Here is a 72,089-nt window from a genome sequence, read left to right on the forward strand (position 1 = left end):
TGCAGTGAATGCAAGTGCTGCCAAAAGTTTGGAGGCACTTCAATGCCCCTTAGAAGAGACGTGGAGGAGGGCCTCATAAAAAAATGTTCCCATTAGAAAGGAGCGGGCCTCCTATACTTTTAATGCCCATGCACTAAGTTTTTTTTACGGGCATCATAAACACCCTTTAAAAAAATGATGTGGTGTTGCATCACGTACCACGGTCACACTGGTGATATGGTGGTGGAGGATGAGGAGAAGGAGGAGGACAAGAGCAAATAGACAAAATCAGGAAGCGTATACCCATGTCTGGGTGTGAAGACAGAGGTGCATGGGAATACACCTCTCAAGAAAAGACACTGGATTTGAGCTTATGTTACGCTGCTATCATTCGGTGGTGTTGAGAAGTCTGGCCCAATCCAGCCCTTGTTCATTTTTATAAGAGTCAGCCTGTCAGCATTTTCAGTTGACAGGCGGATGCGCTTATCAGTTATAATTCCACCAGCGGCACTAAAAACCCGCTCTGATAAAACGCTGGCGGCAGGGCAGGCCAGAACCTCCAAGGCATAGAGAGCCAGTTCATTCCACATATCCAGCTTGGATACCCAATAATTATAAGGCACAGCGGAATCAAGGAGGACGTTGGTAAGGTTGGCAAGGTTCTCCCTCAGCAACTTCCCAAACTTTGCACGCCTTGTGAGAGTGCCCCGCACTTCAGGGCTTGTGCGATGGTAGGGTCTGAAAAAACTGTCCCAGAACTTTGACAGTGTTCCCCTGCCTCTGCTGGATTGAAGTTGAGTCTCTCTCGCCTGTACTCCTTGGTTGTCCCACGAACTGTGCCCTCTGCCGCCAGCATTTTCAGATGGGATTTTTTTTAATAGTTCCGCAACAAGGCCCTTCTGGTACTGCCCCATTTTTGTAGACCTGTCCACCTCTGGAAAAAGAGATATAAAGTTCTCCTAGGAGCGTGGGTCTAGAAGTGTCACCAACCAGTAATGACTGTCACCCAAAATTTTGAGAACGTGAGGGTCATGGGAAAGGCAGCGTAACATAAACTCAGCCATGCGTGCCAGACTACTAACAGGCCAGACTTCCATGTCCTCACCAAGAGGATAACTGACCATGCTCTCCTCCTCCTCCTCTCTGTCCTCTGGCCATCCACGCTGAAAAGACGGTATGACAGCTGTACAGATAGTACCGTCTATAGTACATGAAACTAGCTCCTGTCCTTCCACCTCCTCTTCCTCATTGTCACCCAATCCACGTTGGGATGAGATGAGGCTTGGCTGTGTGTAATCACCCTGTATGGTTCCTTGCTCCATCTCATCGTGCTCCGCCTGCAATGGATCCTCTTTGATTGTGAGCAGAGAGCGTTTCAGAAGTCAGAGAAGCGGATTGGTGACGCTAATTATGGTGTCATCGCCGCTCACCATCTTGGTGGAGTTCTCAAAGTTTTGGAGGATGGTACATATGTCTGACATCCATGTCCACTACTGAGGTCTTATACAGTTATATGAAAAAGTTTGGGCACCCCTATTAATCTTAAGCTTAATGTTTTATAAAAATTGGTGTTTTTGCAACAGCTATTTCAGTTTGATATATGTAATAACTGTTGGACACAGTAATGTTTCTGCCTTGAAATGAGGTTTATTGTACTAACAGAAAATGTGCAATCTGCATTCAAACAAAATTTGTCAGGTGCATAAGTATGGGCACCCTTATCATTTTCTTGTTTTAAATACTCCTACCTACTTTTTACTGACTTACTAAAGCACTTTTTTTGGTTTTGTAACCTCATTGAACTTTGAACTTCAGAGCCAGGTGTATGCAATCATGAGAAAAGCTACTTAAAGTGGCCACTTGCAAGTTGTTCTCCTGTTTGAATCTCCTCTGAAGAGTGGCATCATGGGCTCCTCAAAACAACTGTCAAATGATCTGAAAGCAAAGATTATTCAACATAGTTGTTCAGGGGAAGGATACAAAAAGCTGTCTCAGAGATTTAACCTGTCAGTTTCCACTGTGAGGAACATAGTAAGGAAATGGAAGAACACAGGGACAGTTCTTGTTAAGGCCAGAAGTGGCAGGCCAAGAAAAACATCAGAAAGGCAGAGAAGAAGAATGGTGAGATCAGTCAAGGACAATCCTCAGACCACCTCCTGAAAGCTGCTGCATCAACTTGCTGCAGATGGTGTCACTGTGCATCGGTCAACTATACAATGCACTTTGCACAAGGAGAAGCTGTATGGGAGAGTGATGCGAAGGAAGCCGTTTCTGCAAGCACGCCACAAACAGAGTCGGCTGAGGTATTCAAAAGCACATTTGGAGAAGCCAATTTCTTTTTGGAAGAAGGTCCTGTGGACTGATGAAACCAAGATTGAGTTGTTTGGTCATACTGACGCGCCCCCTGGGCCTGTGCTGTGCAGGGGAACCCGGAACCGGGCCTGTTGTAGGATGCTGGGGGTTGTAGTCTCCGTGTGGCGGTGACCCGGTCCGTGCAAAGGGTGGTCAAACCAGTGGCAGTCTTAATGTTGTAACAAATGTCCGACTACGCCACCCGTGGATTGCGGTCAGTGGGGACCGCCGCTGCGCTGCAGACCGCTGAGGCTGATGTTGTTTGCGCAGCTGAGTATGGGATGACTCCCCACGGGAGAAGTATTGCCTCAGGGCAGCTAATGTGGATGATGGTAGTGATGGTGTGAGCGTCCCAGTACTGATGGTGCTGGTGCGGCGATGAAACACAGAGACGTGTGGTTGCAGTTTCTAATGCTTTACTCACAGTTCTTTACTGGTCCTAGTCACCTCGGTACCGGCGGTGACTGCCCAAGCCGTGCTGCGTCCACCAGGCAAGGGGCTCGACCAACTCCCAGGCAATTCCAGAGCGTGGCACAGGACTCCCTTCCTTTCCTTTCTCTGGCCGTCCCCACCAGTGACCCACCTTTGTCCAGCTTCCTCGGGCCTTCTGTTGGCGAAACCTCTCTCCGGTTTCCCTGACCCTATGTGGTATGCTTTCCTGGTGGATGCAGTGAGGGGTCGCACCAAGATGTGGTCACAACCTCCGGTTTTGGCTGAGGATTAGTCGCCTCCACCAATTTGGGATCCGGTACCCTGTTCTGCCAACCCGTCACCCGCAATCTCCTGGGTCCTTAAGGTTCCTTCTGCCTTCGTGTCTCTGGGCCTCTCTTGGTGTTCTGTTCCTTTCTTCCTTTCTTACTGTCCTTTCTGTTCATTCTCCTTTCTCTCTCAGGCTCCAGCCTCCTGACAAGGCCTGCCTGCGGAGCAGAGCCCATGCAGGGGCTCTGCTTCCTGTCTTCTCCTCTCACTCTTAGCTTCTTCTCTGCACTGCACTGACTACTGTTCTAAGATGGTGCCCACCTTTTATACCTCCTTCTAACACCCGAGCCCAGGTGACTAGCAACCAATGGGCTCCTACCTATGCCCAGAGACCCACCCCTATCTGCTCCTACACCACTGGGTATTCCTTTCCCCGCCCCACTCCAGCCAGGGACAGAAGCTGTCGTGCCTGCACTTCTGTGGGAGCACCATTGAGCTGTCCTTCGGAAATGGGGTGTGTGTGGTGCATGCAGCTAAACGAGTCCTGGTCCACACTCCATCCTTACCCGGGAGTGGAATATCACACCTCTGGTTCGAGGTGCAATACCCCTGTAGCAGCCGAGCCCTCGGGGTGCTACATTCCCCCCTGGTAAATCACAGCACGCCCTCGGGCTGGAAGAGAATAAAACAATTTAAAAACATACAAACTTTTAAAGTGCACTCGCATATAAGACATTAACCAAAACTCATCCCTTTATGGGCGGTACTCTTTTCTTTTTAAGGTTACTGGTACTCTTTTTCTTTTCTTTAACATTCTTCTGTCACTAGCTATGGTCAAAACTACCGGAACTCTTTTAGCATATAAAACATCACATGAAACATTTTCATTATTATTCTAGCAGCATATAAAACTTTTCAATATAAAACTTTTTCAAGTAAAACATTCTTGAATCCTGGCCGCGGTGCACCTTGCGACCAGGTAAAGGTGCAACAGTCCAGTTAATCTTGAGGTAGACGTTGCAGTTTTTGTATAAAACCAGTAGCGGTCGCTTTAAGAAGCGCAACTATTTACAGGATGGCCGCTCTCAGTCCTAAGCCTGGTTAGGGATTAGGGGCACACAGGTAACGTTCACACAGTCAACAGTTTCACAACAGTTCTTGTACCCTGACAGGTAACTATGTACAGTTCCATTTTACCGTTTACTGGTAACGGTGTCCTCCTGATGCTTCCTTCTTGTACTCTTCAGATCCGTCCGGACCCTCAGGGTAGTCCATGTCTGGGCGGTACCGCAGTTCCTCCTCTGTTAGATGGTAGACATGGAGGGCATACAGTCCCTTTGCGCCCTTGTGTAGCAGGCCTTGCGACCGGGCCTGGAGAAGGTTGCTGTTGATGATGCCCGGGGTCAGAGGGTGCGACTTTGGGCCTGGGCGCGGGCTGGTGGCGGCAGTGACCAGGGCTGGAGGGCTCAGCAGCAGGGCTTGTTGCGGAGTCTGGAGCAGGTCGGTGTTTGCAGCGCCCGGGATCGGCGGCTCCACCAGGGGGCCCGGGAGCAGGCTGACGCTGGCAGCGTCCGGGACAGGGAGACGCCTCTTACCTGCTCCCGCGACCGCTCCTGCATCACGCGTCTTCTCCTGGTGCTGGTCGGGGCCCGTGACGGCTGGGGCACTGCCGATGCTGGGCAGCTTAGTCTGCTGCCGGTCCGCCATCTTGCTCTCCGTTCCTGGTGTCCTCCTCCCCCCTGGTGGACCGTGGCCTACCTTGCGTTGATCTTCCTCCGTAGGCCGCGGCTCCGCAGTCGATCGTAGGGGTTGAGGACCTTGAGTCGCGCTCCTGTGACGTCAGCGTCGCTCCCTCTCCCTTCCAGGACCTTACGCAGCGTCAGTGCGTGGGGCGGAGCTTCGGATCTCGCGCGCTTTCGGCGTCCACACCCCTCTTCTTCCCGCGCGGCGTCCCGAAGATGGCGCCCGATGGCGGGAAAACGACTGCGGATGGCGGGAAGATGGCGGGAAACGACCCAAGATGGCGTCCGATGGCGGGAAACGGTCCAAGATAGCGTCTGATGGCGGGAATCGGCTCCGGATAGCGGGAAACTACTCCGGACGGCGGGAAACTTCGGGAAATGGCGGGAGACTTCTTTTCCAGGTACATGTACAATTTTCTTCAGGCACGCAATACCCGTTTGTGGCGGGTTGGTCTCGATCCTGCCTACTACGCCAAAGTTGACGCGCCCCCTGGGCCTGTGCTGTGCAGGGGAACCCGGAACCGGGCCTGTTGTAGGATGCTAGGGGTTCTAGTCTCCATGTGGCGGTGACCCGGTCCGTGCCCAGGGTGGTCAAACCAGTGGCAGTCTTAATGTTGTAACAAATGTCCGACTACGCCACCCGTGGATTGCGGTCAGTGGGGACCGCCGCTGCACTGCAGACCGCTGAGGCTGATGTTGTTTGCGCAGCTGAGTATGGGATGACTCCCCACGGGAGAAGTATTGTCTCAGGGCAGCTAATGTGGATGATGGTAGTGATGGTGTGAGCGTCCCAGTACTGATGGTGCTGGTGCGGCGATGAAACACAGAGACGTGTGGTTGCAGTTTCCAATGCTTTACTCACAGTTCTTTACTGGTCCTAGTCACCTCGGTACCGGCGGTGACTGCCCAAGCCGTGCTGCGTCCACCAGGCAAGGGGCTCGACCAACTCCCAGGCAATTCCAGAGCGTGGCACAGGACTCCCTTCCTTTCCTTTCTCTGGCCGTCCCCACCAGTGACCCACCTTTGTCCAGCTTCCTCGTGCCTTCTGTTGGCGAAACCTCTCTCCGGTTTCCCTGACCCTATGTGGTATGCTTTCCTGGTGGATGTAGTGAGGGGTCGCACCAAGATGTGGTCACAACCTCCGGTTTTGGCTGAGGATTAGTCGCCTCCACCAATTTGGGATCCGGTACCCTGTTCTGCCAACCCATCACCCGCAATCTCCTGGGTCCTTAAGGTTCCTTCTGCCTTCGTGTCTCTGGGCCTCTCTTGGTGTTCTGTTCCTTTCTTCCTTTCTTACTGTCCTTTCTGTTCATTCTCCTTTCTCTCTCAGGCTCCAGCCTCTTGACAAGGCCTGCCTGCGGAGCAGAGCCCATGCAGGGGCTCTGCTTCCTGTCTTCTCCTCTCACTCTTAGCTTCTTCTCTGCACTGCACTGACTACTGTTCTAAGATGGTGCCCACCTTTTATACCTCCTTCTAACACCCGAGCCCAGGTGACTAGCAACCAATGGGCTCCTACCTATGCCCAGAGACCCACCCCTATCTGCTCCTACACCACTGGGTATTCCTTTCCCCGCCCCACTCCAGCCATGGACAGAAGCTGTCGTGCCTGCACTTCTGTGGGAGCACCGTTGAGCTGTCCCTCGGAAATGGGGTGTGTGTGGTGCATGCAGCTAAACGAGTCCTGGTCCACACTCCATCCTTACCCGGGAGTGGAATATCACACCTCTGGTTCGAGGTGCAATACCCCTGTAGCAGCCGAGCCCTCGGGGTGCTACAATACAAAAAGGCGTTATGCATGGCGGCAAAAAAACACAGCATTCCAAGAAAAACACTTGCTACCCACAGTAAAATTTGGTGGAGGTTCCATCATGCTTTGGGGCTGTGTGGCCAATGCCGGCACCGGGAATCTTGTTAAAGTTGAGGGACGGATGGATTCCACTCAGTATCAGCAGATTCTTGACAATAATGTTCAAGAATCAGTGATAAAGTTGAAGTTACGCAGGGAATGGATCTTTCAGCAAGACAATGATCCAAAACACCGCTCCAAATCTACTCAGGCATTTATGCAGAGGAACAATTACAATGTTCTGGATTGGCCATCCCAGTCCCCAGACCTGAATATCATTGAACATCTGTGGGATCATTTGAAGAGCGCTGTCCATGCACGGCGACCATCAAATTTAACTGAACTGGAATTGTTTTGTAAAGAGGAATGGTCAAAAATACCTTCATCCAGGATCCAGGAACTCATTAAAAGCTACAGGAAGCGACTAGAGGCTGTTATTTTTGCAAAAGGAGGATCTGCTAAATATTAATGTCACTTTTCTGGTGAGGTGCCCATACTTATGCACCTGTCAAATTTTGTTTGAATGCAGATTGCACATTTTCTGTTAGTATAATAAACCTCATTTCAAGGCAGAAACATTACTGTGTCCAACAGTTATTACATATATCAAACTGAAATAGCTGTTGCAAAAACACCAATTTTTATAAAACAATAAGCTTAAGATTAATAGGGGTGCCCAAACTTTTTCATATAACTGTATGTGGAGTCTGAACTGAATACCGACGGCCTTGTTGATGCTGGTAGTCAACAACTGCCCTCTTCTGCTCACAAATCCTTCCCAACATCTGCAGTGTAGAGTTCCAATGCGTGGGGACATCACACACCAGTTTGTGACCCGGAAGCTGCAAACGCTGCTGAAGCACTGCAAGGGCGGCGGAAGCTGTAGCTGACTTGCTAAAATGGGTACACTGGCGGCATACTTTAACAAGCAGATCTGGCAGCTCCGGGTAGGATTTGAGAAGCCGCTGAACCACGAGGTTAAGCACATGGGCCAGGCATGGTACGTGTGTGAGCTCACCTCGCCTCAGAACCGCCACCAGGTTCTGGCCATTGTCACACACAACCATGCCTGGCTGTAGGTTCAGCAGTGTGAGCCACAGATCTGCCTGCTCTTTCAGAGCTGTCCACAACTCTTCAGCATTGTTCGGTTTGTCACCTAAGCATATTAGCTTCAGCACAGCCTGTTGCCGCTTGGCCGAGGCAGTGCTGCAGTGTTTCCAGCTTGTGACTAATGTGATTATTTCGGAGATGGAGGCTGAAGAGGAGGAGGAGGCTGAGGAGGATGAGGTGCAGGAGCTGTAGACCATGGGGTCAACCCTGATTGACCTAGGGCCCGCAATCCCTGGAGTCGGGAGGACGTGTTCCGTCCCAAGGTCCGACTGGGTCACGGCTTCCACTATATTAGCCCAGTGTGCCGTCAGCGAGATGTACTGTCCCTGCCCACAAGCACTTGTCCACATGTCTGTGGTTAGGTGTACTTTCCCGGTAACTGCATTGTTGAGGGTACGGCTAATGTTTTGGGACACGTGCTTGTGTAATGTGGGGACGGCACAGCGGGAGAAATAATGGTGGCTGGGGACCGAGTACCGAGGGACAGCCGCTGCAATCAGATTGCGGAATGCTTCCTTCTCCTTGAGCCTAAAAGGCAACATTTTGAGCGCAAGCAGTCGTGAAATGTGAGAATTTAGTAGTGTGACCTGTGGGGCGTTGGCTGCATATTTGAGCTTGCGTTCCAAGGACTGGGGTATGGACAACTGAACACTGCGCTGGGACAAGGACATGGACATGTTTCCTGATGCTACTACTTGAGAGTGCACAATGACAGGTGCAGGGCAGGAGGCATCTTCTTGCATGCACAACAGCGGAAGAAGCCATGGTGCCACCTGCAGACACTGTTACTGGACCCTGGTATTCGGCCCACAACGTCGGGTGCTTTGCTGCTATGTGCCTGATCATGCTGGTGGTGGTCAGGCTGGTCTTTTGCCACCCCTGCTGATGCTGGCCTGGCAGGTGGCGCAAATGGTCTTTTTGGGGTTATCGGCAGAGTCTTTAAAAGACAACCAGACTCGGGAAGACCTAACAGTTGTACTGGCAACTTCCTTCATGTTGGTGTTACGGGGAATGGTCGCCTACCTTCTGTCTGCGGCCACCACACTGCTCTTCCTGCCTGTTGGGGTGCTCTGCCTCCCTCCCGCTGTGTGCTGCTGTCCTCGCTCTGCATGTCCTCCTGCCAGGTTGGGTCAGTTACTATATCATTCACCACCTCGTCTTCCACTTCTGCACCCTGGTCCTCCTCCTGACTTTCTGGCAATTGTGTCTCATCATCGTACACCTCTTGTGACACTTTCCTACCATCACCTTTGTGTGACCGTGGCTGCTCAAATATTTGGGCATTGCTACACGCGATCTCCACTTGCCCCACTACAAGTGGACCGCTCTTCAGAGTGTCCAAGTGTGGGATCATTTGTCTCCGGGCACTCGGCATGGTGGGAGGAAGGAGGATCAGGGTGAGGAATATGCGGTCCAGACTCACGGTTACTGAGACTTGACCGTGTGGAAGGTGGTGGTGGTGGCTAAGTGACTGGAAGCATTATACGCTATCCAACCAGCAACCTTTTGACACTGCTGTGGGTTCAATAGTGGTGTGCTGCGGTCCTTTAGGAATTGGGACTGGAAGTTAAGGCGAGAAGATATGGGTGTTTGTTGTGGCACAATTGCAGCTTGCCCATGGCCTTGTCCTCGGCCTCTGCATGCACCATCACCATCACGTCCAGTTCCCCGTCCCTTGCCACGTGCCTTGCCCATTTTAAATGGAGGACAAAATCTTCCACGGTCACTACAAATGACTGAGTGTGGAGCGAACTTATATGTGATCCGTGTAAAGGAGAAAACAGAGTTTTAAATACCTGGCCTGTAGGTAAGTAGTTTGAAAAGCAAACTGCTGGGAATTGCTTCACTGACACACTGAAAGAAATTTTTAATGGAGGCCAGAAATGGCAGTATTTTCTGACAACTTATATATGATCCGTGTGACGGAGAAAACAGAGTTTTAAATACCTGGCCTGTAGATAAGTAGTTTGAACAGCAAACTGCTGTGAATTGCTTCACTGACACACTGAAAGAAATTTTTAATGGAGGCCAGAAATAGCAGTATTTTCTGACAACGTATATGTGATCCGTGTGACGGAGAAAACATGGTTTCAAATAGCTTGATTTCTAGCGCTGTAAAATATGGAAAGTACCTGGCTGTATTCTGCAGTGCCAACAAGCAAATGGCGCAAAAAAACGGTGTTCTCTGGATTGCTTTTTAAGCAAATAATGAGGATTAAGATCCAAAAAAAAGTATTCCTGGCACCTGAGTCCTGGGCCTTTGTATAGGAATATCTCACAGCAGCAGAAGGCAGAATTGGAATGGAGCCTCTTGTGCTATATGCACTGCAGTCTGCTATATACCCTGCCTGCCTGCCCATATACACTGCCTGCCTGATATCTCTGCAGATGGATTAGTCTTCAGAAGGACTGTTTGTTGAGATGGATATGTGTAATGTACGGTTTTTCTCCCTACACTACCTAATACTCAAGCAAATATCTCCCTGACGCAGCAGCACCTCTCCCTACACTGTCTGATTCCGGAGTGACTGTGATAAACATGACGGAGCCAGGTCTGATATAGACCTGATGACGCTGTGCGGACAGCCAATCACTGTAATGCCACAACCAACATGGCTACGGCATTACAGTGAGTGGCAGGCAATCCCTGCATGTTGATTACTGCTCTAAAGAGCGCCAAACATGCAGGAAGGGGACCCGAGCTCCTGCCGAGCAACCTCGGAAATACTCGGCGAGCGCCGAGCATCTCAAGCAGTGAGATGCTCAGGCAAGCACCAAGCAGTAGCGAGCATGCTCGCTCCTCACTACTTGTGAGGCCTTAGCAAGAGCAGTACTTCGTCCTCTCTGGAGCTTGAGGCTGTATGCACATTTATTTCACGTCGCCTAAAGTTAAGCAATACCCCCCTGTTTGTCTACCCTTGTTGTCTATAGAGTTTAGTGGAGATTGACTAGTGCTCATCTCCTTTCTTCTCTAGCCTTAGCCATTTACCAGGGAAAGTCAGGGCGAGGCACACGTGTGGCGATTGGTGAAGAGCCAATATAGGGACAGTAGTTGACACAGGGTGACACTAGACCAGACTAGGAGGTCTCCACTCTCCCCTTTCCCTAGTGTCTGGGCTCCCTTTCCCTCTTCCCTCTGTGTTGCACTAGGTCTTTCCCACACCTTGCTTGACATTATGGCTGGCCTAGCACGTTTTGAAAAGGAAAAAAAAAATACACTGACATGTTGTTTTATTTTTTGTCTGTGTCTTTTTGGGCGTGGACCTTTTTTTTTCTTTCACCTTTGGTATGGGTTCAGTTGCAGAGCTTGCAGAGTGGCTGCACAGGCTGTCTCTGGAGGTGAATGATGTTTTTTTGTATTCAAGGAGGCCTGCAAATTGTATTTTAAACTTCGTCCCTATTCCTCCGGAAATGAGGAGCAACGAGTTGTAATTGTGATCTCTCTACTGCAGGGCGATCCTCAATCCTGGGCATTTTCTTTACTGCAGGACTTGGTTTGTCTCCAGTCTGTGGAGGGGTTTTTTGGGGCTCTTGCCCTTATCTATGATGACCCTGACCGAGTCACCTTGGCTGAGTCTAGGCTGCGTCTCCTTCAGCAGGGGAATCGGTCAGTGGAGACATACAGTTCGGAATTCCGTAGATGGGCAACGGATTCTCAGTGGAATGACTCAGCCCTTAGAAGTCAATTTTGTGAGGGGCTTACTGAAAGGTTAAAAGATGCCTTGGCAGTATATGAAACACCTCAGTCGTTGGAGGCTGCCATGTCTTTGGCCATATGTCTTGATAGACACCTTCGGGATAGACGGGTGAGACCACCTTCTCCGGGGCCTTTTTGTTGGGGTTCTGTATCTCTGCCAGGGGAGCAGTCTGGGAGTGGACCAGTACTGGGGGAGGTGGAGGAACCCACGCAGTTGGGGGTGTTTCTGCATCATACATCTCCCCAAAGATTCGCAAGAAAAAAGGCGCACGTTTTTTTGTGGGAAAAGGGACATTTTGTTGGGACTTGTCTTTCAATTCCTAAACAAAAGGAGACTCGATTAACTCTTGGTAGTCTGGAGTTGGATAAACAAGGGGTGCATTTGTGGCCAAACTGCAGTTCCCGCTTTGTCCTGACAGCAGAGGTGGTGCTAGAGAGCAAAAGCGAGAACATTTCTGTGTTTGTTAACAGTGGAGCCGGAGTCAGCATGGTGGATGCTGAGATTGTGAAAACTCATGGTCTTGCTTGCTGTACTTTAGATAAACCTATTTCCATTTTCTCCATCGACTCGGCGCCACTTGCACAGAGAGCATTTATTCACATTGTACATAATGTAAAACTGAGGGTGGGGTCAGCTCATTGTGAAATAATCCTTTGCTATGTTCTGGACGATCTTCCCACACCGATTGTCTTGCGTATCCCTTGACTTGTTAAACATAATCTGTTGGTGGATTGGCAAACCAGGGAGATTATTGAATGGGGAGAATACTGCCATGAGAACTGTTTAGATATTTCCCTTGCTACTGTCTCTGTAAAAATGACGCGCCCCCTGGGCCAGTGCTGTTTGGGGGATACCCGGAGCCGGATCAGATGGGGGTTGTAGTCTCCGAGTGGCGGCGACCCGGTCCGTGCCCAGGGTGTCAAACTCAGTGTGTGGCAGTCTTGATAGATGTTATTGGTGTTCTTAGTGTCGACTACGCCACCCGTTGATTTGCGGTCAAAAGGCCGCCGCTGCAGAAGGGTCCGCTGAGGCTGGTGGTATGTGTGCAGCTGTGGTAGTATAACCCCCAACGGGAGGGGTATAGCCTCAGGGGGTCAGATGTAGAGGATGGTGGTTGTGAAGGTGCAGGATGATCAAGCAAGAAGACTCAGAGTTGGACTGTGCAGTTCAGGGGTTTTTACTTACGGGTGTTCTTATGGTCACTCTGGCCTGAAGTGACCACCCGAGCCGTGCTGCGTCCACCAGGTCCTGGACTCGGCCAACCCCCAAGCAATTCTGGAGCGTGGTCCTGAGCTCCTTTCTGACTGTCCTTTCTACTGGCCGTTCCCACCAGGGATCCACTTATGTCCGGCTCCCTCGGGTCTCTTATTGGTCAAGCCTCCTCTGGGCTCCCTGACCCTATACTTGGTATGCCTTTCTAATGGATTTGGTGAGGGTCGTGGCAGATCCTGCCCACGACCTCCGGTTCCTGGCTAAGGTGTGCTTTTCTCTCTGCCAGCTTGGGATCCGGTACCCTGGGTGCCAACCCTTCACCCTGCTGTTTGTATTCTGAGGTCTTGGGGTTCCTTCTTCTTCTCTCTGGGTCCTTCTGACTCCTCTCTCTCTCTCAGACTTGGCCTTGGAGCTGGGCCCAGCCGGAACCACAACTCCCTGTCAGCCCTTCTGGCTGAGCTTCTCTGCTCTGCTCCTCCGGCTAAACTCTGACAGACTGACCCTGATCTAAGATGGTGCCCACCTTATATACTCCCTCTATGTGTGAGCTCAGGTGACCAGCACCCAATGAGCTCCTAGCCTTACCCAGACTGCTCCCCCTATCTGCCCCTACACTACTGGGATGTTCCACCCCCCTCCCACTCCAGCCAGGGACAGACGCAGTCGTACCTGCACATATACTGGTGGGAGTACCGTCGGTCTGTCCCCCGGAAATGGGATGTATGTAGTGTATGCAGCTATCTGAGCTCAGTCCCACACTCCATCCTTACCCGGGAGTGGAATACCACACCTCTGGCTTGAGGTGTAATACCCCTGTAGCAGCCGAGTCCTCAGGGTGCTACATTCCCCCCTGGTAAATCACAGCACGTCCTCGGGCTGTAAAAGAATAAAAACATCCACAAACATACAATTTTTTTTCATAATAACATAAACATAGAAAACATATAAAACATTATATATATCATCAGCATAACTTTTCATATAAAACTTTTCATAGTAAACATTATTGTTTCTCCGGCCACGGTGCAACTTGTGACCGGGTAAAGTGCGACAGTCTCTTGTAGAATAACAACAGTTTTCCTATAAAACCGGTAGGGGGCGCCTTAAGAAGCGCAACTATGTACAAAGGGGAATATGGCCGCTCTCAGTCCTCGGCCAGGTATTAGGAAAGGAATGACCGCTCTCAGTCCTCGGTCAGTGGGAATAGGGACACACGGGTTCCAGTTCAATTTGCTGGTCCCAACGGGGACTATATTTTAACTAGCAGCAGTAACAGTTCTTATACCCTGACGGGTAACTATGTACAGTCTCTTTACCGTACTTTAATGACGGCGTACTCCTGCTCCTCCTTCAGACCCGTCCGGATCCTCTTGCTCCTCTTCACACCGTAGCTCCTCCTCCGTCAGCCGGTGTACATGGAGGGCGTAGGGTCCTTTGGCAAACTTGTGCCGGGTGAACATGACCTCGTCCCCTACATATAGGTCACGACCTCTGTGTCCCTCCGGCAGATGGGACTCCACGTCTCTTCTGGTCACAAAGACGTCGCCGGGGGTGTGGTGATCCCTGATGAAGCCCCACCCGTGCTGCAATTGAAACTTAATCACAGTCCCGGTGGTACGGGGACCATGAGCTGCACGGGGGTCTCTCCTGGTCCTGCTCTTCTGCCCTGCGCTCTGTTCCTGCAGCCGCTGCTCACGGACCCGCCTCTCTCTCCGTTCTTGCTCGAAGACTGCCAACTGCTGGCGGCAGCACTCCACACGCTCCGCTGCGGCCGCCCGAGTTTCCTGAGTGAACCCCATGAGGTCTCCTCCGGTGGGGTCCCACTCGAACTGCGCTTCTTCCAGCGGGAGCAGGGTCCTCTTAACGGGCTTCGGAGCCGGAATCAGGGGCTCGCACAGGGGCCTTGCTTTTTGGAGTTCCAGTTGGTAGTACTCCGGTGGCCATATAAAGGGCTGCCCATCCGGGCACGTATGCTGGGCAAATAGGTTTTCACCCAGGTGTGGCGCTCTAGATGTTGAGGGCGCGGTGGTGGAAGCGGCGCCCGGGTTCGCCAGGCCTTGCGACCAGGCCTGGGGTACCCTGAACGTAAAGGGCACCGTGAAGACGACGGCGCCCGGGGTTACTTGGCCCAGCGACCAGGCCGGTGGCTCAGTGGAGGTAGAGGGCGCTGTTGGTACTGCGGCGCCCGGGGGTACTGGACCTTGCGACCAGGCCGGTGGTGTTTCCTGCTTTGCAGCGCTCAGGGTTGAGGCGCGTGACGTCACAGGGGTCGCGGCCGCGGCTTCTGCTTGAGGCCTTGTCTGGAGCGGTGACGATGCAGCGACGGGCACGGCAGGGGGATTTTCGGGCTCTGCGATGGGGAGCTGGGGCAGGCACGCGGTTTCTCGGCTCGGGGTAGTGACGTCCCCTTTACCTGCCTCCATCTGTTCAGCTCCCTCTTCGGCGCCGTCTCCGGTCTTCACTCCTCCTGCACCATCCTCAGAGGCGGTCTGTCTCCTCGTCTCGGGTGGCGTGCTTCGCTGGCGGGTTCCAGCCTGCTGGGCCATCTCTCTGCTCCATGCGGCCAGTACGTCCCGCTGCACTCGGGCCATCCTCTGAGCCAAGCCCTCCAGTGCGGTCTGTGCACGCTCCCGGTCTCGGGGGAGCTGTGCCAGGATCTCCACCAGGCCTTCTGGGGTTGTCGCTTGCAACAGGCTCCTGACCACTGGGTCGGTGCTGCCTGCCTCTCCCTCCATCTCCGGGTACGGCTTCTCCGGAGTCCTCTCCAGACTTCTTGTCTCCGGGTGTGCTCTCTCCAGACTCCTCCAGGCTGCACCCATCTTCTCTCTTTTGTTCTGTCTCCGCCCACATTGAAGGTGGTCCCGGGGCAACTTTGTGATTGTCAGTTCCAGGGGCAGTTCTCTCACGCTGATGGACATCTCTAGCATCACAGTCTCCGTTGGTGGGGGCGGTTTCCGCTTTTGGCGCCATTCCTTTACCTGGCCCACGATGGGAGGTGACCTCTTGCCACCCTCTGGCATGCCCATAATGGCGTCCGCTCTTCCAAGGCGGGAAATTTTCTGGAAATGGCGGGAATCGTCTCCCAGTGGCGGGAAACTCCGTGGATGGCGGGAAAAAGCTGCAGATGGCGGGCAACCGGCGGGAAACGATCCGTGATGGCGTCCCATGGCGGGGACCCTCTGGAACCGGCGGGAGACTTCTTCTTGAGGTAAATTTGGAACTTTTCTTCAGGCACGCAGTACCCGGTGGTTGCGGGCATGAAATCCTGCCGACTACGCCAAAGTTGACGCGCCCCCTGGGCCAGTGCTGTTTGGGGGATACCCGGAGCCGGATCAGATGGGGGTTGTAGTCTCCGAGTGGCGGCGACCCGGTCCGTGCCCAGGGTGTCAAACTCAGTGTGTGGCAGTCTTGATAGATGTTATTGGTGTTCTTAGTGTCGACTACGCCACCCGTTGATTTGCGGTCAACAGGCCGCCGCTGCAGAAGGGTCCGCTGAGGCTGGTGGTATGTGTGCAGCTGTGGTAGTATAACCCCCAACGGGAGGGGTATAGCCTCAGGGGGTCAGATGTAGAGGATGGTGGTTGTGAAGGTGCAGGATGATCAAGCAAGAAGACTCAGAGTCGGGCTGTGCAGTTCAGGGGTTTTTACTTACGGGTGTTCTTATGGTCACTCTGGCCTGAAGTGACCACCCGAGCCGTGCTGCGTCCACCAGGTCCTGGACTCGGCCAACCCCCAAGCAATTCTGGAGCGTGGTCCTGAGCTCCTTTCTGACTGTCCTTTCTACTGGCCGTTCCCACCAGGGATCCACTTATGTCCGGCTCCCTCGGGTCTCTTGTTGGTCAAGCCTCCTCTGGGCTCCCTGACCCTATACTTGGTATGCCTTTCTAATGGATTTGGTGAGGGTCGTGGCAGATCCTGCCCACGACCTCCGGTTCCTGGCTAAGGTGTGCTTTTCTCTCTGCCAGCTTGGGATCCGGTACCCTGGGTGCCAACCCTTCACCCTGCTGTTTGTATTCTGAGGTCTTGGGGTTCCTTCTTCTTCTCTCTGGGTCCTTCTGACTCCTCTCTCTCTCTCAGACTTGGCCTTGGAGCTGGGCCCAGCCGGAACCACAACTCCCTGTCAGCCCTTCTGGCTGAGCTTCTCTGCTCTGCTCCTCCGGCTAAACTCTGACAGACTGACCCTGATCTAAGATGGTGCCCACCTTATATACTCCCTCTATGTGTGAGCTCAGGTGACCAGCACCCAATGAGCTCCTAGCCTTACCCAGACTGCTCCCCCTATCTGCCCCTACACTGCTGGGATGTTCCACCCCTCTCCCACTCCAGCCAGGGACAGACGCAGTCGTACCTGCACATATACTGGTGGGAGTACCGTCGGTCTGTCCCCCGGAAATGGGATGTATGTAGTGTATGCAGCTATCTGAGCTATCTGAGCTCAGTCCCACACTCCATCCTTACCCGGGAGTGGAATACCACACCTCTGGCTTGAGGTGTAATACCCCTGTAGCAGCCGAGTCCTCAGGGTGCTACAAAAACATTACCTGCTTTTCTGTCTGTTTTTGAGGATGTTTTTTCTGAGAGGGGGTGTCAGGATTTGCCTCCTCATCGTGCTTATGACTCTCCTATTAACCTGACCAAAGTCCAGACTGTTTAATCTTTCTGGCCCTGAGAGACAAGCCATGAAGGTTTTCATTGTGGAAAGTCTTTAGAAGGGACATATCAGACCCTCATCTTCGCCCGTGGTGGCAGGGTGCTTCTTTGTGAAGAAAAAAGATGGCGGTCTACGTCCCTGTTTAGATTTCCGGGAATTAAATCAAATTACCATCCGTGATTCATACCCTCTTCCTCTGATTCCTGATTTGTTCAGCAAGGTTGTGGGAGCTAAGGTATTCTCCAAGTTGGATTTAAGGGGAGCCTATAACCTGGTTAGAATCAGAGAAGGGGACGAATGGAAAACAGCTTTCAATATCCCTGAAGGAAATTTCGAGAGTCTGGTTATGCTTTTTGGTTTAAACAAAGCATGTGCGGTATTCCAGCATTTCATAAATTACATTTTCCATCATTTGGTGGACAGGTTTGTGGTGGTCTATCTGAACAATATTTTGGATAACTCACCCGATTTTGAGACTCATCGGGGGCATGTTAAGCAGGTGCACCAGATATTAAGAGATAAACTTTATGCCAAACTAGAAAAATGTGTTTTCACTGTCCAGGAAGTGCAGTTTTTGGGGCACTTGTTGTCATCTTCGGGTTTTCGGATGGATCCGTGCAGTCCTTGACTGGGAATGTCCTGAGAACCTGAAGCCTCTACAATGTTTTTTGGGCTTTACTAATCCAAAATTAATCTGGAATAGTGAAACCCCTCACTGACATTGCTAAGAAGGGGTCTGATTTTTCCAGATGGTTGGATGATTCCCTCCAGGCTTTTTCTTCATTAAAGAATCATTTTGCCACTGCACCTATACTCAATCAACCCAATGTTTCTCAACCCTTTATTGTGTAGGTTGATGCATCTGATTTGAGGGTTGGGGTGGTGTTGTCCCAGCGTTCATCCCCTGGGGCGGTTTCTGAAAAATTGTCTTCGGCTGAGAGAAATTATGACGTGGGTTATAGGGAACTTTTGGCGATCAAATTTCAGTTGGTTGCAGAAGATCTCTACATTTGGCATTACAAACATCTTCCTAGAGGCTGGTTGTCTCTAGGACCCAGCAGCTACCTCCCTCTGGCTAATTAGCTCCCTGGCCTGGGTGTATAAATACCTGGTGCGTCTGAGAGGGAGGTGCCGGTGATATTCATTACTAGTTGTGAGGCTTAGCAAGAGCAGTACTTCATCCTCTCTGGAGCTTGAGGCCGTGTGCGTATTTATTTGGAGTCGTCTAAAGTTAAGCAATTCCCCCCTGTTTGTCTAACCTTGTTGTCTATAGAGTTTAGTGGAGATTGACTAGTGCTCATCTCCTTCCTTCCTTAGTCTTAGCCATACACCAGGGAAAGTCAGGCCGAGGCACACGTGCGGCGATTGGTGAAGAGCCAATATAGGGATGGTAGTTGAGACAGGGTGACACTAGACCAGACTAGGAGGTCTCCACTCCCTCCTTTCCCTAGTGCCTTGGCTCCCTTTCCCTCTTCCCTCTGTGTTGCACTAAGTCTTTCCCACACCTTTCGTGACACTATCTCACTCTCCCACTATCCAGTAGTAGCAGCATGAGAAGCCTCTCTGCTCTGTTACAATGACAAAATGGTACTAAAATAACATATCCACTCTTTATATGGAAAGGGACATGCAACTTCAGCAGTCATTGACTCAAGACTTGTGTCTGGACATTGTAGATGGTTCCTGCGCCCTGATTGGCTTACTGGAATCTCCACACAATAGGTTAAGAAAAAAAATTAAGATTAACAGTCCACCGCTACGCTGACCTCTCCCCACCTCCTCCTCTCATCAAACACATCCGCATTCATCATACAGCACCACTATTCTAGTCAAAGTCCTAAAACATACCCTAATGGAAACGTGATCATTTACTGCATTTTGGCTGAATTTTGCTGATTTTGAATAAAAACGCTCGTTGGTCTGATCACGAATCCGAATGTGCAATGTTCATGCTGAATTTGAAAAAAACTAAAGTTTTCCGAACATGTTTGCTAATCTCTACTAAACACCTATTATGACTAGTGTTGAGCCACCCCCGTAGTGTTCGGGTTCGGTTCGGTTCGTCGAACACCGGGATGTTCGAGGAACTGTTCGTCGAACTGTTCGTCGAACACCTTAGAACACCGTCGAACACCGTTAAAACCAATGGCAGGCAAACAAAAACACATAGAAACACATAGAAAACACCTGCAAAGGTGTCCAAAAGCTGACAAACTGCTCAGAAGACACTCTCTTTAAAAAAGCCGGCCGGCAAATTCAGCAGCGGCATACACCGGTACCCGACAATTTAGACAAGAAGGAATAGAGCATCACACATAGATTAGATAGATAGAAACATGTCAGTCACACATATAAGAAGCACAGTGACAGTGTTGGTTACTGCACTTGTCATTTAGTGTAAAGGATTTATTAAAAAAAATATTAGTGTTTTCATGCACTGTCTCTTTAAAAAAGCCGGCCGGCAATTCAGCATCTGTACCCGACAATTTAGAACAGAAAGAATAGAGCTTCACACATAGATTAGATAGATAGAAACATGTCAGTCACATATATAATAAGTACAGTGATAGTGTTGCTTACTGTACTTGTCATTTAGTGTAAAGGATTTATTTAAAAAAATATTAGTGTTTTCATGCACTGTCTCTTTAAAAAAGCCGGCCGGCAATTCAGCAGCGGTACCCGACAATTTAGAACAGAAAGATAGAGCATCACACATAGATTAGATAGATAGAAACATGTCAGTCACATATATATGAAGTACAGTGATAGTGTTGGTTACTGTACTTGTCATTTAGTATTAAAATAAAGGATTTATTATTAAAAAAATTGGCGTGGGGTTCCCCTTAATTTTAGGCTCTAGCGGAGGTTAAGCAGACGGCTGGGGCAGATGTTTGAAGCCTGGGAAGGGGGTAATACCCACGGAGCTTCCCAGGCTACTAATATCAGCCCCCAGCTGAATACATAGCCTTTACTAGCTATTAAAATGGGGACCCCCCAAAAAAAATGACGTAGGGTCCCCCCTAATTTAATAGCTAGCAAAGGCTAGGCAGACAGCTGGGGGCTGATATTAATAGCCCAGGAAGGGAGCCTTGAATATTGGCCCCCTCCCAGGCTAGAAACACCAGCCGTCAGCCGCCCCAGAAATGGCGCATTCATAGGATGCGCCAATTCTGGCACTTAGCCTCGCTCTTCCACGCTGCCCTGGTGCGGTGGCAGGGGGTAATAGGGTTGGGGTTGATGTCAGCTTATAATGCCAGGTGACATCAAGCCCAGGTTAGTAATGGAGAGGCGTCTATAAGACACCCCCATTACTAACCCCATAGTCAAAGTTAAAAAAAACACAAACACCCAGAATAAAGTCCTTTAATTGAAATAAAGACACAATCCTTTATTGTTCTAAATTAAACCATACTTACCATCACGCCCATTCCAGCTGAAGCCAACGATCTCCTGCAATAAAAGAAAAATAATAAAGCAACCTCATCCTTACCTTTCCATGGTTCCCACGACAGCTTCAGCTCTGCTACATCGAGATGACAGGCTGGACCGCAGCAGAACGCTGCCATCCAGCCTGTCATCCCGCAGACACTGAGAAGCGCAGGCTTGCTTGCGCTGCTCAGCGTCTCTCTGTGACGACATCCAGATGAGCCGAGTTCATGTCCAATGAACTCGGCTCACCTCATGCACGTCACTGACAGCGTGGGAAAATTCTCACGCTGAAGCGCTGATTGCAGGAGAATTTTCCCACGCTGTCAGTGACGTGCATGAGGTGAGCCGAGTTCATTGGACATGACCTCGGCTCATCTGGATGCCGTCACAGCGAGACAGTGAGGAGCGCAAGCATGCCTGCGCTTCTCAGTGTCTGCGGGATGACAGACTGGATGGCAGCGTTCTGCTGCGGTCCAGCCAGTCATCTCGATGTAGCAGAGCTGAAGCTGTCGTGGGAACCATGGAAAGGTAAGGATGAGGTTGGTTTATTATTTTTCTTTTATTGCAGGAGATCGTTGGCTTCAGCTGGAATGGGTGTGATGGTAAGTATGGTTTAATTTAGAACAATAAAGAATTGTGTCTTTATTTCAATTAAAGGACTTTTTTCAGGGTGTTGTGTTTTTTTTAAATACTTTACTAGAAATTCATGGCGGTCATGTCTAATACTGGCGTGACCCCATGAATTTTGGGCTTGGGGCCAGCTGATAATACCAAGCTGGCCCTAACCCCTTTATTACCCAGTGAGCCACCGCACCAGGGCCCTGGATGAGTTGGGTACAGCGCCAGAAGATGGCGCTTCTATGAACGCGCCATTTTCCGGGGTGGCTGCGGACTGCAATTTGTAGCGGGGGGGGGGGGGCCCAGAAAGCTTGGGCCTCCCTGCGCTGCAGATTCCAGCCCCCAGCTGCCTAGTTGTACCTGGCTGGACACAAAAATAGGGCGAAGCCCCACGTACTTTTTTTTTAATTATTTCATGAAATTCATGAAATAATTAAGAAAAAAAGGGCTTCCCTATATTGTTGTGTCCGGCCAGGTACAAATAGGCAGCTGGTGGTTGGGAGCAGCCCGTTCCTGCCTGCTGTACCTGGCTGGACACAAATATAGTGCGAAGCCCCACTTAAATTTTTTTAAATTATTTCAGGAAATTCATGAAATAATTTAAAAAAAATTGACGTGGGGCTTCGCACTATATTTGTGTCCAGCCAGGTACAGCAGGCAGGAACGGGCTGCCCCCAACCACCAGCTGCCTATTTGTACCTGGCCGGACACAACAATATAGGGAAGCCCTTTTTTTCTTAATTATTTCATGAAATAATTTAAAGAAAATTGACGTGGGGCTTCGCCCTGTTTTTGTGTCCAGCCAGGTACAACTAGGCAGCTGGGGGCTGGAATCCGCAGCGCAGGGAGGCCCAAGCTTTCTGGGCCCCCCCCCGCTGCAAATTGCAGTCCGCAGCCACCCCGGAAAATGGCGCGTTCATAGAAGCGCCATCTTCTGGCGCTGTACCCAACTCATCCAGGGCCCTGATGCGGTGGCTCACTGGGTAATAAAGGGGTTAGGGCCAGCTTGGCATTATCAGCTGGCCCTAAGCCCGAAATTCATGGGGTCACGCCAATATTAGACATGACCACCATGAATTTCTAGTAAAGTATTTAAAAAAAACACAACACCCAGAAAAAAGTCCTTTAATTGAAATAAACACACAATTCTTTATTGTTCTAAATTAAACCATACTTACCATCACGCCCATTCCAGCTGAAGCCAACGATCTCCTGAAATAAAAGAAAAATAATAAAGCAACATCATCCTTACCTTTCCATGGTTCCCATGACAGCTTCAGCTCTGCTACATCGAGATGACAGGCTGGACCGCAGCAGAACGCTGCCATCCAGCCTGTCATCCCGCAGACACTGAGAAGCGCAGGCTTGCTTGCGCTCCACAGTGTCTCTCTGTGAGGGCATCCAGATGAGCCGAGTTAATGTCCAATGAACTCGGCTCACCTCATGCACGTCACTGACAGCGTGGGAAAATTCTCCTGCACTCAGCGCTTCAGCGTGGGAGAATTCTCACACTGAAGCGCTGAGTGCAGGAGAATTCTCCCACGCTGTCAGTGACGTGCAGGAGGTGAGCTGAGTTCATTGGACATGAGCTCACCTTATGCACGTCACTGACAGCGTGGGAAAATTCTCCTGCACTCAGCGCTTCAGCGGGAGAATTCTCACGCTGAAGCGCTGAGTGCAGGAGAATTCTCCCACGCTGTCAGTGACGTGCAGGAGGTGAGCTGAGTTCATTGGACATGAGCTCACCTTATGCACGTCACTGACAGCGTGGGAGAATTCTCCTGCACTCACCGCTTCAGCGTGAGAATTTTCCCACGCTGTCAGTGACGTACATGAGGTCAGCTGAGTTCATTGGACATGAACTCGGCTCATCTGGATGTCGTCACAGAGAGACGCTGAGCAGCGCAAGCAAGCCTGCGCTTCTCAGTGTCTGCGGGATGAGAGGCTGGATGGCAGCGTTCTGCTGCGGTCCAGCCTGTCATCTCGATGTAGCAGAGCTGAAGCTGTCGTGGGAACCATGGAAAGGTAAGGATGAGGTTGCTTTATTATTTTCTTTTATTGCAGGAGATCGTTGGCTTCAGCTGGAATGGGCGTGACGGTAAGTATGGTTTAATTTAGAACAATAAAGGATTGTGTCTTTATTTCAATTAAAGGACTTTATTCTGGGTGTTTGTGTTTTTTTTAACTTTGACTATGGGGTTAGTAATGGGGGTGTCTTATAGACGCCTCTCCATTACTAACCTGGGCTTGATGTCAGCTGGCATTATAAGCTGACATCAACCCCAACCCTATTACCCCCTGCCACCGCACCAGGGCAGTGTGGAAGAGCGAGGCTAAGTGCCAGAATTGGCGCATCCTATGAATGCGCCATTTCTGGGGCGGCTGACGGCTGGTGTTTCTAGCCTGGGAGGGGGCCAATATTCATGGCTCCCTTCCTGGGCTATTAATATCAGCCCCCAGCTGTCTGCCTAGCCTTTGCTAGCTATTAAATTAGGGGGACCCCACGTCATTTTTTTGGGGGGGTCCCCCATTTTAATAGCTAGTAAAGGCTATGTATTCAGCTGGGGGCTGATATTAGTAGCCTGGGAAGCTCCGTGGGTATTACCCCCTTCCCAGGCTTCAAACATCTGCCCCAGCTGTCTGCTTAACCTCCGCTAGAGCCTAAAATTAAGGGGAACCCCACGCCAATTTTTTTAATAATAAATCCTTTATTTTAATACTAAATGACAAGTACAGTAAGCAACACTTTCACTGTACTTCGTATATATGTGGCTGACATGTTTATATCTATCTAATCTATGTGTGAAGCTCTATTCTTTCGGTTCTAAATTGTCGGGTACAGATGCTGAATTGCCGGCCGGCTTTTTTAAAGAGACGGTGCATGAAAACACTATTATTTTTTTTGATAAATCCTTTACACTAAATGACAAGTACAGTAACCAACACTGTCACTGTACTTCATATATATGTGACTGACATGTTTCTATCTATCTAATCTATGTGTGAAGCTCTATTCTGTCTATTCTAAATTGTCGGGTACAGATGCTGAATTGCCGGCCGGCTTTTTTAAAGAGACGGTGCATGAAAACACTATTATTTTTTTTGATAAATCCTTTACACTAAATGACAAGTACAGTAAGCAACACTTTCACTGTACTTCGTATATATGTGGCTGACATGTTTATATCTATCTAATCTATGTGTGAAGCTCTATTCTTTCGGTTCTAAATTGTCGGGTACAGATGCTGAATTGCCGGCCGGCTTTTTTAAAGAGACGGTGCATGAAAACACTATTATTTTTTTTGATAAATCCTTTACGCTAAATGACAAGTACAGTAAGCAACACTTTCACTGTACTTCGTATATATGTGGCTGACATGTTTATATCTATCTAATCTATGTGTGAAGCTCTATTCTTTCGGTTCTAAATTGTCGGGTATCGGTGTATGCCGCTGCTGAATTGCCGGCTTTTCATGTTTCACTGTGAGCACTGTTCCCATCGATTTGGGCAATCACTGTAATGCCACAACCACCATGGCTGTGGCATTACAGTGAGTGGCAGACAATCCCTGCATGATTGGTGCTCTAAATAGCGCCAGACATGCAGGACACGCTTTTGGTGCACGAACAGTTATCGAACATAACCTCGAACAGCCGAATTTTTCGCAAATCGTTCGGGTTCGTCGAACAACTCGAACACCGCCCAAAACAGCTCGAATTTGAGATTGGCGAACAGTTCTAGTCGAACACCGCTCATCTCTAGTCAAGATACAAATGAATGTAAAAGACTGTGGCTCAGTGGTTAGAACTGTAGCTTTGCAGCACTGGGCTCCTCGGTTCAAATCCCTAAAAGAATTACACTTGCCGTGGGTTTGTAAGTTCTCCCTGTGTTTGTGTGGGTTTCCTTCCACATTCCAAAGACAGTAATAGGAAGTTTAGATTGTGAGCCTCAGAGGGGACAATGATGATAATGTCTGTATAGCGCTGTAGAATATGTTGATGCTATATAAGCAAGCATGATAAATAAATAAATGTAGAGTTAGACTTTATTGTGGGACTCAAAGCAAATCTCTATCATGTGGTCTACATTTATGTTAATTAAAAACAAATATTGTTGAATCCATAACTAGTCAACCGTGTTACTATATCACATATACATTATTACTGCAACAACCAAATGATTTTTTAAAATACATACCGTAATTAAAAGTTGCTTGTGCCAAGTAAGAGTATGGACACATGGTGTATCTTCAAATGAATTCCGCATGGAATCTGCCTGAAAAAGTGCTCAATAAACATTAAAAATAATGAGCAGATGAACTGCAATGTCAAAACAACTTGCTGCTCATTTGTTACATCTTTTTTAAAAATTTCTTTTAATCGCTTCACACTTCAAAAGCTGTGAAGCAGTTGAAAGACCCTGACCCAAATAGAAAAACAGCAAAATAGAAGATGCTTCATATAAACAACTGACAGAATTTTCCAGAAATGTATTTTGTTTCAAAAGCTATATAGTTGCGCTTGGTGTCTAAAAGATGTCATGTGCACATAACCTTAAGGGTATGTATACATGTTAAGTATTTGGTGCAGAAATTTTTGCTCCATTTCTGCATCTCTTGGCAGGAAAAAAGCTGCGTAAAAACTTGACAAATCTGCAACGTGGCACAGGCCCTAAAGATGTTTCTGTCAGTGGCGGTGCTGTCTGCTGTAGGTATGAAATCTCCTGTGTTGTACATCCATCAGAGACAGCATCAAGGGTGTACTGGTGGTAGCCAGAACAAAAATTTAAGACAAGCAGTCTGGCCGGCATTCATCAAATGAAAACGATTGGATCAAATAATCAAACAGTTTTCACCAGAAATTTGGTGTAAAACTGTTTTAAATGTTGCAAAGATTTTGCAGATTTTGTATTGTTTTATGCTAGTCAAGCCAGATCTTACCCATGAGTGAACATAGACAACCTCAGCTGACTAATTCATCACAATTTACATCACAAAAGTGAAATAAATGGTCTATTACTGAAGTACATTTCTTGAGGTGGCACAAAGCTGCTAAAAGAAGAGCCAAATTCAATAACATTGACTCTTGATAAATCTGGCACATATTACTCCAGCACGAACACAAAATTTAAATCTATACATAATTGGTTTAGATGCATCCATAATAATGACCCAAAATATATAAAATTATCATGTTTTTTAACCTGTACAGTGAACACCAGAAAAAAAGCCTAGTGTCAAAATTAGAAGTGATCAAGAGGTCTTATACACTCCAAAATGGAAAACATAAAGCAGTCAAGTTAACCTGCGAAAAGGAAAGCCTTCACATAGCTGGTATTTATGTATGCATCCATATTTGTTGACTGAAAAGGGTGGATTTATGATGTTTAATGGTGTTATATTAATTAAAAAAACTATTAATAACTTTGATAATAAAAAATGAAACGAATTTGGCAAATATCTACCAAAATTAGACAATCAAGAGACATTTGTCAGGGAAGTCACGAAAATGCATATAATTATGTTGAAGGAATTTACATGCTTCTGTGGCTTAAATGGTGGAGATTATGTACGGCATGTATTATGTAACTGCATTAAATAATAATAATGATAGTTATTATTATTTAATGTCCTTCAGTTCGATCTCGAGCCATGGCGACTAGTGATGAGCGAGAACTAAAATGCTCAGGTACTCGTTGCTCGGGTCGAGCAAATTGGAATACTCGAGTGCTCGGTCCGAGTAACAAGCCCAATGTAAGTCTATGGGAAACTCGAGCATTTTTCTGGTGGTCTGCAGAGGGCCTAAAAATTGCCCAAATCTATGGGAACAGTGTTCAAATGACATGGGAACAGCATGGGGAAGATCCCTGGAAGCATTTCTGACTCCCAGGTCACTGTGGTCAACAACGTTGTCAGAGGTATTAGGCCACTTTTATGGACTCACAATAAAATATGCAAAAATTAAACCAAAATGGATTTCCCTGGGAAATATGTTAAAGAGCATCCTTTCCAAGGTAATGACTTGTATATAAGGCAAAATAAATAACTAAAAACAATATGCTCCTCCACACCTTGGGCTATGTTCACACGCAGCATTTTTGATGCATTTTTGCACTTCTGCATTGCTTTCAAAGGTGAAAAATACATTCACCGGTAAATGTCATTTTAACATTTTACTACCTTATTCCATTATTAGGAAGTGGGTCTCCCATAGTGTTTGCCTATGTAGTGAAGCAACGGCTGCCAAAGATTTGGAGGAATTCCAATGCCCCTTGCAAGAGACGTAGAGGTCAGAGAGCCTCCTAAAAACAATGTTCCCATTATTAGGAAGTGGGTCTCCCATAGTGTTTGCCTATGCAGTGAAGCAACGGCTGCCAAAAATTTGGAGGAACTCCAATGCCCCTTGCAAGAGACGTAGATATGTTGATATGGTACATATGCTGGTGATGTGGTGGAGGATGAGGATGTGGAGAAGGAGGAGGACAAGAGCAAATAGACAAAATCAGGAAGCGTATACCCATGTCTGGGTGTGAAGACAGAGGTGCATGGGAATAGAGTTAGACCTCCCCCAAAAAATACACTGTATTTGAGTTTATGTTACGTTGCTATCATTCGGTGGTGTTGAGAAGTCTGTCCCAATCCAGCCCTTGTTCATTTTTATAAGAGTCAGCCTGTCAGCATTTTCAGTTGACAGGCGAATGCACCTATTGGTTATAATTCCACCGGTGGCACTAAAAACCCGCTTTGACAAAACGCCAGTGGCAGGGCAGGCTAGGACCTCCAAGGCATAGAGAACCAGTTTATGCCATGTGTTCAGCTTGGATACCCAATAATTATAAGGCACAGACGAATCACGGAGGACATTGGTACGGTCGACAAGGTACTCCCTCACCATCTTCCGAAACATTGCATTCCTTGTAAAAGTACCCCCCGCCTCAGGGCCTGTGCAATGGGAGGGTCTGAGAAAACAGTCCCAGAACTTTGACAGTGTTCCCCTGCCTCTGCTAGATTGCATTTGTGGTTCTCTTGCCTGTACTCTTTGGTTGTCCAACGAACTGTGACCTCTGCCGCCAGCGTTTGCAGATGGGAATTTTTTCAATAATTCCACAGCAAGGGCCTTCTCGTTCTGCCCCATTTTATTAGGCGTGTCCTGCAAAGGAATAAGAGACATAAAGTTCTCCCTATAGCGTGGGTCTAGAAGCGTCAACAACCAGTAATGACTGTCACCCAAAATTTGGACAACGCGAGGATCACGGGAAAGGCAACGTAACATAAACTCAGCCATGTGTGCCAGACTGCAAAGAGGCAAGACTTCTGTGTCCTCACCAAGAGGACGACTGACCATGCTCTCCTCCTCCTCTTCTTCCTCCTCCCTGTCCTCAGGCCATCCACGCTGAACATACGGTTTTGCAGTTGTGCAGGTAGTACCATCTATAGCTCAAGAATCTAGCTCCTGTTCTTCCTCCTCTTCCTCATTGTCACCCAATCCACGTTGAGATGAGATGAGGCTGGGCTCTGTGTAATCACCCTGTATGGTTCCTTGCAATGCATTCTCTTTAATTGTGAGCAGAGAGCGTTTCAGAAGACAGAGAAATGGGATGGTGACGCTAATTATGGCGTCTACACCACTCACCATCTTGGTGGAGTCCTCAAAGTTTTGGAGGATGGTACAGATGTCTGACATCCATGTCTACTCCTGAGGTTTTATGCGTGGAGTCTAACTTGAATATTGACGGCCTTGTAAATGCAGGTAGCCAACAACTGCTCACAAATCCTTCCCAACATCTGCAATGTACAGTTCCAACGCGTGGGAACATCGCACACCAGTCTGTGAGCCGGAAGCTGCAAACGCTGCTGAAGCACCTCAAGGGTGGCAGAAGCTGTGGCTGGCTTTCTAAAATGGGCACACAGGTGGCGTACTTTGACAAGAGGATCCGAAAGATCTCGCTTTGAGAAACCGCTGAACCAAGAGGTTAAGCACATGGGCCAGGCATGGTACGTGTGCGAGCTCGCCTCACCTCAGGGCCGCCACCAGGTTCCAGTCATTGTCACACACGACCATGTCTTGCTATAGGTTTAGCGGTGTCAGCCACAGATCTGCTTGCTCTTTCAGAGCTGTCCACAAGTCTTCAGCATTGTGTGGTTTGTCACCTAAGCATATTAGCTTCAGCACAGCCTGTTGCCGCTTGGCCGAGGCAGTGCTGCAGTGCTTCCAGCTTGCCACTGATGTGGTAATTTCAGAGATGGATGCTGAAGAGGAGGAGGAGTAGGTGCAGGAACTGTAGACTATGGGGGCAACCCTGATTGACCCAGGGCCCACAATCCTCGGTGTCGGGAGGACGTGTTCCGTCCCAAGGTTCGACTGGATCCCGGCTTCCACTATGTTAACCCAGTGTGCCATCAGTGAGATGTACAATCCCTGCCCATAAGCACTTGTCCACGTGTCCGTGGTTAGGTGGACTCTTAGTAACTAGTGTTGAGCCACCCCCGTAGTGTTCGAGTTCGGTTCGGTTCGCCGAACACCCATGTGTTCGCCGAACTGTTCGTCGAACTGTTCGTCGAACACCTTCGAACACCGTTAAAACCAATGGCAGGCAAACAAAAACACATAGAAACACATAGAAAACACCTTCAAAGGTGTCCAAAAGCTGACAAACTGCTCAGAAGACACAACTAACACATGGAAAAGTGACAAGTACATATAGTCATGCGAAAAGAAAAGAGGTGGAGGAGTAAAAGGAGGGGGAGACACAGATATAGGCATGTCATGCCCTTCTAAAATCCAAAAAGTGAGAAGCCGAGACGGCCAGTCCGCTCCTGCCCGTGCCACCTCCGTGTCGCCGGGTTTGTGCCAGAGCCGCGGTGAACCCTGACGGCCAGCCCCCCTCTCCCAATACTGGTGCCTGTCCGCTGGTGGGTCGAGAGAGCCCCCCTGTGGTGGAGGCAGCTCTAAGCTTTTTAATTTAAATTGTCCCTCTAATTTTAATGAATACACTTTAAATCCATTTTACAAGGATCTATTGGAGGGCAAGTCTCATGCCAGCAGCCGCGTAATTCCAGCTCCAGTAGCGTCCACTAAAGCTGCTGCAGTTAAAAAGCTTTTATAAGGATAGAGCTCGGCTGTCCACCGCAAGGCATCCTAGTGCCAGTCCCAGCCCCTATGCCTTGGGGTGCCTCCTGATGCTCTTCACTAAGTATCCCGTGGTCCCGAAGCATTTCCTTTGAAAAAATTAAGTGTCCAAACTACAGGTGGTGTAGCTTGCTTAACAGCCGGGATAATCCGCTGACTAGCAGACACTGCTACTAGGCACAAAGTATTTCCTGGGCTAGATGCAGTTAAAAATTTGTAAGTAGATACTCTCGTTGGATGCTGAGAAAGCATTCCATAGAGTCTCCTGGCACGCCATATATGATTCTCTTAAAAAGCTTGGGGTAGGGGTCTAGGGGACCCTTTTATAGCCAAAATCACGGCCCTGTATCACAATACGTCACCTAGGCTGAAGATAAATGGAACTGTAGCACCGAGGGCTCGGTTGCTACAGACGTATTGCACCTCACCCAGAGGTGTGATATCTCACTCTCAGATAAGGATGGAGTGTGGATCAGGACCCGACACCTGCATGCATTACACCACATTGCCGTGGGGCAGGGCGACCAATATGCCCCTGAGATGGGCACGACAGTCCCTGTCCCTGGCTGGAGTGGGGGGAGGGAACACTGAGGAAGGGGAACCCTGCAGTGCAGGAGCAGGGAGGAAGCAGTTCCTGGGTGCATTGAGAAGGGAGTATAAAAGGTGGGCACCATCTTAGTTCAGTGCAGAGAAGTCTGAGCAGAAGTGGCAGGGAGCAGGGGCTCTGCATGAGCTCTGCTCCGGAGGCGGGCCTAGTAACAGAGGCCCAGGCCTGCAAGAGGGAGAAGGAAGGAAGAGGAGCGGAGAAGGCTCCAGGAACGAGGAATGAAGGGATCCCAGGGGTGCGGACGGGCGAGTCGCCACCGCACGCCCGAATCCACCTGCGTGGAGGGGTCAGGCCAAAGGGGGAGACCGGTCCCCAAACTAGTGGAGGCAGGAAACGACCCTCAGCTAGAAACCGGAGGCTCTGACATTTTATGTGGCGCAGCCCCTTGCTCCACCCGCTAGGAAGGCACCACATAGGGTCAGGGAAACTGGCGCCAAGTTTACCAAGAGGAGGCCCGAGGCAGCCGGACAGAAGTGTTGGTAAGAAAGGCCAGACAAAGGACACACAAAGGGGGTCCTGTGAAGCGCTCCAAAGTTATCTGGGAGTTGTCTGAGCCCCTCACCTGGTGAGCACAGTACGACGTGGGCAGCCGTTACCTGCAGACGTGGTCTGGATAATAAGAACTGTGAGTAAAGGCCCTGAACTGCATCACTGACTCCGTGTCGTTACTGCTGCTGCCCTGCACCATCACCCCCATCCTCCGCATACACTGCCCTGAGGCTATACTCCTCCCGTGGGGAGTTATGCTACGCTCTGCTGCACCCACAAGACCAGCCTTAGCAGTCTGCCCTGTAGCGGCGGTTCACTCTGACCGCAATCCACGGGTGGCGTAGTCGGACATTTAAACATCAAAACCACATAAATAGTTCCGCCACTGGTTTGACCGCCCAGAGCCACGGAACCGGATCGCCGCCACGAAGACTACAACCACCAGCATCCACCAAAAAGGGTCCGGCTCCGGGTGTCCCAAGGCCCAGGGGGTGCGTCAGAACATTTTCATCACCTTTCACAATAACCAATGGGACAAGGCAGGGATGTCCTCTGTCCCCTCTCTTATACATCCTAGTGACGGAGCACCTGCTCTCATCAATTCGCCATAACCCCAATATTAGGTGGATTGAGGTGGGAGGCACCGAGTACAAGTGCTCTCTATTTGCTGATGATGTCCTAGTATATATCACTCAATCACATATATCCATCCCTGCTGTTATGGCTGAAATAGATCACTTTGTTACATGGTAAAATTTTAAAATCAATGCAGCGAAGTCTGAGGCCCTCGATGTCTCCCTCCCTAAATCCATATAGGATTCCATCCAGTCCAACTTTCCCTTTGCCTGGCCCTCACAGGGTATCAAATACTTAGGAATTCCTATTCATAGAGACCTCTCCCATCTATGTTATCTTAATTTTGGGCCCTTTATTGAACAATTCCATACAGACCACGGTTGGCAAGTTAGAACTGTAAGATTCACTACGTGAACCACTGGTGTTTTGTGGAAAAGCACATGTACACCGCGTTCCAAATTATTATGCAAAAAGTGTTTAGGAGTGATAAGGGAAGAATTTGTTTGTTTGTCAGTTAAACTCATTGATGGTGATGTGTGTCAGGGCTCTTTATATCACTGTAAGCAATTGCAGACACCTGTGCTAATTAGTTTGGCAGGTGTGTCCAATGAAAGGCAAGACTACTTAAGAAGGCTCTCTCACATTATTAAGCAGTATACATTTTCTGCCAAAATGGGAAAGAAAAAGGATGTGTCGGCTGCTGAGAAGCAACAAATTGTGGAGTGTTTAGGTCAAGGCATGACTACAATCAACATTGTGCGATGATCAGGATGAAGTGTCTTGGCAATCAAGAAGTATGTAGCTGATTCACAGTACACACGTGTGCGTGCTGATAACGGCAAATTGAGGACTCTTTCCTACAGGCAATTACGTCAGGTTGAAAGAGCAGCGGCAAAAAAGCCTTGTCATAGCAGCAGACAAGTTTTTGAAGCTGCTTGTGCCTCCAACGTCCCCCGAACAACAAGATGCAGGGTCCTTCAGAGGTTTGCAGCTGTGCATACGCCATCCTGTCGACCTCCTCTATCCACTTCACACAAGCAGAAACGGCTCCAGTGGGCCAAACATTACATGAAGACTGATTTCAAAACTGTTTTGTTCACGGATGAGTGCCGTGCAGCGCTCGATGGTCCAGATGAATGGAGTGGAGGATGGCTGGTTGATGGACACCCCACGCAAACACGGCTACAGCGCCAACAAGGAGGAGGTGGAGTAATGTTTTGGGCTGGAATCATGGGGAGAGAGATTGTCGGCCCCTTTAGGATCCCTGAAGGCGCTAAAGATGAACTCCATAATGTATGTGGATTTTCTCAAACAGCACTTCCTGCCATGGTTCAAGAAGAAGAACCGTGTATTTCACAGCAAGATCATTTTTCTGCATGATAATGCACCATCTCATGCTGCACATAAAACATCTGCATCTCTGGCTGATATGGGCATAAAAGGGGACAAACTTATGGTGTGACCCCCATGCTCCCCTGACCTCTACCCCATTCAGAACCTTTGGAGCATCATTAAAAGGAGTGTCTATGATGGCGGGAGGCAGTTCACATCTAAGCAACAGCTCTGGGAGGGTATTCTGTCCTCATGCAAAACAATTGAAGCAGAAACCATCCAAAACCTGACAAATTCAATGGACGAGAGAGTTCAGAAGCTCCTTTCGAACAAGGGGTCCTATGTGAAAATGTAACATCACCTAGAATAAAGTTTTGAGTTGAAAACTGTTTGATTTCAGTTTCTAACAACCTGCTAATGCTTATAATTTCAAAAATGACCATTTTTTTGGTCTTTATTAAAATGAAAAGGTTGATCGAAAAGTTTGGGGGATCTAAGAGTGTGGCAACCCAGTAGTCATGATTACTTCGAATTCTGACAATATGAGGGTCATGCTGCAGGTAGTGCAGCAAGAAGGCACTTATGTGTCTTGCGCATCTCGGAGCCCCAAAATTATTTTCCGGGCTAGATGCAGCTAAAAATTATTTTTAATTTTAAATCTGGTGAAGCTTATTATAGATGGCCTAATAGGATCAGTGCTGCACACTGCTACAAAGCCCAAATTATTTTCCAGTCAAGATACAGATAAACATGATTAGTAATTTGAAAGCTTAAAACGGTTGGTAGGGTGATTTTAACCAATCATCAAGCTTTTACTCTCCCCAGGATGACACAGGGGTAGAAAAGTCGTTTCGGATCCATGATTTGTTCATCTTTATGAACGTGAGTCTGTCTACATTATCAGTGGAGAGCCGCGTGCGCTTATCTGTCAGCACACCACCAGCAGCGCTGAACACACGTTCAGACAGAACGCTGGCTGCGGGGCATGACAAGATCTCCAAGGCGTAAGTGGCTAGCTCCGGCCATTTATCCAGATTGGAAGCCCAAAAAGAGCAAGGGTCCAGTGACACAGTCGTGGCTTCAATGTTTACTTGGAGATACTCCTGTACCATCGTCTCTAGGCGTTGACTATGTGTCAGACTTCTTGTCTCCTGTGGCCTTGCAAAGGATGGGCTAAAAAAGTGGTGAAATGATTCCGCAAAATTGATGTTACCAGCAGATACTGTGGTTCTGTTACGGTTTGAGTGCTGAACACTTGACGGTCCCACGGTTGGCAAGTTGGAACTGTGAGATTCACTACGTGCACCACTGGTATTTTGTGGAAAAGCACATGTAAGATTCTGCAACAGTCTCTGCTGATACTCCTACATGCGTGCATCCCTTTCTATGGCAGGAATAATTTCTGCAAATTTACTTTTGTACCGGGGATCTAACAGTGTGGCAACCCAGTAGTCAGGATTATTTCTAATTCTCACAATTCGAGGGTCATGTTGCAGGTAGTGCAGCAAGAAGGCACTCATGTGTGTTGCGCATCCAGGAGCACCAAGTCCCTGTTGTGTTGGTGGCGAGGTAACAATCATGCTTCCTTCCTCTGTCCTCTCCCCCCAACCTCGCACAACAGAAATGTGATCAAGGTCTCCCTCATCTGATGAGTCTTCCATCAGTTCGTCCTCCACTTCTTCCTGGGCTCCTGCACCTTCCTCACTAGTTTGGCTGCTACCATGCGCCCTGGTAAAATCATCTCCCCCACCCTCACATGCCTGCCGCCCTGGTGCTGCCGACCGTCTGGACCTTGCAGATGTTAGCCCTTCCGCATACAACTCCTCCTCCTCTACTTCCTCCACCTCCTCTTGTGCCACCACCTGACTCCGAATTCTGTTTAACATGTGCTCCAGCATGTAAATCACCGGAATAGTCATGCTGATAATGGCATCGTCAGCACTAAACATCTTCGTCGCCATTTCAAAACTGTGCAGAAGGGTGCATAGGTCCCTGATCTGAGACCACTCCTCCAGCGTGATTTGCCCCACCTCTGAATCTCGTTGGCCCAGGCTATACGTCAGAACGTATTGCACCAGGGCTTGTCGGTGCTGCCACAGTCGCTGCAACATGTGCAGAGTTGAATTCCACCGGGTAGGCACATCGCATTTTAGCCGGTGAAGTGGCAGGCCCAACGACTTCTGTAGAGATGTAAGTCGCTGAGCTGCGGGATGCGAACGGCGGAAGTGAGCACACAGCGACCGTGCCCTCTGCAGAAGGCCATCTAGTCTGGGATAGTGGGCTAAAAATTGCTGGACAACCAGGTTCAACACGTGAGCCATACAAGGCACGTGTGTGACATTGCCCCGGCGAAGGGCCGCACCCAGGTTTGCAGCATTGTCGCACACGGCCATCCCTGGTTTCAGGTCCAGTGGAGACAACCATTCATGAAATTGGTTCTCCAGAGCTGACCACAACTCCTCAGCTGTGTGACTCACATTTCCCAGACATTTCAATGTAAAAACCGCCTGATGACGTTGAGCCCTACTGCCAGCATAGTAAGGAGGTGTGCAGGATCCCTTCTGCGCAGTTAGAAAGCTTGTGGCATGACCAGACAGGCTTTGGGTGCAGGTGGAAGACCGAGAGGAGGTTGAGGAGGCAGAAGCAGTGGAGGAAAAATGACATAAAGAGGATTGACGCACAACTCGTGGGGACGGCAAGACTTGGACAGCAGCCCCTTGTCCTGCTGTCACCCTAGTTACCCAGTGCCCAGTCAGCGACACGTAACACCCTTGTCCATGCCTACTCGTCCAAGTGTCTGTGGTGAAATGCACCCTGTCACACACAGAGTTTCTCAAAGAAGCGGTGATGTTGTGTGCGACATGCTGGTGGAGCGCAGGCACACCTTTCTTTGAGAAGTAGTGCTGACTGGGCATCTGGTACTGGGGCACTGCGACGGACATAAGGTCTCGAAAATCCTCTGTGTCCACCAAGCGGAAAGGCAGCATTTCTGTAGCCAAGAGCTTGCAGATGGTGAAATTCAACCTCTTAGCTTTCTCATGGCTAGGAGGAAATGGTCTTTTACTTGTCCACATCTGAGGGACCGAGGGCTGGCTATTGTGCTTAGACGGGGTTGATAAGGGTGTCCCCGGCAAACTGCCGGTCTGTGAGGAAGATGCAGGCGGACATGTTAGGTTGCCTTGATCCAAAGGTGGTGCTATCGATGTCGGACAGCGCTCAAGACCAGCTGGTGTTACCAGCTCCAAAGAAAATGATGACCTGCCAATCACGCTGGCTGTTGCGGGTAAAGAGGTGGCAGGTCTGCGCCCCAAAACAGGTGTGACTGCTGTCCCCCCAGTCACAGAGGATGAAGAGGCCGCGGATGCACAAGATATGGCAGACGGTGGTTGGCCCGGCCGGCTAGACCGCATTGTAGCACACTGAGCTTCCCACTGCAACTTATGCTTCATGTCCATGTGCCGGTTCATGCATGAAGTACTCAAACTATGTATTTTTTGGCCTCTACTTAGCTTTTGCTGACAAATGTTACAGATAACACGAGTTGGGTCATCTTTATCGATCTGAAAAAATGCCCAGGCTATGCAAGGCTTAGCACCCATGCGACCTGAAGAGCCACCACGACTTGTGGTGAGAGGCAGAGTTGTGTTTGAGGATGCAGTTGTTGACGTGCTTCCAGTACTACGTCTTTGTCCAGGAAGGCGCAACCTGACCTCGTCGTCACTAGCATCTTCCTCCACCTCCTCTGCTGACCTCATCTCTTGGCTGACTGTGGGTTGACAGTAAGTGGGATCTCCGACCTCATCATCATCACCCTGTGCGTTATCACACCCGTCGTCCTCAGAGCCAACCTGTTCCTGCCCTGACAAAAAACTAAAGTTGTCGCTCCAATCAGGTATTTGAGTCTTATCATCGTCTTCCTCATTGTCTCCACCAACAGGAGTTACAGTTTGGGAATGAGGGTCTACATTATGGTCAGAACCTTCTGCGTCTGGTCCTGGATCCGACTCATAAAGATTCTGGGCATCAGTGCAGATCATTTCCTCGTCTGGATTCACAGAAGCGCTGGAGTCGACCTCTGATTCCCAGGCTATAGTATGAATAAACAGCTCTGCAGACTCAACCATCTGTTCTACCTCATACTCAGACGGGCAGCTGGAGATTTGGGAGCTGTGAGGAAGCAAGTGCGATTTGGGTGACACCTTTGAGGACTGGAGTATTTGTGATGTTGAAGTTGATGTGGAGGAGAGCCCACTTAAAGGAGCACTTGATATCCGTTGAAGCACCTGCTGTTTTTGTGCCTCATCTGGAATTTGTAGCGATTGGCGTGGCCGTAAGAAAGGGATCTTATCACATTGTCCGCTAAAAGAAGTAGACATTTTAGTTTGGCTGGAAGATGGTCTTTCTTCTGCACCTACCCCACGGACACAACCTTTTTTCCCCTTCCCAACACGCCTATTCCCCTTTCCACCAGCAGCAGGCCTTTTTCCACTCATTTTGGTGGTTAACTAATTCACAACTCTGGAGTTGTTTGCACAAAAAAACAATGGATGGTAACCGAGCAGAGCTGAGTGGCCAAACTGTGGTATTAGGCCAAAACTATTGGCTGGGTTAGATGCAGAAAAAAATTATTTTTAATTTGCAACCTGATGGAGGTCAGTATAGATGGACTAATAGACCAAGTCCCACACACCGCTAGAAGCCCAAATATTTTTTCAGAGCTAGATGCAGAAAAAAATTATATTCAATTTGCAACCTGCTGGACGTCAGTATAGAAGGACTAATAGAACAAGTCCCACACACTGCTAGAAGCCCAAATATTTTTTCAGAGCTAAATGAAGAAAAAAATTATTTTTAATTTGCAACCTGATGGAGGTCAGTATAGATGGACTAATAGACCAAGTCCCACACACTGCTAGAAGCCCAAATATTTTTTCAGAGCTAGATGCAGAAAAAAATTATTTTTAATTTGCAACCTGATGGAGGTCAGTATAGATGGACTAATAGACCAAGTCCCACACACTGCTAGAAGCCCAAATATTTTTTCAGAGCTAGATGCAGAAAAAAATTATTTTTAATTTGCAACCTGATGGAGGTCAGTATAGATGGACTAATAGAACAAGTCCCACACGCTGCTAGAAGCCCAAATATTTTTTCAGAGCTAGATGCAGAAAAAAATTATTTTTAATTTGCAACCTGATGGAGGTCAGTATAGATGGACTAATAGACCAAGTCCCACACACCGCTAGAAGCCCAACTATTTTTTCAGAGCTAGATGCAGAAAAAAATTATATTCAATTTGCAACCTGCTGGAGGTCAGTATAGAAGGACTAATAGAACAAGTCCCACACACTGCTAGAAGCCCAAATATTTTTTCAGAGCTAAATGAAGAAAAAAATTATTTTTAATTTGCAACCTGATGGAGGTCAGTATAGATGGACTAATAGACCAAGTCCCACACACTGCTAGAAGCCCAAATATTTTTTCAGAGCTAGATGCAGAAAAAAATTATTTTTAATTTGCAACCTGATGGAGGTCAGTATAGATGGACTAATAGACCAAGTCCCACACACCGCTAGAAGCCCAAATATTTTTTCAGAGCTAGATGCAGAAATTTTTTTTATTCAATTTGCAACCTGATGGAGGTCAGTATAGATGGACTAATAGACCAAGTCCCACACACTGCTAGAAGCCCAAATATTTTTTCAGAGCTAGATGCAGAAAAAAATTATTTTTAATTTGCAACCTGATGGAGGTCAGTATAGATGGACTAATAGACCAAGTCCCACACACTGCTAGAAGCCCAAATATTTTTTCAGAGCTAGATGCAGAAAAAAATTATTTTTAATTTGCAACCTGATGGAGGTCAGTATAGATGGACTAATAGAACAAGTCCCACACGCTGCTAGAAGCCCAAATATTTTTTCAGAGATAAATGAAGAAAAAAATTATTTTTAATTTGCAACCTGATGGAGGTCAGTATAGATGGACTAATAGACCAAGTCCCACACACTGCTAGAAGCCCAAATAATTTTTCAGAGCTAGATGCAGAAAAAAATTATTTTTAATTTGCAACCTGATGGAGGTCAGTTTAGATGGACTAATAGACCAAGTCCCACACACCGCTAGAAGCCCAAATATTTTTTCAGAGCTAGATGCAGAAAAAAATTATATTCAATTTGCAACCTGCTGGAGGTCAGTATAGAAGGACTAATAGAACAAGTCCCACACACTGCTAGAAGCCCAAATATTTTTTCAGAGCTAAATGAAGAAAAAAATTATTTTTAATTTGCAACCTGATGGAGGTCAGTATAGATGGACTAATAGACCAAGTCCCACACACTGCTAGAAGCCCAAATATTTTTTCAGAGCTAGATGCAGAAAAAAATTATATTCAGTTTGCAACCTGATGGAGGTCAGTATAGATGGACTAATAGAATGATGCTATGCCCAAAAGATTTTACTTCACTAGGTGCAGTAAAAAAATTGGTATTCTATACACAGGTGGTATATCTTGCAACACAGATAGGCTACTCCACTGACTAACACACTCTGCAATAGGCCAAAAAGGATTAGCTTTGCTAGATTCAGCCAAATGCTGTGAAAAAAACTTGCACAGCACTGGCACAGACCTGCCTGGCAAAAACTGATAGGAACTGATGTAACCTAGTCCTGAAAAGGACTCCAATTACAATTAGTCTTTACTCCCACAATCTATCTATTTAAGAGCACAGACCTGCCTGATAAAAGTCGTAGGAAATGCTGTAACCTAGTCCTTAAAAGGACTGCAATCACAACTATTCCCTACTCCCAAGCTATCTGTATATTTGTGCGAAAATTGGCTTGAAATTAACAAGGTATAGCGCACACAGCAACAGCGGTGCCGTCTAACACGCAGCTGCAGCAGTGAGAAAATGGTGGCGACGGGGAAAATGGCTTGGTCTTATAGGGCAAGGACATGTGACATACACTGCCAATCACACATGCCCTTGCTTGTGTGAAAAAAAGCACTTCGCTCCGTGTGTGCGCTGCTGATAGGCTGACAGATTGCACCTCCCCACTGCAAATGCGGGAAAGAGAAAAAAAAATGGAGATCTTCATTGTTCCTGCAGAGATCCATCCCCTGCCCCTCCCCCCGCCCCGCTGTACACTCAAACTGCGTATTAACATTAATTTTCATCATTACTGAGAAAAAATCCAGTTATGATTTTGGTGCACGAACAGTTATCGAACATAACCTCGAACAGCCGAATTTTTCTCAAATTGTTCGTGTTCGCCGACCGGCTCGAACACCGCCCAAAACAGCTCGAATTTGAGATTGGCGAACAGTTCGAGTAGAACAACGCTCATCTCTATTAGTAACTGCATTGTTCAGGGCACAGCAAATGCTGTGGGACACGTGCTCGTGTAATGCGGGGACGGCACACCGGGAGAAATAATGGCAACTTGTGACCGAGTACCGAGGGACGGCCACCGCCATGAAGTTGTGGAAAGCTTCCATCTTCATGAGCAAAAAAGGCAAAATTTTGAGCGCAAGCATTCGCGAAATGTGTGAATTTAGTAGTGTCGCCTGTGGGGCGTTAGCTGCGTATTTGCTCTCGCGTTCCAAGGACTGGGTTAGGGACAACTGAACGCTGCGCTGGGACAAGGATGTGGACGTGCTTGCTGATGGTGCTAGTTGAGAGTGTTCAACGACAGATGCAGGGAGGGAGGCATCTTGGCATGCGCCATGAACAGGGGATTGTGCACGCACAACAGCGGAACAAGCAGTGGTGTCACCCGCAGACACTGTTGCTGGACCCTGGGGTTCGGCCCACTTAGTCAGGTACTTTGCTGCCATGTGCCTGATCATGCTGGTGGTGGTCAGGCTGGTAGTTTTGCTACCCCTGCTGATGCTGGTCTGGCAGATGGTGCAAATGGCCTTTTTGGGGTTATCGGCAGAGTCTTTAAAAACCAACCAGACTCGGGAAGACCTAACAGTTGAACTGGCAACTTCCGTCGTGTTGATGTTACGGGGAATGGTTGCCTGCCTTCTGTCTGCGGCCACCACACTGCTTGTTCTTGCCTGTTGTGGTGCTACTCCTCCCTCCCCCTGTGTGCTGCTGACCTCTCGGCATGTCACCTTGCCAGGTTGGGTCAGTGACTTCATCGTCCACCACCTCATCTTGCACTTCCGCACTCTGATCCTCCTCCTGACTTTCTGACAATTGTGTCTCATCATCATCCACCTCTTGTGACAGTTTCCCACCGTCGCCTTCGTGTGATCATGGCTTCTCAAACATTTGGGTATCGCTACATGCGATCTCCTCTTGCCCCACTTCAAGTGGACCAGGTGAGATGCCCGCATCTATAAATGGAAAAGTGAACAGCTCTTCGGAGTGTCCAAGTGTGGGATCAGTTGTCTCCGGGCACTCGGCATGGTGGGAGGAAGGAGGATTAGGGTGAAGAATATGCGGTCCAGACTCACGGCTACTGAGACTTGACCATGTGGAAGACAGGGTAGTGGTGGTGGTGGCTAAGTGACTGGAAGCATTAGCTGCTATCCAACCAATAACCTTTTCACACTACTCTGTGTTTAATAGTGGTGTTCTGCGGTCCCCTATTAATTGGGACAGGAAGGTCGAGCGAGAAGATGTGGGTGTTTGTTGTGGCACAATTTCAGCTTGCCCACGGCCTTGACCTGAGGCGAAGCGAGCTCGCACACGTACCATGTAGTGTTGAGCCACCCCCGTAGTGTTCGGGTTCGGTTCGTCGAACACCGGGATGTTCGAGGAACTGTTCGTCGAACTGTTCGTCGAACACCTTAGAACACCGTCGAACACCATTAAAACCAATGGCAGGCAAACAAAAACACATAGAAACACATAGAAAACACCTTCAAATATGTACAAAAGCTGACAAACTGCTCAGAAGACGCTCTCTTTAAAAAAGCCGTCTGGCAATTCAGCAGCGGCATACACCGGTACCCGACAATTTAGACAAGAAGGAATAGAGCATCACACATAGATTAGATAGATAGAAACATGTCAGTCACATATATAAGAAGTACAGTGACAGTGTTGGTTACTGTACTTGTCATTTAGTGTAAAGGATTTATTAAAAAAAATAATAGTGTTTTCGTGCACCGTCTCTTTAAAAAAGCCGGCCAGCAATTCAGCAGCGGTACCCGACAATTTAGAACAGAAAGAATAGAGCTTCACACATAGATAGATAGATAGATATAAACAAGTCAGTCACATATATAAGTACAGTGACAGTGTTGGTTACTGTACTTGTTATTTAGTGTAAAGGATTTATTAAAAAAAATAATAATGTTTTCATGCACTGTCTCTTTAAAAAAGCCGGCCGGCAATTCAGCATCTGTACCCGACAATTTAGAACAGAAAGATAGAGCATCACACATAGATTAGATAGATAGAAACATGTCAGTCACATATATATGAAGTACAGTGACAGTGTTGGTTACTGTACTTGTCATTTAGTGATAAAATAAAGGATTTATAAAAAAAAAAATTGGCGTGGGGTTCCCCATAATTTTAGTCTCTAGCGGAGGTTAAGCAGACGGCTGGGGCAGATGTTTGAAGCCTGGGAAGAGGGTAATTCCCACGGAGCTTCCCAGGCTACTAATATCAGCCCCCAGCTGAATACCTAGCCTTTACTAGCTATTAAAATGGGGGACCCCCCAAAAAAAATGACGTGGGGTCCCCCCTATTTTATTAGCTAGCAAAGGCTAGGCAGACAGCTGGGGGCTAATATTAATAGCCCAGGAAGGGTGCCATGAATATTGGCCCCCTCCCAGGCTAGAAACACCAGCCCTCAGCCGCCCCAGAAATTGCGCGTCCATAGGATGCGCCAATTCTGGCACTTAGCCTCGCTCTTCCCACTGCCCTGTAGCGGTGGCAGTGGGGTAATAGGGCTGGGGTTGATGTCAGCTTATAATGCCAGCTGACATCAAGCCCAGGTTAGTAATGGAGAGGCGTCTATAAGACACCCCCATTACTAACCCCATAGTCAAAGTTAAAAGAAAACACAAACACCCAGAATAAAGTCCTTTAATTGAAATAAAGACACAATTCTTTATTGTTCTAAATTAAACCATACTTACCGTCACGCCCATTCCAGCTGAAGCCAATGATCTCCTGCAATAAAAGAAAAATAATAAAGCAACCTCATCCTTACCTTTACATGGTTACCACGACAGCTTCAGCTCTGCTACATCGAGATGACAGGCTGGATCGCAGCGGAACACTGCCATCCAGCCTGTCATCCTGCGGACACTGAGAAGCGCAGGCATGCTTGTGCTCCTCAGTGTCTGGCTGTGACAGCATAAAGATGAGCCGAGGTCATGTCCAATGAACTCGGCTCACCTCATGCACGTCACTGACAGCGTGGGAAAATTCTCCTGCACTCAGCGCTTCAGCGTGAGAATTCTCCCACTCTGTCAGTGACGTACATGAGGTGAGCTGAGTTCATTGGACATGAGCTCACCTCATGCACGTCACTGACAGCGTGGGAAAATTCTCACGCTGAAGCGCTGAGTGCAGGAGAATTTTCCCACGCTGTCAGTGACGTGCATGAGGTGAGCTGAGTTCATTGGACATGAAGAGCTCACCTCTTGCACGTCACTGACAGCGTGGGAAAATTCTCACGCTGAAGCGCTGAGTGCAGGAGAATTTTCCCACGCTGTCAGTGACGTGCATGAGGTGAGGCGAGTTCATTGGACATGACCTCGGCTCATCTTTATGCCGTCACAGCCAGACACTGAGGAGCACAAGCATGCCTGCGCTTCTCAGTGTCCGCGGGATGACAGGCTGGATGGCAGCATTCTGCTGCGGTCCAGCCTGTCATCTCGATGTAGCAGAGCTGAAGCTGTCCTGGGAACCATGGAAAGGTAAGGATGATGCTGCTTTATTATTTTTCTTTTATTGCAGGAGATTGTTGGCTTCAGCTGGAATGGGCGTGATGGTAAGTATGGTTTAATTTAGAACAATAAAGAATTGTGTCTTTATTTCAATTAAAGGACTTTATTCTGGGTGTTTGTGTTTTCTTTTAACTTTGACTATGGGGTTAGTAATGGGGGTGTCTTATAGACGCCACTCCATTACTAACCTGGGCTTGATGTCAGCTGGCATTATAAGCTGACATCAACCCCAGCCCTATTACCCCACTGCCACCGCTACAGGGCAGTGGGAAGAGCGAGGCTAAGTGCCAGAATTGGCGCATCCTATGGATGCGCCATTTCTGGGGCGGCTGACGGCTGGTGTTTCTAGCCTGGGAGGGGGCCAATATTCATGGTACCCTTCCTGGGCTATTAATATCAGTCCCCAGCTGTCTGCCTAGCCTTTGCTAGCTATTAAAAAAGGGGGGACCCCACGTCATTGTTTTGGGGGGGTCCCCCATTTTAATAGCTAGTAAAGGCTAGGTATTCAGCTGGGGGCTGATATTAGTAGCCTGGGAAGCTCCGTGGGTATTACCCCCTTCCCAGGCTTCAAACATCTGCCCCAGCCGTCTGCTTAACCTCCGCTAGAGACTAAAATTAAGGGGAACCCCACGCCAATGTTTTTTTAAATAAATCCTTTATTTTAACACTAAATGACAAGTACAGTAATCTACACTGTCACTGTACTTCATATATATGTGACTGACATGTTTCTATCTATCTAATCTATGTGTGGTGCCCTATTCCTTCTATTCTAAATTGTCGGGTACAGATGCTGAATTGCCGGCCGGCTTTTTTAAAGAGACAGTGCATGAAAACACTATTATTTTTTTTAATAAATCCTTTACACTAAATGACAAGTACAGTAACCAACACTGTCACTGTACTTCATATATATGTGACTGACATGTTTCTATCTATCTAATCTATGTGTGATTCTCTATTTCTTCTATTCTAAATTGTCGGGTACCGCTGCTGAATTGCCGGCCGGCTTTTTTAAAGAGACAGTGCATGAAAACACTATTATTTTTTTTAATAAATCCTTTACACTAAATGACAAGTACAGTAACCAACACTGTCACTGTACTTCTTATATATGTGACTGACATGTTTCTATCTATCTAATCTATGTGTGATTCTCTATTCTTTCTGTTCTAAATTGTCGGGTACCGTTGTATGCCGCTGCTGAATTGCCGGCTTTTCAAGTTTCACTGTGGGCACTGTTCCCATCGATTTGGGCAATCACTGTAATGCCACAACCACCATGGCTGTGGCATTACAGTGAGTGGCAGGCAATCCCTGCATGATTGGTGCTCTAAATAGCGCCAGACATGCAGGACACGCTTTTGGTGCACGAACAGTTATCGAACATAACCTCGAACAGCCGAATTTTTTGCAAATCGTTCGGGTTCGTCGAACAACTCGAACACCGCCCAAAACAGCTAGAATTTGAGATTGGCGAACAGTTCTTGTCGAACAACACTCATCTCTAGTACCATGCCTCGCCTCTGCAAGCACCATCATCACCATCATGTCCACTTTCCCGTCCCTTGCCACACGCCATTCCTATTTTAAATGGAAGACAATATGTTTCACGTTCACTACAAATGGCTGAATTTGGAGCGAACTTATATGTAATACGTGTGACGGAAAACCACAGTTTTAAATAGCTGGCCTGATGGTTATTATTTTTCACAGCGAACTGGTGTCAATAACTTCACTAACACACTGCAACAAAATTTAAATGGAGGCCAGAAATGGCTGAATTTTGAGCTCACTTATATGTGATCCGTGTGACGGACAAACCACAGTTGAAAATAGCTGGCCTGTAGGTAACTATTTCTAGCAGCAAACTGGTGTCAATAACTTCGCTAACACACTGCAACAAAATTTAAATGGAGGCCAGAAATGGCAGAATTTTGAGCGCACTTACAGTACACACCAAAAGTTTGGACACACCTTCTAATTTAAAGATTTTTCTGTATTTTCTTGACTATGAAAATTGTACATTCACACTGAAGGCATCACAACTATGAATTAACACATGTGGAATTATATACTTAACAAAAAAGTATGAAACAACTGAAAATATGTCTTATATTCTAGGTTCTTCAAAGTAGCCACATTTTGCTTTGATGATTGCTTTGCACACTCTTGGCATTCTCTTGATGAGCTTCAAGAAGTAGTCACCGGAAATGGTCTTCCAACAATCTTGAAGGAGTTCCCAGAGATGCTTAGCACTTGTTGGCCCTTTTGCCTTCACTCTGCGGTCCAGCTCACCCCAAACCATCTCGATTGGGTTAAGGTCTGGTGACTGTGGAGGCCAGGTCATCTGGCGTAGCACCCCATCACTCTCCGTCTTGGTCAAATAGCAGCTCAGGTTAGAGACCAGGTCAATTCCACACAGATTTCTAGCAGCAGACACATCTCTACAACAACTGTTAAGAAGAGACTTTGTGCACCAGGCCTTCATGGTAAAATAGCTGCTAGGAAACCACTGCTAAGGACAGGCAACAAGCAGAAGAGACTTGTTTGGGGGCTAAAAAACACAAGGAATGGACATTAGACCAGTGGAAATCTGTGCTTTGGTCTGATGAGTCCAAATTTGAGATCTTTGGTTCCAACCACCGTGTCTTTGTGTGACGCAGAAAAGGTGAACGGATGGACTCTACATGCCTGGTTCCCACCCTGAAGCATGGAGGAGGAGGTGTGATGGTGTGGGGGTGCTTCACTGGTGACACTGTAGGGTATTTATTCAAAATTGAAGGCATACTGAACCAGCATGGCTACCACAGCATCTTGCAGCAGCATGCTATTCCATCCGGTTTACGTTTAGTTGGACCATCATTTATTTTTCAACAGGACAATGACCCCAAACTCACCTCCAGGCTGTGTAAGGGCTATTTCACCAAGAAGGAGAGTGATGGGGTGCTACGCCAGATGACCTGGCCTCCACAGTCACCAGACCTGAACCCAATCGAGATGGTTTGGGGTGAGCTGGACCGCAAAGTGAAGGCAAAAGGGCCAACAAGTGCTAAGCATCTCTGGGAACTCCTTCAAGATTGTTGGAAGACCATTTCCGGTGACTACCTCTTGAAGCTCATCAAGAGAATGCCAAGAGTGTGCAAATCAGTAATCAAAGCAAAAGGTGGCTACTTTAAAGAACCTAGAATATAACACATATTTTCAGTTGTTTCACGCTTTTTTGTTAAGTATATAATTCCACATGTGTTAATTCATAGTTTTGATGCCTTCAGTGTGAATGTACAATTTTCATAGTCATTAAAATACAGAAAAATCTTTAAATTAGAAGGTGTGTCCAAACTTTTGGTCTGTACTGTATATGTGATCTGTGTGACGGACAAACCACAGTTTTAAATAGATGAATTTTTAGCACTGTAATATGGAAAGGATCTGGCTGTATTCTGCAGTACCAACAAGCAAACGGAGCAGAAAAACAGTGTTCTCTGGATTGCTTTTTAAGCAAATAATCAGCATTAAGAGCCAAAAAAATGATTCCTGGCCCCTGATACCAGGGGCTATTTCTACAAATATCTGTAAAAGCACCAGCAGCAGACAGTACTGGAATGGACCCTCTTGCTATATGCACTGCAGTCTGCCACATACACTGCCTGCCTGCCTAGCACTGATATCTATGCAGCTGGATTAGTCCTCAGAAGGACTGTTAGTTGAGATGGATATGTGCATAATATATGGTGGTATACGTACACTAACTAAGAAACAAGCAAATCTCTCCCACGCTCAGCAGCACCTCTCCCTACACTGCCTGATTCGGGAGTAGACGGTGACGAGCATCGCGGCGCCAGGTCTGATATAGACCTGATGACGCTGTGCGGCCAGCCAATCACTGTAATGCCGCAACCAACAAGGCTGCGGCATTACAGTGTGTGGCAGACAATCTCTGCATGTTCATTGGCTCTCTAAGGAGTGCCAAACATGCAGGGGGGGACTCGAGCTCCCCCCGAGCAACCCCGTAAATACTCGAGCATCTCGAGCAGTGATATGCTCGGGCGAGTACCGAGCAGTAGCGAGCATGCTCGCTCATCACTAATGGCGACTTGATGGATGAACGCTCTGTAGGAAGATCGATCTTGTGCAAGCCTAGATAGGTCCACTGAAGCCATTGGGTTGTTAGTCTTCCTCTTTGCCTTGTTCTGTCTATTCTTCTGACAATGATGTTCTTCTCCAGTGATTGCTCTCTTCATATGATGTGTCCAAAGTAGGCAAGTCATAGCTTGGTGATTCTTGCTTCTAGTGACATGTCTGGCTTGATTTGTTACAAAATTGATTTGTTTGTGCTTCTTGCCATCCATGGTATTGATAACATCCTTCTCTAGCACCACAATTTGAAGGCATTGATTCTTCTTCTGTCTTGTTTCTTTATCGTCCAGGTTTCGCATCCGTATGTTACTACAGAAAAGACCAGACTATGTACGAGCTGTGTCTATGTCACCAGTTACATAGTTACATAGGTTGAAAAAAAGACCAAGGTCCATCAAGTTCAACATTTCTCCACCAATTATACATTTTGTCATTAAACTAACTATAACCCACAATGTTATGTGTAATGAGGAAATCATCCAGCCCTTTTCTAAAAGCTGTTATAGCGTCTGCCATTACTACCTATTGTGGTAGGGCATACTACATTGTGACTGGCCTAACTGTAATGAACCCTTTCCTATTTAGATGCTGGAATCACCTTTCTTCCACCTGTAATGGGTGCAAAGTGAAATGATCCTCAATTTAAAGACCTTGTCCTGAGACTAAATTGTTGATTTGCCCATAGCTATTCTCTTATTGACTTACTGTCATTGATTCGAGTAGGTTAAAGTTCTTTACAACTTCCAGTTCATTGCTATGCATCTCAAATGTGTCCCGGTCGTACCTGGCAATAGTCAATATCTTTGTCTTGTTTGTATTGAGTAGGAGTCTCATGTTCAAGCTTTCCATCTTGACACGCCGTAATAAGTCCTTCATTCTATCTACACTTGTTGTTATCAATGTTGCATCATCTGAGTATTTAAGATTGTTGATGGTTCGTCCAGCAATTTTGATTCCTTATTCTTTTGTAGCAAATTCAGCCATCCTGAAAATAGCTTCTGCATATACAGTACAGACCAAAAGTTTGGACACACCTTCTCATTTAAAGATTTTTCTGTATTTTCATGACTTTGAAAATTGTACATTCACACTGAAGGCATAAAAACTATGAATTAACACATGTTGAATTATATACTTAACAAAAAAGTGTGAAACAACTGAAAATATATCTTATATTCTAGGTTCTTCAAAGTAGCCACCTTTTGCTTTGATGACTGCTTTGCACACTCTTGGCATTCTCTTGATGAGCTTCAACAGGTAGTCACCGGAAATGGTTTTCACTTCACAGGTGTGCCCTGTCAGGTTTAATAAGTGGGATTTCTTGCCTTATAAATGGGGTTGGGACCATCAGTTGTGTTGTGCAGAAGTCAGGTTGATACACAGCTGATAGTCCTACTGAATAGACTGTTAGAATTTGTATTATGGCAAGAAAAAAGCAGCTAAGTAAAGAAAAACGAGTGGCCATCATTACTTTAAGAAATGAAGGTCAGTCAGTCCAAAAAATTGGGCTAACTTTGAATTTGTCCCCAAGTGCAGTTGCAAAAACCATCAAGTGCTACAAAGAAACTGGCTCACATGAGGACCGCCCCAGGAAAGGAAGACCAAGAGTCACCTCTGCTTCTGAGGATAAGTTTATCCGAGTCACCAGCCTCAGAAATCGCAGGTTAACAGCAGCTCAGATTAGAGACCAGGTCAATGCCACACAGAGTTCTAGCAGCAGACACATCTCTACAACACCTGTTAAGAGGAGACTTTGTGCAGCAGTCCTTCATGGTAAAAGAGCTGCTAGGAAACCACTGCTAAGGACAGGCAACAAGCAAAAGAGTCTTGTTTGGGCTAAAGAACACAAGGAATGGACATTAAACCAGTGGAAATCTGTGCTTTGGTCTGATGAGTCCAAATTTGAGATCTTTGGTTCCAACCACCGTGTCTTTGTGCGATGCAGAAAAGGTGAACGGATGGACTCTACATGCCTGGTTCCCACCGTGAAGCATGGAGGAGGAGGTGTGATGGTGTGGGGGTGCTTTGCTGGTGACACTGTTGGGGATTTATTCAAAATTGAAGGCATACTGAACCAGCATGGCTACCACAGCATCTTTCAGCGGAATTCTATTCCATCCGGTTTGCGTTTAGTTGGACCATCATTTATTTTTCAACAGTACAATGACCCCAAATACACCTCCAGGCTGTGTAAGGGCTATTTGACCAAGAAGGACGGTGATGGGGTGCTATGCCAGATGATCTGGCCTCCACAGTCACCAGACCTGAACCCAATCGAGATGGTTTGGGGTGAACTGGACCGCAGAGTGAAGGCAAAAGGGCCAACAAGTGCTAAGCATCTCTGGGAACTACTTCAAGATTGTTGGAAGACCATTTCTGGTGACTACCTCTTGAAGCTCATCAAGAGAATGCCAGGAGTGTGCAAAGCAGTCATCAAAGCAAAAGGTGGCTACTTTGAAGAACCTAGAATATAAGACATATTTTCAGTTGTTTCACACTTTTTTGCTAAGTATATAATTACACATGTGTACCTTCATAGTTTTGATGCCTTAAGTATGAATATACAATTTTCATAGTCATGAAAATACAGAAAAATCTTTAAATGAGAAGGTGTGTCCAAACTTTTGGTCTGTACTGTAGTTTCAAAAGACATGATGACAGGATGCAGCCTTGTCTGATGCCTTGCTCTACTTTGAATCATGCCGTGTCACTGTGTTCCGTTGCTTCTTTATTGATGTAAAGGTTTCTAATGAGGCTGATGAGATGGTTCAGCACACCCATATCCTTCATGGTATTCCAAAGTTTCTGGTGATCAACACAGTCGAAGGCTTTGCTGTAGTGTAGCAACTCAAATGTTGCTGTCACGATGCTGTTGTCTGACAACCCGGGACCAGGGGCTCCTACCCTGTCCCTAACACTAGGAGCACCCTATCTATCCCTGTTCCCCAAGTTACTTCAAATAGCAAAGTTGCTCGGGCCACGTATCTTGCTGTTCTCCTTATCTGTCCCTTCCCCTACCCAGGGAAGTGGGGAGGAATAGTGTATGTAAATACACCAACCAGACAAACAAGGAAGGACGTACAGGGGTAAAATACTAAACATACAAAATATGCACTCACAGACAACAAAAGGAAACATCAAAGGGATGAGGAAGGTGAACAAAAATAGAAGAGGATAGGACTATGCACACAGCCAAAACACCAAGCAACAGTCAGAGAACAACTCTCCTTAAACGCCTCTACCAAACACTGAATCCTTCACTCCTTCACCAGGCAGTACAAGACATAACACTGGCAATGCAGATTGCCAGACCATAGCCTATATAGGATAGTGGAGTGGCAGATACTTCTCAGCTGAGAACTTCCAAGAAGGAAGCTACAGAGACTCAAAGCTGAGCAGATTAACTCCTGCACTGCTGAAGGAAACTAGCACCATTTAATATGAGGGAGAAGTGCTTCTATTCAATGCAGGAGTATGTAAACTCAGACGCTGCTGTCTTCTGGCTCCCCTCTGTTACTGTAAACCCATGACAGTTGCACAATTAAACATGAAAAACTCCAGAGTGATGTTCATTTGAAAATGTTTTTTACATGCTTCTGTGGCTTAAATGGGTGAGGTTATGAATGTTACAACTATATAATAATAATTATAATAATCTAATCTATCTCTATCTATCTCTTTATATAAGCTTTTTTATCTGTCTCTTTCATCTAACCAGCTTTTAAAGCTGTAAAGATTACAGCTTGATATTGAATCCGTTTTATATTTTATGAGAAAGAGAAATTCTATAAACGAATCTGCTAATTGTGTATTATGTTGGAGCTCAATACCATAAAAACACATTCCTATAATTCTATACATTGCTGATATCATCTGCAAAACAATGCTGTCCATAAATAAAATAGACTTCTTAGACCCTATCCATGTTTTCAGCTTCATTGACACAGTCAGTGAAGAGAATTCTGCTTTATGATATGTACATATGTTGACTATATACAGTACAACATACATTATTAGTGACATGTTTAAAATAAATCAGATGTTTATCTTTCTTCATATTACCCATAAGTAGAGAGTTGTGGAGCATTTAGGAGATAGTAAGTGAACAAGCATGTGTATAGTCGATGTAAACATCCCGGTGATCAACCAATGAACAAGCAAAATGCTCATTTGTCAGGAGATAATATTGTTTATGCTGGAAAAAAAGCATTGTTATTCACAGCATTTCACCCCATTAAAAGAGGGAATGTGCTGCTGATAACATGATACTCTATGGGCACAGAATGATTAACCCCTTAATGACCGCTGATACACATAAAAACGGCGGCAACTAAGGGGCCTCATCGCCATTTTAAAATGGCGATTAGGAATAAGTGTATAATGCCCCCCAGAGTCGGAAAATCTCCAGGGTTTCAACGAATAATGGCAATCACATAACAAAGAGCAATTAGAATTAAAAATCATTTCTCTCTCCTCTGACATGATCTAATATGTCAGAGGAGAGAGAAATAGTGTCCCCAATAGTGTTGAGCCACCCCCGTAGTGTTCGAGTTCGGTTCGTCGAACACCCATGTGTTCGCCGAACTGTTCGTCGAACTGTTCGTCGAACACCTTCGAACACCGTTAAAACCAATGGCAGGCAAACAAAAACACATAGAAACACATAGAAAACACCTTCAAAGGTGTCCAAAAGCTGACAAACTGCTCAGAAGACACAACTAACACATGGAAAAGTGACAAGTACATATAGTCATGCGAAAAGAAAAGAGGTGGAGGAGTAAAAGGAGGGGGAGACACAGATATAGGCATGTCATGCCCTTCTAAAATCCAAAAAGTGAGAAGCCGAGACGGCCAGTCCGCTCCTGCCCGTGCCACCTCCGTGTCGCCGGGTTTGTGCCAGAGCCGCGGTGAACCCTGACGGCCAGCCCCCCTCTCCCAATACTGGTGCCTGTCCGCTGGTGGGTCGAGAGAGCCCCCCTGTGGTGGAGGCAGCTCTAAGCTTTTTAATTTAAATTGTCCCTCTAATTTGAATGAATACACTTTAAATCCATTTACAAGGATCTATTGGAGGGCAAGTCTCATGCCAGCAGCCGCGTAATTCCAGCTCCAGTAGCGTCCACTAAAGCTGCTGCAGTTAAAAAGCTTTTATAAGGATCGAGCTCGGCTGTCCACCGCAAGGCATCCTAGTGCCAGTCCCAGCCCCTATGCCTTGGGGTGCCTCCTGATGCTCTTCACTAAGTATCCCGTGGTCCCGAAGCATTTCCTTTGAAAAAATTAAGTGTCCAAACTACAGGTGGTGTAGCTTGCTTAACAGCCGGGATAATCCGCTGACTAGCAGACACTGCTACTAGGCACAAAGTATTTCCTGGGCTAGATGCAGTTAAAAATTTGTAAGTAGATACTCTCGTTGGATGCTGAGAAAGCATTCCATAGAGTCTCCTGGCACGCCATATATGATTCTCTTAAAAAGCTTGGGGTAGGGGTCTAGGGGACCCTTTTATAGCCAAAATCACGGCCCTGTATCACAATACGTCACCTAGGCTGAAGATAAATGGAACTGTAGCACCGAGGGCTCGGTTGCTACAGACGTATTGCACCTCACCCAGAGGTGTGATATCTCACTCTCAGATAAGGATGGAGTGTGGATCAGGACCCGACACCTGCATGCATTACACCACATTGCCGTGGGGCAGGGCGACCAATATGCCCCTGAGATGGGCACGACAGTCCCTGTCCCTGGCTGGAGTGGGGGGAGGGAACACTGAGGAAGGGGAACCCTGCAGTGCAGGAGCAGGGAGGAAGCAGTTCCTGGGTGCATTGAGAAGGGAGTATAAAAGGTGGGCACCATCTTAGTTCAGTGCAGAGAAGTCTGAGCAGAAGTGGCAGGGAGCAGGGGCTCTGCATGAGCTCTGCTCCGGAGGCGGTCCTAGTAACAGAGGCCCAGGCCTGCAAGAGGGAGAAGGAAGGAAGAGGAGCGGAGAAGGCTCCAGGAACGAGGAATGAAGGGATCCCAGGGGTGCGGACGGGCGAGTCGCCACCGCACGCCCGAATCCACCTGCGTGGAGGGGTCAGGCCAAAGGGGGAGACCGGTCCCCGAACTAGTGGAGGCAGGAAACGACCCTCAGCTAGAAACCGGAGGCTCTGACATTTTATGTGGCGCAGCCCCTTGCTCCACCCGCTAGGAAGGCACCACATAGGGTGAGGGAAACTGGCGCCAAGTTTACCAAGAGGAGGCCCGAGGCAGCCGGACAGAAGTGTTGGTAAGAAAGGCCAGACAAAGGACACACAAAGGGGGTCCTGTGAAGCGCTCCAAAGTTATCTGGGAGTTGTCTGAGCCCCTCACCTGGTGAGCACAGTACGACGTGGGCAGCCGTTACCTGCAGACGTGGTCTGGATAATAAGAACTGTGAGTAAAGGCCCTGAACTGCATCACTGACTCCGTGTCGTTACTGCTGCTGCCCTGCACCATCACCCCCATCCTCCGCATACACTGCCCTGAGGCTATACTCCTCCCGTGGGGAGTTATGCTACGCTCTGCTGCACCCACAACACCAGCCTTAGCGGTCTGCCCTGTAGCGGCGGTTCACTCTGACCGCAATCCACGGGTGGCGTAGTCGGACATTTAAACATCAAAACCACATAAATAGTTCCGCCACTGGTTTGACCGCCCTGAGCCACAGAACCGGATCGCCGCCACGAAGACTACAACCACCAGCATCCACCAAAAAGGGTCCGGCTCCGGGTGTCCCAAGGCCCAGGGGGTGCGTCAGAACATTTTCATCACCTTTCACAATCACCAATGGGACAAGGCAGGGATGTCCTCTGTCCCCTCTCTTATACATCCTAGTGACGGAGCACCTGCTCTCATCAATTCGCCATAACCCCAATATTAGGTGGATTGAGGTGGGAGGCACCGAGTACAAGTGCTCTCTATTTGCTGATGATGTCCTAGTATATATCACTCAATCACATATATCCATCCCTGCTGTTATGGCTGAAATAGATCACTTTGTTACATGGTAAAATTTTAAAATCAATGCAGCGAAGTCTGAGGCCCTCGATGTCTCCCTCCCTAAATCCATATAGGATTCCATCCAGTCCAACTTTCCCTTTGCCTGGCCCTCACAGGGTATCAAATACTTAGGAATTCCTATTCATAGAGACCTCTCCCATCTATGTTATCTTAATTTTGGGCCCTTTATTGAACAATTCCATACAGACCACGGTTGGCAAGTTAGAACTGTAAGATTCACTACGTGAACCACTGGTGTTTTGTGGAAAAGCACATGTACACCGCGTTCCAAATTATTATGCAAAAAGTGTTTAGGAGTGATAAGGGAAGAATTTGTTTGTTTGTCAGTTAAACTCATTGATGGTGATGTGTGTCAGGGCTCTTTATATCACTGTAAGCAATTGCAGACACCTGTGCTAATTAGTTTGGCAGGTGTGTCCAATGAAAGGCAAGACTACTTAAGAAGGCTCTCTCACATTATTAAGCAGCCTACATTTTCTGCCAAAATGGGAAAGAAAAAGGATGTGTCGGCTGCTGAGAAGCAACAAATTGTGGAGTGTTTAGGTCAAGGCATGACTACAATCAACATTGTGCGATGATCAGGATGAAGTGTCTTGGCAATCAAGAAGTATGTAGCTGATTCACAGTACACACGTGTGCGTGCTGATAAGGGCAAATTGAGGACTCTTTCCTACAGGCAATTACGTCAGGTTGAAAGAGCAGCGGCAAAAAAGCCTTGTCATAGCAGCAGACAAGTTTTTGAAGCTGCTTGTGCCTCCAACGTCCCCCGAACAACAAGATGCAGGGTCCTTCAGAGGTTTGCAGCTGTGCATACGCCATCCTGTCGACCTCCTCTATCCACTTCACACAAGCAGAAACGGCTCCAGTGGGCCAAACATTACATGAAGACTGATTTCAAAACTGTTTTGTTCACGGATGAGTGCCGTGCAGCGCTCGATGGTCCAGATGAATGGAGTGGAGGATGGCTGGTTGATGGACACCCGACGCAAACACGGCTACAGCGCCAACAAGGAGGAGGTGGAGTAATGTTTTGGGCTGGAATCATGGGGAGAGAGATTGTCGGCCCCTTTAGGATCCCTGAAGGCGCTAAAGATGAACTCCATAATGTATGTGGATTTTCTCAAACAGCACTTCCTGCCATGGTTCAAGAAGAAGAACCGTGTATTTCACAGCAAGATCATTTTTCTGCATGATAATGCACCATCTCATGCTGCACATAAAACATCTGCATCTCTGGCTGATATGGGCATAAAAGGGGACAAACTTATGGTGTGACCCCCATGCTCCCCTGACCTCTACCCCATTCAGAACCTTTGGAGCATCATTAAAAGGAGTGTCTATGATGGCGGGAGGCAGTTCACATCTAAGCAACAGCTCTGGGAGGGTATTCTGTCCTCATGCAAAACAATTGAAGCAGAAACCATCCAAAACCTGACAAATTCAATGGACGAGAGAGTTCAGAAGCTCCTTTCGAACAAGGGGTCCTATGTGAAAATGTAACATCACCTAGAATAAAGTTTTGAGTTGAAAACTGTTTGATTTCAGTTTCTAACAACCTGCTAATGCTTATAATTTCAAAAATGACCATTTTTTTGGTCTTTATTAAAATGAAAAGGTTGATCGAAAAGTTTGGGGGATCTAAGAGTGTGGCAACCCAGTAGTCATGATTACTTCGAATTCTGACAATATGAGGGTCATGCTGCAGGTAGTGCAGCAAGAAGGCACTTATGTGTCTTGCGCATCTCGGAGCCCCAAAATTATTTTCCGGGCTAGATGCAGCTAAAAATTATTTTTAATTTTAAATCTGGTGAAGCTTATTATAGATGGCCTAATAGGATCAGTGCTGCACACTGCTACAAAGCCCAAATTATTTTCCAGTCAAGATACAGATAAACATGATTAGTAATTTGAAAGCTTAAAATGGTTGGTAGGGTGATTTTAACCAATCATCAAGCTTTTACTCTCCCCAGGATGACACAGGGGTAGAAAAGTCGTTTCGGATCCATGATTTGTTCATCTTTATGAACGTGAGTCTGTCTACATTATCAGTGGAGAGCCGCGTGCGCTTATCTGTCAGCACACCACCAGCAGCGCTGAACACACGTTCAGACAGAACGCTGGCTGCGGGGCATGACAAGATCTCCAAGGCGTAAGTGGCTAGCTCCGGCCATTTATCCAGATTGGAAGCCCAAAAAGAGCAAGGGTCCAGTGACACAGTCGTGGCTTCAATGTTTACTTGGAGATACTCCTGTACCATCGTCTCTAGGCGTTGACTATGTGTCAGACTTCTTGTCTCCTGTGGCCTTGCAAATGATGGGCTAAAAAAGTGGTGAAATGATTCCGCAAAATTGATGTTACCAGCAGATACTGTGGTTCTGTTACGGTTTGAGTGCTGAACACTTGACGGTCCCACGGTTGGCAAGTTGGAACTGTGAGATTCACTACGTGCACCACTGGTATTTTGTGGAAAAGCACATGTAAGATTCTGCAACAGTCTCTGCTGATACTCCTACATGCGTGCATCCCTTTCTATGGCAGGAATAATTTCTGCAAATTTACTTTTGTACCGGGGATCTAACAGTGTGGCAACCCAGTAGTCAGGATTATTTCTAATTCTCACAATTCGAGGGTCATGTTGCAGGTAGTGCAGCAAGAAGGCACTCATGTGTGTTGCGCATCCAGGAGCACCAAGTCCCTGTTGTGTTGGTGGCGAGGTAACAATCATGCTTCCTTCCTCTGTCCTCTCCCCCCAACCTCGCACAACAGAAATGTGATCAAGGTCTCCCTCATCTGATGAGTCTTCCATCAGTTCGTCCTCCACTTCTTCCTGGGCTCCTGCACCTTCCTCACTAGTTTGGCTGCTACCATGCGCCCTGGTAAAATCATCTCCCCCACCCTCACATGCCTGCCGCCCTGGTGCTGCCGACCGTCTGGACCTTGCAGATGTTAGCCCTTCCGCATACAACTCCTCCTCCTCTACTTCCTCCACCTCCTCTTGTGCCACCACCTGACTCCGAATTCTGTTTAACATGTGCTCCAGCATGTAAATCACCGGAATAGTCATGCTGATAATGGCATCGTCAGCACTAAACATCTTCGTCGCCATTTCAAAACTGTGCAGAAGGGTGCATAGGTCCCTGATCTGAGACCACTCCTCCAGCGTGATTTGCCCCACCTCTGAATCTCGTTGGCCCAGGCTATACGTCAGAACGTATTGCACCAGGGCTTGTCGGTGCTGCCACAGTCGCTGCAACATGTGCAGAGTTGAATTCCACCGGGTAGGCACATCGCATTTTAGCCGGTGAAGTGGCAGGCCCAACGACTTCTGTAGAGATGTAAGTCGCTGAGCTGCGGGATGCGAACGGCGGAAGTGAGCACACAGCGACCGTGCCCTCTGCAGAAGGCCATCTAGTCTGGGATAGTGGGCTAAAAATTGCTGGACAACCAGGTTCAACACGTGAGCCATACAAGGCACGTGTGTGACATTGCCCCGGCGAAGGGCCGCACCCAGGATTGCAGCATTGTCGCACACGGCCTTCCCTGGTTTCAGGTCCAGTGGAGACAACCATTCATGAAATTGGTTCTCCAGAGCTGACCACAACTCCTCAGCTGTGTGACTCACATTTCCCAGACATTTCAATGTAAAAACCGCCTGATGACGTTGAGCCCTACTGCCAGCATAGTAAGGAGGTGTGCAGGATCCCTTCTGCGCAGTTAGAAAGCTTGTGGCATGACCAGACAGGCTTTGGGTGCAGGTGGAAGACCAAGAGGAGGTTGAGGAGGCAGAAGCAGTGGAGGAAAAATGACATAAAGAGGATTGACGCACAACTCGTGGGGACGGCAAGACTTGGACAGCAGCCCCTTGTCCTGCTGTCACCATAGTTACCCAGTGCCCAGTCAGCGACATGTAACGCCCCTGTCCATGTCTACTCGTCCAAGTGTCTGTGGTGAAATGCACCCTGTCACACACAGAGTTTCTCAAAGAAGCGGTGATGTTGTGTGCGACATGCTGGTGGAGCGCAGGCACACCTTTCTTTGAGAAGTAGTGCCGACTGGGCATCTGGTACTGGGGCACTGCGACGGACATAAGGTCTCGAAAATACTCTGTGTCCACCAGGCGGAAAGGCAGCATTTCTGTAGCCAAGAGCTTGCAGATGGTGAAATTCAACCTCTTAGCTTTCTCATGGCTAGGAGGAAATGGTCTTTTACTTGTCCACATCTGAGGGACCGAGGGCTGGCTATTGTGCTTAGACGGGGTTGATAAGGGTGTCCCCGGCAAACTGCCGGTCTGTGAGGAAGATGCAGGCGGACATGTTAGGTTGCCTTGATCCAAAGGTGGTGCTATCGATGTCGGACAGCGCTCAAGACCAGCTGGTGTTACCACCTCCAAAGAAAATGATGACCTGCCAATCACGCTGGCTGTTGCGGGTAAAGAGGTGGAAGGTCTGCGCCCCAAAACAGATGTGACTGCTGTCCCCCCAGTCACAGAGGATGAAGAGGCCGCGGATGCACAAGATATGGCAGACGGTGGTTGGCCCGGCCGGCTAGACCGCATTGTAGCACACTGAGCTTCCCACTGCAACTTATGCTTCATGTCCATGTGCCGGTTCATGCATGAAGTACTCAAACTATGTATTTTTTGGTCTCTACTTAGCTTTTGCTGACAAATTTTACAGATAACACGAGTTGGGTCATCTTTATCGATCTGAAAAAATGCCCAGGCTATGCAAGGCTTAGCACCCATGCGACCTGAAGAGCCACCACGACTTGTGGTGAGAGGCAGAGTTGTGTTTGAGGATGCAGTTGTTGACGTGCTTCCAGTACTACGTCTCTGTCCAGGAAGGCGCAACCTGACCTCGTCGTCACTAGCATCTTCCTCCACCTCCTCTGCTGACCTCATCTCTTGGCTGACTGTGGGTTGACAGTAAGTGGGATCTCCGACCTCATCATCATCACCCTGTGCGTTATCACACCCGTCGTCCTCAGAGCCAACCTGTTCCTGCCCTGACAAAAAACTAAAGTTGTCGCTCCAATCAGGTATTTGAGTCTTATCATCGTCTTCCTCATTGTCTCCACCAACAGGAGTTACAGTTTGGGAATGAGGGTCTACATTATGGTCAGAACCTTCTGCGTCTGGTCCTGGATCCGACTCATAAAGATTCTGGGCATCAGTGCAGATCATTTCCTCGTCTGGATTCACAGAAGCGCTGGAGTCGATCTCTGATTCCCAGGTTATAGTATGAGTAAACAGCTCTGCAGACTCAACCATCTGTTCTACCTCATACTCAGACGGGCAGCTGGAGATTTGGGAGCTGTGAGGAAGCAAGTGCGATTTGGGTGACACCTTTGAGGACTGGAGTATTTGTGATGTTGAAGTTGATGTGGAGGAGAGCCCACTTAAAGGAGCACTTGATATCCGTTGAAGCACCTGCTGTTTTTGTGCCTCATCTGGAATTTGTAGCGATTGGCGTGGCCGTAAGAAAGGGATCTTATCACATTGTCCGCTAAAAGAAGTAGACATTTTAGTTTGGCTGGAAGATGGTCTTTCTTCTGCACCTACCCCACGGACACAACCTTTTTTCCCCTTCCCAACACGCCTATTCCCCTTTCCACCAGCAGCAGGCCTTTTTCCACTCATTTTGGTGGTTAACTAATTCACAACTCTGGAGTTGTTTGCACAAAAAAACAATGGATGGTAACCGAGCAGAGCTGAGTGGCCAAACTGTGGTATTAGGCCAAAACTATTGGCTGGGTTAGATGCAGAAAAAAATTATTTTTAATTTGCAACCTGATGGAGGTCAGTATAGATGGACTAATAGACCAAGTCCCACACACCGCTAGAAGCCCAAATATTTTTTCAGAGCTAGATGCAGAAAAAAATTATATTCAATTTGCAACCTGCTGGACGTCAGTATAGAAGGACTAATAGAACAAGTCCCACACACTGCTAGAAGCCCAAATATTTTTTCAGAGCTAAATGAAGAAAAAAATTATTTTTAATTTGCAACCTGATGGAGGTCAGTATAGATGGACTAATAGACCAAGTCCCACACACTGCTAGAAGCCCAAATATTTTTTCAGAGCTAGATGCAGAAAAAAATTATTTTTAATTTGCAACCTGATGGAGGTCAGTATAGATGGACTAATAGACCAAGTCCCACACACCGCTAGAAGCCCAAATATTTTTTCAGAGCTAGATGCAGAAATTTTTTTTATTCAATTTGCAACCTGATGGAGGTCAGTATAGATGGACTAATAGACCAAGTCCCACACACTGCTAGAAGCCCAAATATTTTTTCAGCGCTAGATGCAGAAAAAAGTTATTTTTAATTTGCAACCTGATGGAGGTCAGTATAGATGGACTAATAGACCAAGTCCCACACACTGCTAGAAGCCCAAATATTTTTTCAGAGCTAGATGCAGAAAAAAATTATTTTTAATTTGCAACCTGATGGAGGTCAGTATAGATGGACTAATAGAACAAGTCCCACACGCTGCTAGAAGCCCAAATATTTTTTCAGAGATAAATGAAGAAAAAAATTATTTTTAATTTGCAACCTGATGGAGGTCAGTATAGATGGACTAATAGACCAAGTCCCACACACTGCTAGAAGCCCAAATATTTTTTCAGAGCTAGATGCAGAAAAAAATTATTTTTAATTTGCAACCTGATGGAGGTCAGTATAGATGGACTAATAGACCAAGTCCCACACACCGCTAGAAGCCCAAATATTTTTTCAGAGCTAGATGCAGAAAAAAATTATATTCAATTTGCAACCTGCTGGAGGTCAGTATAGAAGGACTAATAGAACAAGTCCCACACACTGCTAGAAGCCCAAATATTTTTTCAGAGCTAAATGAAGAAAAAAATTATTTTTAATTTGCAACCTGATGGAGGTCAGTATAGATGGACTAACAGACCAAGTCCCACACACTGCTAGAAGCCCAAATATTTTTTCAGAGCTAGATGCAGAAAAAAATTATATTCAGTTTGCAACCTGATGGAGGTCAGTATAGATGGACTAATAGAATGATGCTATGCCCAAAAGATTTTACTTCACTAGGTGCAGTAAAAAAATTGGTATTCTATACACAGGTGGTATATCTTGCAACACAGATAGGCTACTCCACTGACTAACACACTCTGCAATAGGCCAAAAAGGATTAGCTTTGCTAGATTCAGCCAAATGCTGTGAAAAAAACTTGCACAACACTGGCACAGACCTGCCTGGCAAAAACTGATAGGAACTGATGTAACCTACTACTGAAAAGGACTCCAATTACAATTAGTCTTTACTCCCACAATCTATCTATTTAAGAGCACAGACCTGCCTGATAAAAGTCGTAGGAAATGCTGTAACCTAGTCCTTAAAAGGACTGCAATCACAACTATTCCCTACTCCCAAGCTATCTGTATATTTGTGCGAAAATTGGCTTGAAATTAACAAGGTATAGCGCACACAGCAACAGCGGTGCCGTCTAACACGCAGCTGCAGCAGTGAGAAAATGGTGGCGACGGGGAAAATGGCTTGGTCTTATAGGGCAAGGACATGTGACATACACTGCCAATCACACATGCCCTTGCTTGTGTGAAAAAAAGCACTTCGCTCCGTGTGTGCGCTGCTGATAGGCTGACAGATTGCACCTCCCCACTGCAAATGCGGGAAAGAGAAAAAAAAATGGAGATCTTCATTGTTCCTGCAGAGATCCATCCCCTGCCCCTCCCCCCGCCCCGCTGTACACTCAAACTGCGTATTAACATTAATTTTCATCATTACTGAGAAAAAATCCAGTTATGATTTTGGTGCACGAACAGTTATCGAACATAACCTCGAACAGCCGAATTTTTCTCAAATTGTTCGTGTTCGCCGACCGGCTCGAACACCGCCCAAAACAGCTCGAATTTGAGATTGGCGAACAGTTCGAGTAGAACAACGCTCATCTCTAGTCCCCAAGCCCCTCTCCTCTTCACGTAGCAAAATAGTGAGGGCAAGCACTATTCGCCCTCCAAGATCTGCCTGCCTACACCCGGTAATGTCAGGAACCAATTTCTTTGGTTCCTGACTTTTGAGCACTTTGATAAACCCTATTACAGTGCTCGAAAGACCAAAATATTTACAAAACAGAACTGCACTAGGGCTTTGACTCTCTCTTCTCTCCTTGCAGTTTTTCTGGGAAAGAAGAGAGATATACTACGCTCAAGTGCTGTCCTGTCAGTGAAGTCCTGTCAGTGTCAAGAAAAAAATCTAATTTCTAGATGAATGTGTCATCCCTCTAGTCAGATTACATTTTTTTTTATAATTTTTATTTCCTTCATTCTTTGCCATTAGGGTTAGGATTTTTTCAAAAGTAAAAAAAAAATAACAATATATACTGTGTGTGTATATATATTTTTCATTATTATTATTATTTATTTATATAGCGCCATTGATTCCGTGGTTCTGTACATAAGGAGGGGTTACATACCAAAATACAGATATCACTTACAGTAAACAAACTAACAATGATAGACTGGTACAGAGGGAACCCTGCCCTTGCTGGCTTATATTCTACAGGAATGGGGAAGGAGACAGTAGGTTGGGGGGGTTACGGTAGCTCGAGTGTTGCTGAGGTGGCAGCAGGCAAGGTCATGGCAGGCTGTAAGCTTGTTTGAAGAGATGGGTTTTCAGGTTCCGTTTGAAGGATACAAGTGTGGCGGATAATCGGACGAGTTGAGGCACAGAATTCCATAGGATGGGGGATATTCGGGAGAAATCTTGGAGGCGATTGTGCGAGGAATGAATAAGTGTGGAGGAGAGAAGGAGGTCTTGGGAGAACCGGAGATTACATATGGGAATGTTTCGGGAGATTAGTTGAGAGATGTATGGAGGAGAGAGGTTATGAATGGCTTTGTAGGTCAGTGTTAGTAGTTTGAACTGGATACGCTGGGCAATTGGGAGCCAGTGAAGGGATTTTCAAAGGGGGATAGCAGAGGAGTAGCAAGGCGAGAGATGAAATAATTGCACAGCAGAGTTAAGGATGGACTGGAGGGATGCGAGAGTGTTAACAGGAAGACCACAGAGGAGGATGTTGCAGTAGTCGAGGCAGGAGATGATGAGGGCATGCACAAGCAGTTTAGTAGATTGAGGGTTGAGGAAAGTACAGATTCTGGAAATATTTTTGAGCTGGAGGCGACAGGAGGTGGCGAGAGCTTAGATGTGGGGTTTGAAGGACAGGGCAGAGTCAAGAGTTACTCCGAGACAGCGGATTGCCGGTACAGAGGAAAGTGTGATATCATTCATTTATTATGATAGAAAGGTCAGGTGGGGAAGATATGCGAGATAGGGGTAAGATGATGAGTTCAATTTTGTCCACATTGAGCTTGAAGAAGCGGGAGGAGAAGAAGGAGGATATGGCTGCTAGACATGCTGGAATTCTGGACAGCAGAGAGGTGACATATGGGCCAGAAAGGTAGATCTAGGAGTCATCAGAGCAGATGGTACTGGAAGCCATGGGATTTTATGAGTTGTCCCAGGCCAAGGGTATAGATTGAGAAGAGTAGGGGTCGTAGGACAGAGCCTTGAGGGACTCCAACAGAGAGGGGGCGGGGTGAGGAGGTAGTGTGGGAGATGCTAAATGTGCGGTCAGAAAGGTATGAGGAGATCCAAGATAGGGCAAGGTTTTTTACGCCAAAGAAAGAGAGGATCTGTAGTAGGAGGCAGTGGTCAACTGTGTCGAAAGCAGAGGACTGGTCAAGAAGGAGTACAGAGAATTGTCTATTAGCTTTGGCTGTAAGTCATTAGTGATTTTGGTAAGGGCAGTTTTAGTGGAATAATGGGGGCAGAAGCCAGATTGTCGGTTGTCGAAGAGAGAGTTAGATGAGAAGTGAGAGGAAAGTTCAGCGTGAACGTGTTGCTCAAGGAGTTTGGAGGCCAATGGGAGCAGCGATATGGGGTGGTAGCTGGACAAGGCGGTTGGGTCGAGGGAAGGCTTTTTGAGGATGGGCGTGATTGTGGCATGTTTGAAGGCAACAGGGAAGGTACCAGAAGTTAGTGATAGGTTGAAGAGATGGGTTAGTAATGGGATGAGTGTGTGGGGGTGAGATTGGGGAGGAGGTGGGATGGGATGGGGTCGAGTGCACAAGTGGTGAGGTGTGATTTCAAGAGGAGACAAGTAAGGTCTCCTTCCGTGATGTTGGGAAGGGAGGTTATGGGGGAAGGGCAATGGTCTGGAAAACAAAGGGGTTGTGGTGGTTGGGCAGTAAAGGATTGCCTTGTTTGGTCAATCTTGTTTTTGAAGTGTATGGCAAACTCCTCAATAGAGATGAGGGAGGTCGGAGGGGGCAGTGGAGGGTGGAGGAGAGATTTAAAAGTGTTGAATAGCTGTTTGGGGTTGTAGGATAAGGAAGATATGAGGGTTGTGAAGTAGGCCTGTTTAGCTGAGGTGAGGATTGATTTGAATGCAAGTGTTGCTTGTTTGAAAGTAGTGAAGTCATCTTGAGAATGTGTTTTCTTCCAATGCCGCTCTGCAACCATGGACGCTTGTTGAAGCAGTTTAATGAGGTTGTTGTGCCAGGGTTGCCTATTGACTCCTCGTGGTCTGCCATGCATAAGAGAGCGACAGAGTCAATAGCTGATGCAAGAGTGGCATTGTAGAAAGCAGTGACACTGTCTATGTCATGGAGTGAAGATATGGATGTCAGTGGTAGAATTGAGTCAGAGAGTGTGTGAGTGTCTAGATGTGCAAGGTTTCTGCGGGGATGTGCTAGTTGCTGGACATCGGTGACAGGTGAGGAGGACAGGGATGAGAACGTGAGTAGATGGTGGTATATACAGGGTGGTCCAAAAGTAGGTGGCCAGAAAATAATAACATTTATTTTGATTTATATATAAAATTAAATTTACTAACACAAGCATAACATTGACAACTAAATTTTATTCTGAACAATAATACAAAAGCCCTTAAATTTTATCAACGCAGGTGCACAAACTGTTATCCATTAGAATTTGCATAGCTTTGAAGTCTGCCTCTTACGCTTCGACAAACTTTTTGCACAAGTCTCTTTGGGTATTAATTTCTTGAAATGAATCTTATGTAATTTTTCAAATCACTGACACTTTTTGGTTTTCGCCTATAAACTTTGTCCTTGAGTACTCCCCAAAAGAAAAAATCCATTGGGGTCAAGTCTGGTGAACGTGCCGGCCAATCAAGTGGGCCTCTTTGGCCAATCCATTTATTAGGAAATGTTTCACCAAAATACTCGTGGACTACTCTTGAATAATGTGGAGGGACCCCATCTTGTTGGAAATAAAGGTCATTTGAATTAGGCTGTTGCTGTAACTGAGGAACAACTTGATTCATTAGACCAGGTGCTTCAACTGTATCTGGTGAAACGAAAGACCAGTGCCTGGTATAAAAAGGTAGCAATCTACCTGATCCAGATTGCTACCTATAACAGCTTCATCATCTTCAAGAAGTCTCAAGAAGCACTGACTTTCCTCCAGTTCCAGGAGAAAATTGTTGAGTGTCTCCTATTTGACTCAATGGCACAGAAAGTAGTCTTCGAGTCATGTCCTTGCCACATTCACCCAAAACCGCCCCCCAAAAATATGCCAGGTTTGTAGGAAGCACGGTAGAAGTCGTGATTACTGATATTAGTGCTACATGTGCCATCTCAACCAGGTCTTTGTATCCCTCCCGTTTTGCGTTCTCCTACACAACTACCCATTATTAAATTGATACGAATAACGCGAAAATTGTGAGTTAGCATCTATTTTTTCAAATAACTTATATTTTCTTTTTAGTGGGCCCCAGTAGAGAGGAATTTTTATTGACAAGTAATAAAAAGAATATTTTTATCAGTAAAACCCATTTTACACCATTTCACAATTAATTCCAGATCTTCTTGATCACTCACATACCAAACTATTATTCAGACAAATTCTCGTCCACATGCCACGTCTATATACTCCAGAATGCGGACCCCACAAATGTTCCTGAAAAATCAGGTCATCTAACAATTCCAGGACTTGATCACTCACATACCAAACTATTATTCAGACAAATTCTCATCCACATGAGCACGTCTGTATACTCCAGAATGTAGACTCCACAAATGTTCTTGAAAAGTCAGGTCATCTGACAAGTAATTCCATGACTTGATCACTCTCATAAACATTTTTGACAATTTATCTTAGTTTGACTGTTTTTACGACTATGTCTTGCTATGCAAAACTTTTCTTTGCATTTATATTATTTATATATTATTTATATTGGTGATAAGGGCATAAAATTTTTATTGGAGGATCTCTAATAACGAGTCTGTTCAGTGTTTATACACAATGTGCTTTTCTGCATGGTTCTTGCAGAACCTACTGCAGCAGACAATACTCTTGCTATGGTGTACCATGTCGATTGGCACATTCGTCTTTTATATAGGGATTGATGGAGCTAAACAGACGTTGTACAACCAGTCTCTTTGAAAGATAAACCTGCCGCTCTAGCTGGTGTTCTTTCATCTTTGGAACAAACTCAGGTTTGCCACATTGTTGGCTACATTTTCCTCCATATTTTGAACATTTTGCCCTTCATTCCAGTACAGTTTATTCTTCTTGCTACAATATACACAATTGCAGGACAAATGTTTTGTTAACAAGACCAAGTTTTGCAATGAGAAAATGTGTTTTTAGGGACATCCCTCCGTTTGTGAGTAATAGACCCTGCAATGATTTTCTTGTTTGGTAGCTCAATGTCTTTGTAAGCTTTGAATGGGTCCTGGAATTACATCAATTTTACCCTAAAGAGCAAATAGTGCATCATCTATTATTATAGGTACAGCCGTGTGGTCAGTATTCACCTTGGTGCCATATAAGATGTATTTCTGAACACTAAAAATCTACTGAAATAAAATTTGAAGTGTGTTCCTCAGAATGTACAAAAAAGATTAATAAAAGTGACAGTGAACAAAATGCAAATTATAATTTTTCACACTTGTGTTGCATCGACTGCATAAAAATCGTGGTATCAAACTACTCACTACCTCCATAGATAAATACATTATAGGGTATAATTTACAAAAAAAGACATTTCTGTGAATTTTCTGTTGTTCTTGAACCACATAGGCTCTGCTGCAAATAAGACAATCTATTCCAAATAGAGCCAAATTTGTGTTCCAAAATTCAAATATTGCTCCTTCCGCTCTGAGCCCTGCGGTTTGTCCAAACAGAACTTTTTGACTACATGTGAGGTATTGCTAACTGAAAAGAAAGTGGGTAACAAACTGTGGGGTCAATTTTTTGGTGTTACCTCTTGCAAATGTGAAAAATTAGGGGCTAAAGCAATATTTTTGTGAAACCAAAAATGAACATTTTCAATATGACGGCCTAATGTTATAAAATTCTGTGAAGTACCTGTGTGTTCAAAATGCTCACTATACCCCTGGATGAAATCCTTGAAGGGTGTAGTTTCCAAAACAATTTAGAAATTATGCAGATGTAAAATAGACATATGGGAAATGTTATTTATAAGGATATAAAAATGTAAAATTTGAAAATTGCGGGTTTTTGTTTTTACATTTTTGCCGAAATTATGATATTTTTACAAATAAACACAAAAAATATCGACCTAAATTTACCACTAACATAAAGTACAATGTGTCACAAAAAACAATCTCAGAACCACTGGGATACCTTGAAGCATTCTAGAGTTGTTACCACATATAGTGACACTGGTCAAATTTCTAAAATGTGACCTGATCATTAAGGTCAAAATTTGCTCAGTCACTAAGGAGTTAAATTAGCAATTGCTCTGACACCATAATATTTTGTTGGTGTCTGTAAACAGGCCAGTAAACAAGCGTCTTGATATGCAGTCCATTGGCTTCAAACAGTTAATATTTCAAAGCTTACAGTATATGATTATTTTATGTAAAAAGAATAGAAAACCATAAAAATATGCACTACTGTGCAAAAGTTTTAGTCAGTTATGAAAAGAATGCTGCAAAGTAAGAATGATTTTAAAAATAGAAGTATTCATAGTTTATTTTTATCAACTAACAAAATGCAAAGTGAATGAATAAAAGGGAAATATAAAGGAAATCAATATTTTGAGTGAACACTCTTTGCTTTCAAAACAGCATAATTTTTTCCTTTATATTCTACAGTTTTTTGAAGGAACTTGGCAGGAAAGTTATTCCAAACATCTTGGAGAACTAACTGCAGATCTTCTGTGGATCTAGGCTGTCTTCATGTAATTTCAGAAAGACTCTATGATGCTGAGATCAGGGATCTGTAGGGGACGTATCAATTCCAGGACTTCTCGTTCCTGTTTACACAGAAGATAAGACTTAAGTATTGTTGAACGAGCATGCTCGACACTGCTCGGTACTCGCCCGAGCATTATGCTACTCGGGATGTTCGGCGAGCACCGAGCATTTCCGGGTTACTCGGGCGGGAGCTCGGGTCTCCGCCCTGCATGTTTGGCGCTCTTTACAGAGCCAATGAACATGCAGGGATTGCCAGCCAGTCAATGTAATGCCGCAGCCATGTTGTTTGTGGGCATTACAGTGATTGGCTGGCCGCACAGCGTCACCTCGAGTATTTAAAACCGGGCGCCGCCATCTTGGACACAGTCGCTCCGGATCAGACAGTGTAGGGACAGCGCTGCTGATTTAGGGAGAGATATATCCTGCAAAATAGTTAGTGTAGGGTCTGTAAAGGCTGCCAGATCAAACAAACAGTCCTTCTCAGGACTAATATCCATCCCAGATATCAGGCAGGCAGGCTGTATAGGAGACGCAGTGGTTATACCAGCAAAGGCTGCATTACAGTCCTGTGTGCTCCTGTTGCTGAAATTGCTGGACTTAGCTCCAGGTCTCGGGGGCCAGGAAAAATCCTTTTTTTTTCATCTAAATCCTCTTTTTTTTTTCTGCCTTCACACTGTACAAATACCCATCTTATTAACCTTTTGGTGTCCCCCCCTAAAAAAAAATTGTGTCTCTGATTTTTCAGACACAAATATATATCTGTTGAAAATAGTCTGGTGTAGGCTAGAGAAATAGAAGTGTGGTTTTGCAGTTCCACGGTTCAAACCTCTGTATTATCCAGTTTTGGGCCATTTGCATTTAAAAAAAGCAGTTTGAGTGTGTCGCTCACTGTTCACCCGCAAATATATATATTTAAAAAAGTCTGGTATACACCAGTAAATTATAACTGTGATTTTGCTGTTCCACGGTAAAAAATCTCTATTATCCTGCTTTTGGCATTTTTTGCCATAAAAAAAAACTAATAGTGTCTCCCTGATTTTTCAGACACAAATATATCTGTTGAAAATAGTCTGGTGTAGGCCCGAGAAATAGAAGTGTGGTTTTGCAGTTCCATAGGTCAAATCTCTGTATTATCCTGCTTTTGCCATTTTTTGCCGTAAAGTAAAACAGTAGTAGTGTCTCCTGATTGTTCGGACACAAATATATCTGTTGAAAATAGTCTGGTATACACCAATAAATTATAACTGTGGTTTTGCTGTTCCACGGTAAAAAATCTCTATTATCCTGCTTTTGGCATTTTTTGCCGTAAAAAAAAAACTAATAGTGTTTCCCTGATTTTTCAGACACAAATATATCTGTTGAAAATAGTCTGGTGTAGGCCAGAGAAACAGAAGTGTGGTTTTGCAGTTCCACAGTTCAAACCTCTGTATTATCCACTTTTGGGCCGTTTGTATCTAAAAAAAACAGTTTGAGTGTGTCGCTCACTGTTCAGCCACAAATATATATATTTAAAAAAGTCTGGTATACACCAGTAAATTATAACTGTGGTTTTGCTGTTCCACGGTAAAAAAAACTCTATTATCCTGCTTTTGGCATTTTTTGCCGTAAAAAAAAAATAATAGTGTCTCCTGATTGTTCAGACACAAATATATCTGTTGAAAATAGTTTGGTGTAGGCACGAGAAATACAAGTGTGGTTTTGCAGTTCCACGGGTCAAATCTCTGTATTATCCTGCTTTTTTGAATTTTTTGCTGTAAAGAAAAACAGTAGTGTCTCCTGATTGTTCAGACACAAATATATCTGTTGAAAATAGTCTGGTGTAGGCCCGAGAAATACAAGTGTGGTTTTGCAGTTCCACGGGTCAAATCTCTGTATTATCCACTTTTGGGCCATTTTTACCTAAAAAAAAACAGTTTGAGTGTGTCACTCACTGTTCAGCTGCAAATATATCTATTTAAAATTTTCTGGTATACGCCAGTAAACAATAACTGTGGTTTTGCCATTCCACGGCAAAAAAATCTCTATTATTCAGCTTTTGGTATTTTTTCCGTAAAGAAAAACAGTAATAGTTTCTCCCTGATTCTTCAGGTTGTTTAAAAGAGTCGGGTGTAGGCCAGAGAAATAGAACTGTGGTTTTCCTCTTCCACGGTTCTAATCTACTTTTTATTACCCTTTTTCCATTGATAGTGCAAGTATAAGCTATTTTGCTTCCTTTACAATGGGCAAGGCGCGTGGCAAGGGACGTGGAACTGGACGTTCTGGTGATGTTGCGTGCAGAGGACGGGGC

This window comes from Phyllobates terribilis, unplaced genomic scaffold (genome assembly GCF_046119375.1).
Source record: "Phyllobates terribilis strain yellow unplaced genomic scaffold, ASM4611937v1 Scaffold_9__5_contigs__length_417890890, whole genome shotgun sequence".
NCBI classification, from domain to species: Eukaryota; Metazoa; Chordata; class Amphibia; order Anura; family Dendrobatidae; genus Phyllobates; species Phyllobates terribilis.